This window comes from Capra hircus, chromosome 18 (genome assembly GCF_001704415.2).
Source record: "Capra hircus breed San Clemente chromosome 18, ASM170441v1, whole genome shotgun sequence".
NCBI classification, from domain to species: domain Eukaryota; kingdom Metazoa; phylum Chordata; class Mammalia; order Artiodactyla; family Bovidae; genus Capra; species Capra hircus.
Window position 1 is genome coordinate 1,621,336 of NC_030825.1, and position 72,089 is coordinate 1,693,424.

At 39.1% G+C, this 72,089-nt stretch overlaps 2 protein-coding genes across 2 annotated transcripts in view; both read right to left on the reverse strand.

Moving 5' to 3' along the window:
- LOC102171116 (placental prolactin-related protein 3-like) overlaps positions 1 to 11,914 on the reverse strand; it is a 12,867-nt gene extending 953 nt beyond the window's left edge. Inside the window, exons 1-4 of the mRNA XM_005696789.2 lie at positions 11,860 to 11,914; positions 4,084 to 4,265; positions 1,787 to 1,894; positions 1 to 44 (exon numbers count right to left, since the gene is read on the reverse strand). The exon at positions 1 to 44 is cut by the window's left edge and continues 136 nt beyond it. Coding sequence (XP_005696846.1) covers positions 1 to 44; positions 1,787 to 1,894; positions 4,084 to 4,265; positions 11,860 to 11,914 — 389 coding nt within the window. The remainder of the gene's footprint in view (positions 45 to 1,786; positions 1,895 to 4,083; positions 4,266 to 11,859) is intronic.
- On the reverse strand, positions 40,131 to 60,234 carry PRP6 (prolactin-related protein-6). Its single transcript, NM_001285735.1, is given in 5 exon segments — positions 40,131 to 40,518; positions 41,147 to 41,326; positions 48,938 to 49,045; positions 51,233 to 51,414; positions 60,142 to 60,234. Coding segments are annotated over 5 exon segments (720 nt in total). The 5' UTR covers positions 60,197 to 60,234; the 3' UTR covers positions 40,131 to 40,323.

Genomic DNA, 72,089 nt, shown 5'->3' on the forward strand with positions numbered 1-72,089 from the left:
CAGGAGTACAGTAATATGAGTATAAACTGACCAAGGTCTTCATTCTAAGCAACCAGAAGAAATGGTCTCATTAAAATAATCATAATTCAGTGGTTTTAGTAACATGTGATCTTTGCTCAGTGCAGCTGACCTAAAAAACTTTTGGTTTTTTCTATGTGTATGCAGAGATATTTGAAGGTAGTAAAAGTTGCAAAACTATAAAATGTAAGCTATTAGTTCACACTTTGCTGAATTATTAAAACTCTAGGTTTTGTTATGAACTAATTCTTCTGATGCGTTCTAATTTATAACATGAAGAATTTTGTTTTTTCCTCTGAAATTCTACGACCACTCAGTGAGTTCTTTTGTGTTTGTGTATTTGCATGAGAGAATCTAAGTATTTATAGCAAGTCAGTACGTGCCTGCAGAGCCTGACCCAGGAAAGAGGGATTCCACCTGTGCCCACGTCATTGTCACCCAGTGATTCATTCATATTAATGAATCAGATGAGTCATTCGTATTGATTTTTGATCAGTAATTGTTTTATGATATTACAACAAAGAGATAAGGAAGAAGACATGACATTCCTAAATAGGCTTCTCTCCTCAGCTGATCCCAAAACCAGCCGCCTGCTGATATGAGAAGTGTCTGTTTTGTTGACATGTGTCCAGGCAGAAAATGGCCCAGTGTTGTCCTTAGTAACGGCATCAGTGGGATTCACAATGGAGGGTTTCCCCCCTAGCTCACTACTATTACCAAAATTTAGCATGAAAATCCCAGGGGCTGAAGATCTCTAGTTAATATGCTTGATTTCTTTACAACCATGAACTGTTTTATTGGTTAAGAACAAAGAACTGAGTAGGATTAAATATAGTAATGCACATAAAGTGCTTAGTAAAATGTATGGCCATGTAGTAACTCTCAATAAACTTTAAATTTAAGCTTATTGAACAATCCCTCCTCTTCTTCCTCTTTGACCTTTTCCTTTACTTGACTATCCTCATTATTAATGAGCTTAACAGTGGAAAATAATGCTGGTATCATTAAGAAAGTTATATAGAGAGAAGACAGTATTTTAAGGGAGGATGCATGTGAAAATATTTTAAATAATGTTAGGATGAAGGATAATGTAGGAAATCAGAAAAAAAGAGATTATAACTGTGAAAGTTTGGAGCTTCCATAAATGATTGAGGCTTGATATGTAAACAGTGTTGTCCTCAGAAAAGAGGCAATTGTTGTGGCCATGAGAAGCAAAGCAATGTTTATGGGCTGTTGTAGAAGAGACTTACAAATTAAGAATAAAAGGTGACAGAAGAGTCATTGAGAATGACAAATGAAGCAGGTGTCAGAGAAGTAGAAGCAGAATCAAGAGCCTTGAACAGCAGATGCGGTGGCTCAGGTGGTGCGGTATAGGACTCCCACGTAGGAGTCACTAGTAACAGGGAGTACTGAAAACTGGAGTGTGTTTCTTACATATTCATGAATTTTTCAGTCTTATATTTTACACATGGAAGTTCCCATTCATTTCCTGTTTTCGTACAGAATAGTGTCTGATGCATTGGTTGAACTAAACTTGTCTGCATGGACAGTTTATAGATCTGTTATTTATTTTGCTACTACAGATCTTCAGTCATCCCTTGATTTCGCTCATGCTTCATCAAATGCACAGCATAATTTCTTTTCAATTTCTTACCGTTCCTCCACCTTTTCCTGCATGTACATTTACCATTACCTCTACTAATCCGAAGCCTGGTAACCTACATACTGTTTCATTTGATCTGGTGAAAAACCCAGGTGAAAGACTCACGGTTATCATGAGGGCGATTTCTCTTTCTTTGGGAGTAGGGGTGACATCGGTATGGCAGCTGTAGAGCATATTTATATAGTACGGTTTGCCCTGGACATATTTTTCATGCTGAAAGTGATCAGGCAATTAGTTAGGGTTGTTGGGCATTCAGTAGATGAACCCATTACAGGAACTTTAACATGTTTGACATTCGTGCAATTTTTTTAACGGTGAGCATCACAAAATTTGAAAGTCATTCTTTTCCTATTTTTCTATACATTGTCTCTATAAAAATGATTTTACATCTAACTTTTCCCTTCACTATTTTATTATTCTCTTTTCTTTTTACTTTTTAGTATTTGACCCAAATATAGTATTTTTGTACCAATACTTGATGCTTCCCAGGTGACGTAGTGGTAAAGAACATTCCTGCCGATGAAGGATATATAAGAAGACTCAGGTTGATCCCTAGGTGAGGAGCATCACTGGCAAGAGAGTACAGCAGCATACTCCAGTATTCTTGCCTGGCCAATCCTATGGACAGAGCAGCCTCTTGGGCTACAGTCAGTAGGGTTGCAAAGAGTTGAACACAACTGAAGTGAATTAGAATGCATGCTGGACCTATATTTTAACCATTTAATCTCTTGTTTTCTTTGGGTTTGAGCCAATATATTCCCTTAAAAGAGTTATACAGTTATGACTTTGACTTATCTCTGAATCCACACACCAAAAAGCTTAGTGTTCGTCCCAGGTGCAGAGTACAATGTTGTTTATGGTGGCAAAATGGCACGTCATAAATACATGGCAAAAAGTTATAGGAAATACTAAGCAATGGACTGAGAATAATAAAAGTAGAAGAATCTAGCTAACACATTGATAGAGAAAAACTAATCTGTAGCAAAATATATGAATATTTAAAGAGATTACTTGGAAGAGTTGCAAAAAAACTGGACAGTCAAAAATGGAGGATGAAGCAAAAATAGTGAATAAAAGAACTACGTGAATTTAATAGAACCCTTTAGCACCGCTTTTTATTAGCTGTCTGCTCTACTGTGTGCTCTTTGATTGACCTAAAAGAATTAACATACAGCTTTCAAATACCTTCATCAGAATGAGAATAATTGTTTTCAATTAAACACTCCTTCTATCGTAGCTCAAAAACTATTCACTGCAAATCTTAAAACAATAAATTGTAAGCATTAAAAAAACTACCAATATTTGTTTTTGTGAAAGGATTTCAGCTTTGTTTAACGTGTTCCATCCACTCAGTTCACTGCAGAGTAGTTCTCATTTATTGGCTATTTACTCTGAGCCTGGAGAAGAAAGCCCAGTGAGACACTGAAGCACCAGAAAATCAACATGCTTCCCTTTCCCCAGTCCCACCTTAAAGTGCTTTATGTCAGGTAGTATTATGGACTGAATACGTGTTCTTCAAATTCATGTGTTTGAGCCCTAACTGCCAAAGTACTGTGTTTTGAAATGGGTTCCGACATTTTGAGATCCCATAGACTGTAGCCCACCAGACTCCTCTGTCCATGAGATTGCTCAGGCAAGAATTCTGGAGTGGCTTGCCATTCCCTTCTCCAGGGAATCTTCCAGACCCAGGGAGAGAACCCAAGTCTCTCACATTGCAGGCAGATTCTTTACCATCTGAGCCACCAGCAAAGCCCATTAAGGTTAAATGAGCTCTTAGGGTGGAACACTGACTCAGTAGGTTTAGTGTCTTCATGAAGCGAAACACCAGAGAAATCTCTCTGTGTCTCTGTGTTTTTTATTCTCTCTCTCTTCCCCACCCACCACCCTGTGTGAAGATGCATGGAGAATCCAGCCTGGGAAGAAATAATTCTTACCAGAACTTCACCTTGCTGGCACCTTTATCTGGGACTTCTAGCCCCCAGAACTGTGAGAATTATTTCTGTTGTTTATTCCACTGTTAAAATAAATTTCTGTTATTTCCACTGAGTCTATTGTATTCTTTTATAGCATTCTTGGCTGACAAATACAAAATCATTTACTTTGGAAATTTACAAAGAAAATGAATGGAAGGAAATTGAACAAGTTATTGCACTTCTTAGGAATCTTTGAGATTTCACAAAACTGATCCTTTCTTCGATTTCTACATCTTAGGAGCTGGTGGTCTCTTTGACATAGAGTCTGTGTTATATGAAGTTTGGCATATGGCAGCCTTCTTGTTGAAAGGACAGTATACCTGTCTCTTACATGAAGGTTCCATTTGGGAGCCTGGCCAGCTACAGTCCATGGGGTTGCAAGAATCAGACACGATTTAACAATGAAACCACCATCACCAAAGTACTTACAAACTCATTGAACATTATATTGGAATGGTTAGCGATATCACGGGACAGCATGGTGGCGTTGAGAAACAGGTTTCTAAGTGATTCCAGGGGGATGTCAAACACGTCAGGACAGTAGATCGGGCATGTTTTGCCTTGGCACAGGAGCAGATAAGACATGACCAGCAGCAGCAGCAGGCAGGACCCTGTTTAAATGAAAACATGAGCCATTCTGAGATGATCTAGTCACCTGAGTTTGTCAAATCCATCCTGAGGTGGGAAGCCTTCTCTTTCCCTGTTCCTCTGAGCAGGAGTGGTACTGTAGTAGCTGGGATGGGGAAGAAGGAGGGCCTTCTATGTAAATTTACATGGATGATGATATTTGCACAGATAGATAGTTGGAGAAGTAGGATACTTCCTGTATTTTTGTACTGCTCCCAAAGTACTTCTGTGCTCTGCAAACATTTGGAACTTAATTCTGAGCCAGAGTGTTTAGGCCATTCTTTTAAGACAGTTTAATGTTGGGACTCTGCAGACTCTGGCAGCGAGGCCCTCTAGGAGTTTGCAATTTTTTCACTCTAGATTGACAAATGCTTGCATTTTAGACACTGAAATGACAAGAAAAGTCCAGTTGATCTTTGTGTTTTACCATTACCCTGGGGTAAGAGTAAACACATGACTGACTGATCGCTACTATTGACTAAAAAGAGCATACTAAGAGAAAAAAGATACTGTACTTTGGATCTGCTCACTCACCTTAGTAACCCCATGCATGTCTTTGATACTTTCCCAAAAGCTTGAGAACATCTTAAAATTTGTGTTTCACTGTAACCCGTGAGATAACCTTAATCTTCAATATGATCATCAAGTTATGTTAATGAAGATGCAATGACTTGGAGAGGGCAAGTAATTTTCCCCAGGTCACATTATTAGCAGATGCAGGTGACTGGGCACCAATACACTCATCTGTTCACTTCCTGATGTCACATCACACATGCCTGTGGGCCCTCGGTCTGTATGTGTGTAACCAGGAACACATCAGGGGCTTGGTGATTGTGCTGAAAGAGAAAAATATTTTGTCTTTGACTGCAAAACAGCAGTGACCCTAGAACATTTGTTTTACCCACTTTTTCTGCTCTGTATATAAAACACTCACTGTAACAGTCTCTGACAATTATCAGTGTGGGGACCTGGTTCTGCTAGCTAGCCTTTCTTCTAGGCACCTTAACAGCTCTTCTACTTTTATGCATCTTTAATCTTCTCATTATGTTTGCTTCTTCAAGAAAACAGCAAATAAATCTCCAAATTTAATAGACTATTACCTGGTCAGCATCCAAGATAAGGTCATTGGCTTTGTGACCAGAAACTATAAAACTCCTAGAGGAGAACATAGGCAAAACACTCTCAGACATAAATCACAGCAGGATCCTCTATGATCCACCTCCCAGAATTCTGGAAATAAAAGCAAAAATAAACAAATGGGATCTAATTAAAATTAAAAGCTTCTGCACAACAAAGGAAAATATAAGCAAGGTGAAAAGACAGCCTTCTGAATGGGAGAAAATAATAGCAAATGAAGCAACTGACAAACAACTAATCTCAAAAATATACAAACAACTTATGCAGCTCAATTCCAGAAAAATAAACGACCCAATCAAAAAATGGGCCAAAGAACTAAATAGACATTTCTCCCAAGAAGACATACGGATGGCTAACAAACACATGAAAAGATGCTCAACATCACTCATTATTAGAGAAATGCAAATCAAAACCACAATGAGGTACCACTTCACACCAGTCAGAATGGCTGCCATCCAAAAATCTGCAAGCAATAAATGCTGGAGAGGGTGTGAAGAAAAGGGAACCCTCCTACACTGTTGGTGGGAATGCAAACTAGTACAGCCACTATGGAGAACAGTGTGGAGATTCCTTAAAAAATTGCAAATAGAACTACCTTATAACCCAGCAATCCCACTTCTGGGCATACACACCGAGGAAACCAGAATTGAAAGAGACACATGTACCCCAATGTTCATCGCAGCACTGTTTGTAATAGCTAGGACATGGAAACAACCTAGATGTCCATCAGCAGATGAATGGATAAGAAAGCCGTGGTACATATACACAATGCAGTATTACTCAGCCGTTAAAAAGAATTCATTTGAATCAGTTCTGATGAGATGGATGAAACTGGAGCCGATTATACAGAGTGAAGTAAGCCAGAAAGAAAAACACCAATACAGTATACTAACACATATATATGGAATTTAGAAAGATGGCAATGACGACCCTGTATGCAAGACAGGGAAGGAGACACAGATGTGTATAATGGACTTTTGGACTCAGAGGGATAGGGAGAGGGTGGGATGATTTGGGAGAATGACATTCTAACATGTATACTATCATGTAAGAATTGAATCGCCAGTCTATGTCTGATGCAGGATACAGCATGCTTGGAGCTGGTGCATGGGGATGACCCAGAGAGATGTTATGGGGAGGGAGGTGGGAGGGGGGTTCATGTTTGGGAACGCATGTAAGAATTAAAGATTTAAAATAAAATAAAATAAAATAAAATTCTCCAAAAAAAAAAAAATTTATCTGTCTGGTCAGGAGTACATCCTGACAACCCATGGGGCTTAGTTTTTGAACCATTTCCCAACATTTCCTCTTTGATAGGAGAACTAGACCTTCATACTTCCATGATGTATTGCAATATTTCATAAATTATTCCTGGCCCTACCTTTGGCCAACAGAAGCATAAAATCATAGATTCTTCCATGCTTGTTTTTAATATTACTCTTCCTGTCCATCCTTTGTAAGTAAGCAGAATTTAAGACTGAAGTGAGCAAGAATTGAGTATGAACAAGAGAACTGATAAAATAGAGATTTTATCCTCTTGAATGAGACCTGAACATGATTCTTTTTCCAATTTACCAGAAGAGTGGTAATTTAATTAAGGATAAGATATCAGCATTTACGAGGTTTTCTCTGCTTTTAGTTAGTTTAAAGGGGGAGGGAATATAAGAATAAAATAGTCATTTAAAATTAGGTGATGGAAATAAAAGAAGTGGTTCTCAAAAGGAAGACATATAAGCTGGAGAAATTTGGGACTATATCTCTCATCAACTAAAGAGTTTATTGTGACAGGCAAGCAGAAAAATAGCTTGTATACATAGACATAATTGTGTGCATATATTTCTGTGTAAGTATACAAATGTTATGCCTAAATATATGCTTAATTCCTTCATGGAACTTTGGGCCTTATAAAATAGATTTTATAAGAGGCAGTAAATATAGCTGCTGCTGCTGTTGCTAAGTTGCTTCTGTTGTGTCCGACTCTGTGCGACCCCATAGACAGCAGCCCACTGGGCTCCATTGCCCCTGGGATTCTCCAGGCAAGAACAGTGGAGTGGGTTGCCATTTCCTTCTCCAACGCATGAAAGTGAAAGTAAAGTTGTTCAGTCATGTCCGACTCTTCGTCACCCCATGGACTGCAGCCTACCAGGCTCGGCTGACCATGGGATTTTCCAGCCAAGAGTACTAGAATGGGGTACCATTGCCTTCCCCTAGCAAATATAGAAGAATACCCTAATTCCTAATGCAATTGATCATTTATTGGTAGATAACTAACTGTATGATTTTGTGTGTGTGTGTTAAAATGTTATTTGTGTTTGCTTTGGTATCACATATATTAAATAATTGAAATAATACTGAGAAGATCAGCATGGCCCCTACCCGAGGATGACACACATTTGTAAAGTCTTCCGTACTTTTCTGTAACAACTTCAAGGGTTGAGATTGAAAGGAAGGTGGCAAAGAGGTTAAAGAAAGAGGGAACATAGGTATACCTATGGATGATTCAAGTTGATATTTGGCCAAAAGCAGTACAGTATTGTAAAGCAATAAAACTGTTATTGGGGATCATATAACAGGTTCACATATCCATTGTATGACTAAAGGGTCTGACTGGAAACTGATGGCATCAATTATCATTGGTTAGTGATTCATTTGAACTCTGGGAGTTGGTGATGGACAGGGCGGCCTGGCGTGCTGCGATTCATGTGAGCACAAAGATTCGGACATGACTGAGCGACTGAACTGAACTGAACTGAACGGAGTGATTCATTAACTTTATAGTTGAATGAGCAAAGTAAACGGAGAAACACTACTATCTGTGATTCAGTGTCATAGCAAGCTATAATCATTGTCTTTGTTCGCTTTTAGGTGGTATAGTACCCAGACTTTGAAATTGAACCTGTTCCCAGAAGTGCAGTCGTGAGTCCTGCCCAGGGTTTTTGTTCCTGAGGCTGGAGGTTTCTGTTCGCTGGTCACTAAGGCAGAAATATTCTCTCCTGAGCATTTTCTGGCTCTACCATGTGCATAAATTTTTATATTTTGGTTTTCTAATTTGATTCTCTTATTCTTTTGACCCAGACTACCAAATTCCTTTACGATTTATTTTTCAGGCCCTTTTGTGCTTTGATTTTTCTGATGCTCGTTAGTATATTTGCTTCCATATCTACCTCTCTGAGTAGTTTTCAGCATCTACATAGTTTAGTTCAGTTGAGTTGCTCAGTTGTCCGACTCTTTGTGACCCCATGAATTGCAGCACGCAAGGCCTCCCTGTCCATCACCAACTCCTGGAGTTCACTCAGACTCATGTCCATCGAGTCAGGGATGTCATTCAGCCATCTCATCCTTGTCATCCCCTTCTCCTCCTGCCCCCAATCCCTCCCAGCATCAGAGTCTTTTCCAATGAGTCAACTCTTCACGTGAGGTGGCCAAAGTACTGGAGTTTCAGCTTTAGCATCATTCCTTCCAAAGAAATCCCAGGGTTGATCTCCTTCAGAATGGATTGGTTGGATCTCCTTGCAATCCAAGGGACTCTCAAGAGTCTTCTCCAACAACACAGTTCAAAACCATCAATTCTTCGGCACTCAGCCCTCTTCACTGTCCAACTCTCACATCCATACATGACTACAGGAAAAACCATAGCCTTGACTAGACACACCTTAGTCGGCAAAGAATTGTCTCTGCTTTTGAATACACTATCCAGGTTGGTCATAACTTTTCTTCAAAGGAGTAAGCGTCTTTTAATTTCATGGCTGCAATCACCATCTGCAGTGATTTTGGAGCCCAAAAAAATAAACTCTGACACTGTTTCCACTGTTTCCCCATGTATTTGCCATGAAGTGATGGGACGGGATGCCATGGTCTTCGTTTTCTGAATGTTGAGCTTTAAGCCAACTTTTTCACTCTCCTCTTTCACTTCCATCAAGAGGCTTTTTAGCTCCTTTTCACTTTCTGCCATAAGGGTGGTGTCATCTGCATATCTGAGGTTATTGATATTTCTCCCAGCAATCTTGATTCCAGCTTGTGTTTCTTCCAGTCCCGCGTTTTTCATGATGTACTTTGCATATAATTTAAATAAGCAGGGTGACAATATACAGCCTTGACATACTCATTCTCCTATTTGGAACCAGTCTGTTGTTCCATGTCCAGTTCTAACTGTTGCTTCCTGACTTGCATACAAATTTCTAAAGAGACAGGTCAGGTGGTCTGGTATTCCCATCTCTTTCAGAATTTTCCAGAGTTGATTGTGATCCACACAGTCAAAGGCTTTGGCATAGTCAATAAAGCAGAAATAGATGTTTTTCTGGAACTCTCTTGCTTTTTCCATGATCCAGCGCATGTTGGCAATTTGATCTCTGATTCCTGTGTCTTTTCCAGCTTGAACATCAGGGAGTTCACGGTTCACATATTGCTGAAGCCTGGCTTGGAGAACTTTGAGCATTACTTTACTAGCATGTGAGATGAGTGCAATTGTGCAGTAGTTTGAGCATTCTTTGGTATTGCCTTTCTTTGGAATTGGAATGAAAACTGACCTCTTCCAGTCCTGTGGCCACTGCTGAGTTTTCCAAATTTGCTGGCGTATTGAGTGCAGCACTTTCACATAAACATAAGTGCAGCATCTACATAAACCCTACCCTATTCTCTCATGTCTGGATGTTGGGGTTTAGCATCAGCATAATTTTATGAACTTCATTTTCCTTCTGGTGCAGTTTCTGGTATACAGTTTAAGCTGGTTGGCTCCTATCTGGCTTGTTCGTGTTGTCTCCAAAAATAAGAGAACTCGGCTTTCTTTCTAGGAAATACAGCCCCTTGTTTTGATACCATTGCTAATATTCTATGATTTTACTTCATGCCTCATAAGCTTTGTCTTTCTCAAACAACTGTAACTTGAGTACTATGTGCCTCTATGTTGGATTTTTAAAAGTTACATATTTTCATATATAAAAAATTAATAAGGTCTGAAGCTAGAATCAAGTTTGCTGGGAGAAATATCAATAACCTCAGATATGCAGATGACACCACCCTTATGGCAGAAAGTGAAAAGGAGCTAAAAAGCCTCTTGATGGAAGTGAAAGAGGAGAGTGAAAAAGTTGGCTTAAAGCTCAACATTCAGAAAACGAAGATCATGGCATCCGGTCCCATCACTCCATGGGAAATAGATGGAGAAACAGTATAAACAGTGTCAGAGTTTATTATTTTGGGCTCCAAAATCACTGCAGATGGTGACTGCAGCCATGAAATTAAAAGACGCTTACTCCTTTGAAGAAATGTTATGACCAACCTGGATAGTGTATTCAAAAGCAGAGACATTACTTTGCCGACTAACGTCCGTCTAGTCAAGGCTATGGTTTTTCCAGTAGTCATGTATGGATATGAGAGTTGGACTGTGAAGAAGGCTGAGCACCAAGGAATTGATGCTTTTGAACTGTGTTGTTGGAGAAGACTCTTGAGAGTCCCTTGGACTGCAAGGAGATCCAACCAATCCATTCTGAAGGAGATCAACCCTGGGATTTCTTTGGAAGGAATGATGCTAAAGCTGAAACTCCAGTACTTTGGCCACCTCACGTGAAGAGTTGACTCACTGGAAACGGCTTTGATGTTGGGAGGGTTTGGGGGTGGGAGGAGACGGAGATGACTGAGGATGAGATGGCTGGATGATATCACTGACTCGATGGACGTGAGTCTGAGTGAATTCCAGGAGCTGGTGATGGACAGGGAGGCCTGGCGTGTTGTGATTCATGGCGTTGCAAAGGGTCGGACACGACTGAGCGACTGAAATGAACTGAACTGAACTGAACTGAGGATCTAAGTTTGAGCTTCATGATCTAATCATGAGATTGAAAAAGCTCTGGGTATTGTTTATGGGCAGGGAAGCCTGTGTTCCCGCAGTCCATGGGTCACAAAGAGTTAGACACAGCTGAATGACTGACTGAACTGAAGAGTGTGGAACTTACTTGTGTTCTCCTCAAAAAGCAAAGGTAAACATGTGTGGTGATGGCAATGTTACCTAATAGAAAGGGAAATTCGTTGCTAATACATGCACAAATGGGGGTGGACAAGATGATGGAGGGGTAGGTGGAAGTGGGGTTCACCTCTCTCCACTGATGCATCGAGAACATCCAAAGATGCAGCAGTTCTCAGAGAAGACCAGGTGAGCACTGGCAGGACTCCCTGACTACTGAGAAGAAATATCTGGATCCATACAGAACTCAGTAGGAGAAAGGAAAGAAGGGACAAGAAGGAAGGGGAGAGGAGGAGGAGAGCAAGTGGGACCAGCCTGCACCCGGGGGAGAAGGAGCTGAAGCTCAGGCGAGAGACCCCCGCATCCATGGCCGTCCACTGGGATGGTGGAGGCATTTGAAGCAGTTGGGGAGTAAACTAAATAATCTGTGACAGTCTGAACGGAGTGAGAACCACGTAGACAAGCCATGCTGTAGCCTTTCATACCTTGGACAGGATTGTAAGTCCACTGGTATCCACGGAAGCTGGGAGCTGAAGCCATGGGGATTGTGGAATGATCCCAGGGTGAGGACTCCTGTTGATCGTGGGGAGTCAGCCTGATGGGATGGGATGGGATGGAGGAAATATGTTGCATGGGATGCTTCTTAAGGAAAGGCATGAGGCCATAAAAGTAAGGTTCAACTGCCTGTGGAGTAGCTTTCTCTTTCTCCATGCTGGTACCTGCAGGTTGAGCAATAGAGAAAGACTTCAGTGAGGGTGGTCCTTGAGTGCCTGATGCACTAAGCAATGGAGAATTTTGAATGTTTATATACCTGACCCTACATATTCTCTTGCTAAATTTTGGGTTTTAGCATTGTAATTTTTTATGAACTTAACTTTCTTCTGGTAGAGTTTCTGGTTTACAATTAAAGCTAATTCCTCACATCTGGCTTGATCTTGGTGTTTCAAAAAACTTTGAGAACCTTACTTCCTCTCAAGGCAATATTGCCCTTTACTACCATTGCTGACTTACTGTACTTTCACCTCTTGCCTAATATATTCTATGTCTTTCTCTATTCACTATAACTTTAGTAGTATGGGTCCCTGTGTTGGTATTAATACTTATAGTAAATTATTAACTGATGCAGTTGAGAATCAAAAGGCTACAGTAACAACAGTAGTAATAAATTACACCCAAATTATAATCAATTAATACTCCCATTTAAAACTGATTTTCTATCTATATATTATTTAGGTCTCTTAACTCATTTTCCTTACTAGGTAGGTCAATTTTGAAATGAAATATAGAAAACAATGGAGAGGTAAACTCTGGAAATTACCTTCCTTTGGATATACCTCATAATAAGTATGCAAATATTAGGTTCTTTTTCCCCAATGGGCCTGTTCTTAGTACGTATTATAGCTCATTGTGGGGTGATTGCTATTGACTGAAAAATGTACACATTGAACTGTAATTGTCCTACAAGTGAGTGGAGATGAAGAAATTAATACCAGAAAGGAACAGGCTTTTGTTGTTCTAGAAGGAAAACCTTGCTGTGTCTCTCATCTACAGTCTAATCTTCAGATTTATTGAAACTCTTGCTTTCCTTACACTCCATTAAAAATTTGGATTATTTGGTTTTTTTTTGTCCTTGAGTTGTATGTCTCATGTATTTTTGGGTATAAGCCCTTATCAAATATATGATTTGGAAATATCTTCTGTCAATCTGCAAATTGCCACTTGATTTTGTTGATGTTTCTTTGTTTGCAGTTCGATGTCATCCCACTTGTATGTTTTTGCAGTTGTTGTCTTTGCTTTTAGTGTGAAACCCAAAAACTCATTACAAAGACCAATGGCAAGGAGATTACCTCAATGTTTTCTCCTAGGGGTATAATAGCTTAAAGTCATATGTTCAACTTTTAATCCCTTTTTAGTAGATTTTTGTGTATGGCAAAAGACAGGGGCACAGTTTCATTTTTTCATAGGACTATCCAATTTTCCCAGTGCCATTTTTAAAAAGCTTGTCCTTTCTCCTCTGGATATTCTTGGCTCCTTTTTCATAAGCTAACTGACAATAAATGGCTGTGCCCCTTTCTGGCTTCTCTGTTCTGCTCTGCTGATCTATGTGTTTATTTTTGTGCCAGAAGCAAATCATTTTGTCTTGAATACTATAGCTTTCTAATACAGTTTGAAATTAGCAATCCTAGTCTCAAACTTTGTTCTTTTTTCTCAAGGTCACTTCTATCTTTGGTGTTTTGTGATTTAATGCAACAGAATAGACCAAAAGAGATGTAAAAAGTACACAGAAGAACCATACACAAAAAAGTATCTTAATGACCGAGAAAATCACAGTGGTATAGTTTCTCACTCAGAGCCAGATATTCTAGAATGTGAAGTCAAGTGGATCTTAAGAAGCACTGCTGCCCATAAAGCTATTGGAGGTGATAGAATTCTAGCAAAGCTATTTAAAATCCTAAAACATTATGCTATTAAAGTGCTCCACTCTGTATGTCAGAAAATTTGGAAAAGCCAGAAGGGGCCAAAAGACAGGAAGAGGTCAACCCTCGTCCCATTTCCCAAGAAGGGCAGTATTAAAGAATGTTCAAGCCACTGAACAATTGCAATCATCTCCAGTGCTAGTAAGATTATGCTCAAAATCCTCCAGGTTAGGCTTCAGCATTATGTGAACCTAGAACTTTCAAGTGTTCAAGTTGGGTTTAGAAAATGCAGAGGAACTGGAGATCAAATTGGCAACATATGTGGGAACATAGAGAAATCAAGGGAATTCCAGAAAAAAACATTTGCTTCATTGACCTTACCAAACTGTGTGGATCACAACAAAGTGAAAAATTGTTAAGGAAATGGGCATACCAGACCAACCTTACACATCTTCTGAGAACCCTGTATGCAGTTCAAAAAGCAACAGTTAGAGGCAGACAAGGAACAATAAACTGGTTCAGAATTGGTGAAGGAGTCCGTCAAGGATGAATATTGTCACCCTGACGATTTAACTTATATACAGAGTATGTCATGTGAAATGTTGGATTGGATGAGTCCTAAAGGCTAGAATCAAGACTGCTGATAGAAATATCAACAACCTCAGATATGTGAATGATACCACTCTAATGGCGGAAAGCAAAGAGGAACTAACGAGACTCCGATGAGGATGAAAGAGGAGAGTGAAAAAGCTGGCTTAAAACTCAATATCAAAAAAGCTAAGATCATGGCATCTGGTCTCATCACTTACATGCAAATAGAAGGGGAAAAGGTGGAAGCAGTGACAGATTTCCTCTTCTTGGGTTCTAAAATCACTGTGGATGGTGACTGCAGCCATGAAATTAGAAGACGATTGCTTCTTGGCAGGAAAGCTGTGACAAACCTAGACAGTGTGTTAAAAGCAAAAACATCATTTTGCCAACAGAGGTCTGTATAGTCAAGGCTATGCTCTTTCCAGTAGTCATGTACGCATGTATGAGCTGGACCAATAATAAACAAGGCAGAATGCTGAAGAAATGATGTATTCAAACTGTGGTGCTGTAGAAGACTCTTAAGAGTCCCTTGGGCACCAAGGAGATCAAAACCAGTCAACCTTAAATGAAGTCAACCCCTTAACTCTGCGGAAAGACTGATGCTGAAGCTGGATCTCCGATACTTTGGCCATCTAATGTGAATAGCTGACTCATTGGAAAAGACCCTGATGCTGGGAAAGATTGAAGCAAAAGAAAAAGAGGCTGACACTGGATGAGATGGTTGGGTGGCATCACAAATTCAATGGGCATGAACTTGGGCAAACTGTAGGAGATGGTAAGGGAAATCTGGCGTGTTGCAGTCTGAATTCACAAAGAGACAGACACGAACTGGCAACTGAACAACAACAACAGTTTTATACAAGTTGTAGAATTTTTTATTTCTGTTTTGTGAAAAACGCCTCAGGATTTTGAAAGAGACTGCAGAGAATATGTAGATAGCTTTGGGGAGTATGGATGTATTAACAATATTAATTCTTCCAGTCAATAAATAAGAAATATGTTTCTCTTGTGTCTTTAAATATTTCTTTCATGAGTGTCTCGAATGTTTTCGTACATAGATCTTTCAACATCCAGCTTAAATTTATTTCTAAGTACTTTTTTTTTTTGGATGCAATTGTAAATGGGATTATTTATATTTCTTTAATGTGTTTTGGTGTTATGTCCTAGAAATTCTACTATCGGGCATATACCCTGAGAAAACCATAATCCAAAAAAGACACGTGTACCCCAAAATTCATTCCAACATTTTATACAATAGCCAGGACAGGACATAGAAGCAATCTAGATGTGCATTGAGAGAGGAGCAGATAAAGAAGGTGAGGTACACCTATACAAGGGAATTTTAATTAACCTTAAAAAGAAGAGAATTTGAGTCACTTGAGCTGAGGTGGATGAACCTGCAGCCTGTTATGTAGAGTGAAATAAGTCAAAAGGAGAAAACAAAATATTGTATATAAATGTGTATATATGGAATCTAGAAAAATGGCACTGGTTAACCTATTTTCAGGGCAGGAAGAAAGACACAGACAGAGAAAATGTTTGTGGACACAACAGGGAAAGGAGAGGGCAAGTTGAATTGAGAGAGTAGCATTGAAACATAGTACATTACCATATGTAAGATATTAATAGATAGCTAGTGGGAAGGGGCTGTGTGACACAAAAAGCTTACCCAGTGCTCTGTGACTACCTGGAGAAGTGGAATGGGGTACGTGGTGGGGGGATTCAAGAGGGAGGGGATACATGTATACTTATGGCTGATTCACGTCATTGTACAGCAGAAACCAACACACTGTAAAGCAATTATACTCTAATTAAAATAAATTTACAAAATAATATATACATATATCAAATTATCCTATCCTTGGAAGGAAAGTTATGACCAATTTAGATAGCATATTAAAAAGTGGAGACATTACTTTGCCAACAAATTTCCACCTAGTCAAGGCTATGTGTTTCCCAGTGGTCATGTATGGATGTGAGAGTTGGACTGCAAAGAAAGCTGAGCACCGAAGAAATGATGCTTTTGAACTGTGGTGTTGGAGAAGACTCTTAAGAGTCCCTTGTACTGCAAGGAGATCCATCCAGTCCATTTTAAAGGAGATCAGTCCTGGGTGTTCATTGGAAAGACTGATGCTAAAGCTGAAACTCCAATACCTGGCCACCTCATGGGAAGAGTTGACTCATTGGAAAAGACTTTGATGCTGGGAGGAATTGGGGGTAGGCGGAGAAGGGTATGACAGAGGATGAGATGGCTGGATGGCATCACTGACTCGATGGACATGAGTTTGAGTGAACTCCAGACATTGGTGTTGGACAGAGAGGCCTGGTGTGCTGCGATTCTTGGGGTCGCAAAGAGTCGGACATCACTGAGTGACTGAACTGAACTGAACTGAACTGATATTTTAAATATCTTACAGTTTTCTCTATCAATTCTGTCTCAAAAAATGCTCTGCTTGCAAGTTACTATTCATGACATTTGATTTATATATGCTTGTGTCTACATAGGAAAAATTAAAAAGAAAAGAACTGCAGAATCTACTGAGAAAGGCAAAATGGAAACTTTTTCAATGTTTAAATATCACTTAAGCAAAAGCATTAATAATTAAGAGTTATCAATGGATGAATAGCCCCTCAGCCTCTGGCCTCACTTTTAACTGCACCCTGCTTCTCCTCTTTCTAGTGTTTGGTAGGTTTTTTATCTTTGAGGGCAAACTTAACAAGTCAGCTTCCATACAAATGTTATAACTGGGTGCTTAGTCCCCAGAGGTGACAAAGAATCTTATCAGTTGAAACTGCTTGTGTGAAATAAAAGCCTCCCCCTGTATCATTTGTGTTTTTAAGGAGATCCAAAAAGCTGAGGGTAGCACTGAGAGAGAGGTTTTGTTTTCCAAGCTGGATCCTATTGTCAGGACTAGATCGGTGGTGTATGAAATTTTTCAGGCTGCTTGAGCAGCAGTGGCTATCTTATGCTTGCACACATATGCCCATCACACAGACACACACACACACACCACACACACACACACACATACACACACACACACCCCACACACACACACTCCCCACATAATAAAAGACTGGCATACAAAGGAAACTCAGGTTCCCATTTTCCAGTGACTGAAGATAGAAAATTTAGACTGATCTTGTTGCCCTAATTCTCTTCTTTTCAAAGTAAATTGTTAGTGAAAACAGTGAAAATCCCACACTAAACCTTCAAATCAGAAGAGAATTTTAATGTTCCTCCTTCATTTTCTTAAAATAAAAATATTCAAAATAATATAAATACGAAGACATCAATTTCCAGGCAAGAGTACTGGAGTGGGGTGCCATTGCCTTTTCCACAGTATATTCATACAGATGTACATACAGGGTAGCTGAAGGATCTTCTAACCAGGATGTCATTAACTTTGGTGTGGAAGGTCTCTGACAGTGTTACGATGACCAGTCACTGAAAGGTTTGACATTTTTCATGGGGCTGAATATGGTTTTCCTTTTGGACACTGCAGATCATAAAGCCTTTGTGGAGCTACAGTAAAAACCGAGAAACCTGCTTTTGTTTTGCTATCACCACCTCTGAGTTTTGAACCTCTGGGGGTGTCTTATCAACCCAAGTTTCATCTGAAATGGCTGCTGTTAAAATGAACGTGTGTTGCTTTTGAAAAGATATTTCTGTTATTTGTTACCATAATAGCTGTAGTTTTTGACTAATTTTCCTTTCTCTAGGAAATTTTACATTTTTAAATGTGAGTTGTTGGTATTAAAGTTATACGGACATTGCATAAGAGTTTTAAAAAATTAATGCTATGATCAAATTTTGGAACTATAAAATAGGTTAGGGTGACCTGATTTCTCTCAGTCCTCTTGTTTGGTTACAGAGTGGGAACCACATCAGATGGTGACTATTCTGCTCGTTATACAATTCCTGGGAAGTCAGTCCACAGTCTCCTTTAATGATCCACCCCAGGACTCAACAACCCAGATTGTTGAAATTTCCTATTATATATACCTTGAAGCTTGAAGTCATTCCATGTTTTGTTTTCCATTTTCCATGGAATTTGAAACCTCTCTAGTCTAATAATTCTAATACACTTTGATGTGATTATTAAATGATCTTGAACATAATTTTCTAAAGGTAAGCCATCTTAAGCATTTAGCATTTCTCATGTCTTCCTTTACACTCTATCTTTTGTATATTTTGGCATATGAATATACAATCATGATTGAAATTGTTTCAAAGCTTCATAATTTACAAAGCAATTTTTATATCCATATTGGTCTTAGTCTCATTGTGATAAACAAGGATACAAGGGTTTCATGCACTTAGGGAAGAAAGAAACCTGGGAAACAAGGAAGGAAGTTAAGGTGATGTGTAATGAAGGGTTGAGTAGATCAGGAAATGTAAGAACATGAAAGAACATGTAAGAACATGAAATAATGGGATGTGTACATATTTCAATGGCCAAACTAGGTAAGATAGATGGGTCTGCCAAGAACAGTTGCCCTTTTCTGATTCACTAATTTTTGTAGCAACATCAAAGCCTCATATTTTTTGCAGACTCTTGCCTGGTAGAATTCCACCCTGACAAAGTTGGCACACAGATGCTCCGCACACAGGTGTGTATACAGACCTAGACAAGTGAAATGAGCCAATTTGCATTCTGTCTACCAATGGCTCTTTGGTGTGTCCCTCTTTCCCTTCAATTTTTTGTACTCTTCCTACATGTTCTGGGAAATGGGTAGCTCCAAGACACACATTAAAAGTTGTGGGGATAAAGTTGACTCCATTACAAATTAAAGTTATACTGCTGGTTCAGCAGTAAAGAACCCACCTGGCAATGCAGGAGACCCGGGTTCGATTTCCTGAGTGGTGAAGATCCCCTGGGCAAGGAAATGGCAACCCACTCTAGTATTCATATCAGGGAAATCCCATGGACAGAGGAGCCTGGTTGGTTACGGTCCACAGGATTGCAAAAGAATCAGGCACAAATTAGTGACTAAATAACAAAATCAGGGAAGTCTTTCCCCCATCATTCCCTCTTTCTGACCACTGTTGAATATGATTTTAAAACTGGAGATTTGTAGTTGTATTTGAAAATCAGAAATATATACCACTTCCAATTGAAGGAAGAATCTGTAATTCAGTCCATGAATGTTTAAAGTCTTAGAACTTCATTAAGTTGTGATGACTACAGTGAGACAGTCAAGGTTGAGAAATAGAAGCTCAGCCTTCTCTCCCCAGCAAGACAGTTGCCAGATGACGCTGTGCTCTGAGCTTGTTCTCTTGGCCTCTGTTCTGCTCATCTCCTGCATGCAGAGCAAGAAAACTTAAAAAGCTATTAGAGTTGGCGGCGGTGGTGGTGGGGGGCGGGGGGGGCATGGTCAGACACCCAGTGGCAAAAATTTACCCCAATCCCACAAAGAAGGCAACCCTTTTTCTTTTAAATTGGAAATTTTAAGGAAAGATTTGTGGACCTTTGGGTTTATAAAACCCCCTGGCGCTTCATAGTTTGCAGGCTGGTTGCTTTGAGAGTTCAAAGTTTGGACTGACCACACCATTGTTACCACTCCTCCTTGAATAGTTCAGTTTCGTTTCCACATTGATACCTAAGAAGCTAGGCTTTTAAACTTATTGGACAACTTGTAAACATCAGTAGGATTTAGAATAATGGACCTGTTACTTTTTAAGGACACTTTTTTACTGTTTAACCCTTTTTGCATTAAGGATTCCAGTTGGTGACTTCTGAGTTTCCACTTAACTTAGCTTCCTTATGGAAGCAATGCATAATTAGGGTTTTGTTCTAGCAGTTGGTGACCTTTGACCCCTCTCAGTAAAGTGTTTAGGCTGAGGAGGGCTTGAAAAGGGTTTTCAGATGGGATATTTCCAACCTCTTCCAAGCTAAAGTATTCTTCCTCTCAGCAGAGCAAAGTCTTATATAGAAATGGTTTCCATTCTTTATAGAGTGTTCTGGTGGAGCAACTCAGATCAAAGGCTTGATATTTGCAAAATGTACATTCACATTGCAGAGCAAAAAAAAATGTTATGCAAGTCAATAATATTACTTTAGAGTGACTCAAGTGTGTTCTCAATTTCAAAAGAAAATGGAAAAAATGAGAACAGGGTATATAATTTTTCTCTGCCTAATTGTATTTTTAACTGAGATGAAATCTCAAATATCCCTTTACTGCTAATGACAGGTCCCCAAGGACTCTGGGTGTAGGGCAATCTGCTTATTAATTGTCGTACCTTTGATAATCTTGTACACTTAGATTAAGGGTGACAAACTTTGATCCACCTCACACTTTTGGAATGCAAATTAGTTACATTTTATTAAAGAAATAGCATTTTAGGGAAGAATATAAAATAAGAAACAGAGATAATGTGGATTAGCCCTTTAGGTACCTTTAGCCCCAGAAAATTAGTTGTATTCATAGGATTTTTTGCTCTTGTTGTTATAGTATTTGTTGAGTACCCATTTTATGCATGTCAGTCATTCTCTTAGGTACAGTGTAACTGTATCTTTAGATTACAGAACATTTTGGGATAGGGCTGTTTATTTTTTTTCTTTGCATATTCAACATATTTTATGGGGTGATTGCTATTGACTGAAAAATGTACACATTGAATTGTAATTGTCAAACAAGTGAGTTGAGATGAAGAAAGTAATGCCAGAAAGGCACTTTTGTTGTTCTAAAAGGAAAACCTGCTTGTGTCTCTCACCTACAGTCTAATCTTCAGATTTTTTGAAACTCTTACTTTTATTATGCTCTAATAAATTTTAGGATTATATGTTTTTTCTGCCCTTCAGTTGTATGTCTCATGTAGTTTTGGATATTAAGCCCTTTTCAAATATATGATTTGGAAATATTTTCTGTCAATCTGTAAGTTGCCATTTGATTTTGCTGATGTTCCTATGTTTGGAGTTTGATATGGTTCCACTACTTTGTTTTTGCAGTTATGCCGTGCTTTTGGTGTGAAACCAAAAAAAACAATTGCAAAGACAGATGGCAAGAAGATTATCTCAATGTCTTCTTCTAGTAGTTTAATTGCTTAAAGTCTTATGTTCAAATTTTTTCTTCATTTTTAGTTGATTTTCGTGTATAGTAAAAAACAGGGGCACAGTTTTGGTTTTTTCATAGGACTATCGAGTTTTCCCAGTATCATTTTTGAAAAGCGTGTCCTTTTCCAACTGGATATTCTTGGCTCTTTTTCATAAGCTAACCGACAACATATGGATGTGCATTTCTTTCTGGCTTCGCTGTTCTCCTCTGTTGATCTATGTGTCTGTTTTCGTGCCAGAAGCAAATTATTCTGTTTTGCTTATTATAGCTTTCTAATACAATTTGAAATCAGCAAACCTAGTCTCGAACTTTATTCTTCTTTCCCAAGATCAGTTTTATCTTTGGTGTTTTGTGATTTAATACAGCAGAATAGACCAAGAAGAGATGGAAAAAATACACAGAAGAACTATACAAAAAAATATCCTAATGACCCAGATAATCACAATGGTGTAGTTTCTCACTTAGCCAGATATTATGGAATGTGAACTCCAGTGGGTCTTAAAAACACTGCTGCCAACAAAGCTAGTGGAAGTGATAGAATTCCAACAAAGCTATTTAAAATCCTAAAAGTTGATGCTATTAAAGTGCTCCACTCAATATGTCAGAAAATTTTGAAAAGCCAGCAGTGACCAGAGGACTGGAAAAGGTCAATCCTCATCCCAATTCCCAAGAAGGACAGTATTAAAGAATGTTCAAGCCACTGAACATATGCAGTCATCTCCAGTGCTAGTAAGGTTATGATCAAAATCTTCCTGGCTAGTCTTCAGCATTATGTGAACCTAGAACTTCCAGATGTTCATCTTGGCTTTAGAAAAGGCAGAGGAACCAGAGATCAAATTGGCAGCATTTGGTGGAACATAGAGAAATCAAAGGAATTCCAGAAAACCATCTGCTTTATTAACCTTACTGAACTGTGTGGATCACAACAAATTGGAAAATTCTTGAGATGGGAATACCAGACGAATCTTATCTGTCTTCTGAGGAAGCTGTATGCAGATCAAACAGAAACAATTAGAAGCAGACAAGGAACAATAAACTGGTTCAAAATTGGTGAAGGAGTCTGTCAAGGATGAATATTGTCCATCACGGCACTGATTTAACGTATATGCAGAGCATGTCATGTGAAATGTTGGACTGGATGAGTCCTAAAGGTTGGAATCAAGATTGCTGGGAGAAATATCAACAACCTGAGATATGTGAATGATACCACTCTAATGGTAGAAAGTGAAGAAGAACTAAAGAGCCTCCGATGAGTGTGAAAGAGGAAAGTGAAAAAGCTGGTTAAAACTCAATATCAAAAAAGCTAAGATCATGGCATCTGGTCCCATCACTTACATGCAAATAGAAGGGGAAAAGGTGGAAGCAGTGACAGATTTCCTCTTCTTGGGCTCTAAAATCAATGTGGATGGTGACTGCAGCCATGAAATTAGAAGAAGACTGCTTCTTGGCAGGAAAGCTGTGACAAAACTAGACAGTGTGTTAAAAGCAAAAACATCACTTTGCCGACAGAGCTTTGTATAGTCAAGGCTATGGTCTTTCCTGTAGTTATGTACACAGGTAAGAGCTGGGCAGACAGTAAAGAAGGCAGAGTGCTGAAGAAGTGATGTTTTTGAACTGTGGTGCTGCAGAAGACTCTTGAGAGTCCCTTGGGCACCAAGGAGATCAAAACCAGTCAATCTTAAAGGAAATCAACACCATATACTCTTCAGAAGGATTGATGCTGAAGCTGAATCTCCAATACTTTGGCCACCTAATGTGAACAGCTGACTCACTGGAAAAGACCCTGATGCTGGGAAAGATTGAAGACAGAGGGAAAAGAGGGTGACAGAGGATGAGATGGTTGGATGACATCACCAATTCAATGGGCATGAATTGGGCAAATTCTTGGAGATGGTAAGGAACAGGGAAGTCTGGTGTATTACAGGCTGTGGAGTCACACAGAGTCAGGCAAGTCCTGGCAACTGAACAACAACAGTTTTATACAAGATGTAGAATTTTCTAATTTCAGTTTTGTGAAAAATGCCTTGGAATTTTGAGAGACTGCAGTGAATATGTAGATAGCCGTGGGTAGTATGAATATATTAACAGTATTAATTCTTCCAGTCAATAAATATGAAATATGTTCCTTTTGTGTCTTTTAAATATTTCTTTCATGATTGTCTTGAATGTTTCCATACATAGATCTTTCAACACCTTGCTTAAAATTATTTCTAAGTATTTTATTTTTTTGATGCAATTGTAAATGGGATTATTTGTATTTCTGTAATGTGTTTTGGTGTATGGATAGGTAACTGAGTTTTATATATTCAAATACAGTATACAAAATGCATGCTATTTTTTTACAGAATAGACAATCCCTCCCCCAATAAGATAGTTTTTTATCTGGGCAGTTTTTTATCTGTATCTTTCAAAACTCTGCAATCCCCTGAGTATATACCAAGAGAAATCTATAATTCCTTAGTCCTTGGCTTCATATCAGCATCACAGAGCATTCAGTATGGATGAAGCTTTGAGTTACCTTAGACAAGTCAGTCCCCTCGTTGGGTGCCGTGGTCTAATGCTTGTGTTCTCCCAAAATTCATATGTTGAAAACCTAATCCCCAAAGTGACAATTTTAGATGGTGGGACCACTTGAAAATAATTAGGTCATGAGTTCAGAACCCACATGAGGGCAGAGCCCACATGAATGGGATTAGGGCTCTTGTGAAAGAGGCCTGAAATACTTGCTCATCCCTTCCATTTAGGGATATGTCCTGGAAGAGGCCCTCATTCACTCAACCATGCTGTCATCCTGATGTTGGACTTCTAGCCACCAGAACTTAGATAAATACTTGGTTTATAAACCACCTAGCCTCTGGCATTTTGTAATAGCAGCCTGCATTCACTAAAACTCTGGACATGATTAAGTGGGGGAAAAAAAAAATTGTCAATCTTGTTTTCCCTTCCTAGGTCATAACTGTGGAACAGGTAGCAAAGATATTCAATTCCAGTGGCACGTGGTAATGTACTCCATAAAATTGTACATTTCTTTCAAATTGTAATTTCTTTCAAATGCTCACATGGGAACATATTTTCTTAGATGTAATTAACATTTAAACCAATAGATCGTGGATTTTATGGGATCAGTTGAGGGTGTTAAGAGCAAAGATAAAGGTTTCCCAAAGTAAAAACAATTCAACCTAAAGACTGCACCATTACTGGTACCCCAATCTCCAGCCTGTCAGCCCAAAGCTGAAGCAACTGAACTCGAAGGCCTGTCACTGGGCTCTCATCAGAATCCCAACATAACTGCTCTTTGACTTAGTAAACTTATTTCATTTCTCTAGGCCTTGGTTTTTTCAAGTAAACAAGGACATTAGAGTAGAAAATCCTTTACATTTCCAAGATTATGCAAATCTCTGTATAAAATATGATCCCAAACTGAGGTTTTATTCTTTTTCCCGAAAAGAAAATTATCAATTGGTTGTGCAGCTTCCGTGTTTGGATCTCTTCTACTTCTAATTATCTGCTCTATCTCACAGTGTTTTTCTCTAGCTTAGCTTTAAGAAAAATTCCTTGATAGAAAAAATTACTTGATTGTTATGAAATACTACTTTTATCTTTGGTCTTTCAGTGAAAAGCAGGAGTTGTAGTTAAGCAGACTAGTGAGAGAAACTGTTTCTAAATGTCAGTATGTCACTGTGAGGAATTTTGCTATGCTTACTTGCTCAGTTGAGTCCAACGCTTTATGACTCCATGATCTGACGACACCATGGACTGCAACCCACCAGGCTCTTCTGTTCATGGGGATTTCTAGGCAAGAATACTAGAGTGGTTTGACATGTCCTCTTCCAGGGATCTTCCTGACCAGGGATGGAATCCAGGTCTCCTGTATTACAGGCAGACTGTTTACTGTCTGAGCCCACAGCTCCCAATAAAATGAGTCTTGACGTATACAGATGATGCGTGATTGTCTACTTTTGTTTCCTGCAACAGTGGTTTTTTTTTTTTTCCCAGCTAACATATCAGTCCTGTTTCTATTCACCTGAAAGCTATCTAGAATGCAAGTTCTTTCTAAAAGAAAAAAAATAACACAAAATAACTTTTATCTGGAATAGCAGTTAAAATTTTGTCCAGTTGTCAGTGTATTTAAAATACCAGAGGCTGAGTATTTGCTTTTAATTCTAATATTTACCTCAAAAGGAACAAATAAGCTGGTCTGTGAAAAATACCAGTTTCTGCCATGGTTAATACTCAGTAAATAGGAAGTTCAGGGTAGTTGGTGCGGCCTTTGTAAACCCAAGGGAACTGAATTAAAGCAGTGGGAATTGGTGTTGTTCAGATAATTAGCTATAAGACAGAATGTGGTCAGTGAGATAAAAATGATGAGAATGAAATTAGGAAGCCATAAGGAGGAAGATGGTACTTTCATCTGGGAAAAGTAGGTAACAATTCATCAAGGAGGTGAATTTTTTTGTACCTTCAAAGAAAGATTAGGTGTTTGTGTACAATGTAAAAATACGTGAATTGTAGACTCTCCTTAAAGTGTTTTCATCTGTTATGAAAACTTTATGTTATGAAATACATACTTTATGTATTTTCATCTGTCAAGGAAAAGCGCAGAATGCCAAATGTCCACATAACAAGGGGACCTGAGCTGCGTCAGAGTCATGAAAGGCTGCTTTGTGGAAATGGTTTTTACTGAGATCTGAAAGATGCTGAGAAGGTAATCAGGTAAGAGAGAGAGGGTCTTCCAGGGAGAAGGAATGGCATTTATAAAGAGTTAGCAATATGTGAGAATATACAGTGAGAAGATCACACATGCCAGGATTGCACCTTCAAAGAATTCAATTTACTTGGTAAAACTTATGCTAACTGGACAAGAATACAAGGTGGAATATGATCAGTTCTCTGAAAGAGATAAGAATCAAGTTTTGCAGAGCATAGGAGATATTTCCATTTGCTTGGTAATTCAGTAAAGATTCACTTAAACCTAGGAAATGTGCTTTCTATTGCTACTTTTGCATCGAGTTTTATAAGTTTAGGTAAGTGGCATAATCATTCTTGGATTTACTTATATATCCTTAATATGGGAAGATTGTCTAGATAATTTCCAAGGTTTCTTCCCTTTTTGAATATCCAGTGAATCCCACTGGTTATTATCTGGAATTAAAAACAAACAAACAAACAAAAAAAAAACCTTTTATTTACAAAGTGTAATGTTTGATACCTACAAAATTTTATAAAAAACATTGAAATTCTTGCTGTTTTCTTTTTTCAGTATTTTAAAAATATTTTTTTCCAGAAAAAATTGCAAGATATATAAAGAATACAAGACAATTTAAATAGGTATACATTATTAATGGATCCCCTCAGTGAGTTAATTAACATATCTATTAATATCATCTCACATATTTAACTTTCAAGATCTTTTTGGTGAGGACTTTTAAGTTTTCCTCTCTTACATGTGTACTAAATGACTTTACTCATGTCCAAATCTTTGAGACCCCATGGACAATATAGCCTGCCAGGCTCCTCTGTCCATGGGGATTCTCCAGGAAAGAATGTTAAGGTAGGTTGACATGCCCTCCTCCAGGGGATCTTCTGACCCAGGGTTTAAACTGCTTTTTCTTTATGTAATGTCCTTGTATTCCTTTGTCTTTGGAAATGTTCTTTGCTCTAAATTTTACTTTGTCTAATATTAACATATGCTTTTAAGCCAGGGTCCAGCCCTCATGGATTTGAGGAATTCGAAGCAGGGACTGCGACGGCGTCTGAGGAATTAATTGCTTAATTAAAGATATGGAGGGAGATTAGAAAGAAATAGTGTAGTAAGAAAATAAGTGGAGAAAAGATGCTGAATAACTTGGTTTACGTGGAAAACCAATAAAACTCCAAGAAAAGGAGTGTGCAACATCTATGTAGGCCACCGGCGCCCACTTAAATAGCGGAGGGTTCCCCGCCTTGGGCTCCCTCTTGCGTGGGTCTTAGGAGCCAGGGCAAGTAAGTAAACATTGTGATCCTCCACGCTCCAGATGGGAATTCAGCCAGAAAAGAAGAGAATGAGAAAAGACCACATGGGAGAAACCAGTCTTTCCAGGAACTGGTCCGTTTCTTTATTTTCCAGGTTCACTTTTATACTTTTAGTTATCAGTTTAGTTCAGTCGCTCAGTCTGTCTGACTCTTTCCAACGCCATGAATCACAACACGCCAGGCCTCCCTGTCCATCACCATTTCCTGGAGTTCACTCAGACTCACGTCCATCGAGTCCGTGATGCCATCCAGCCATCTCATCCTCTGTCGTCCCCTTCTACTCCTGCCCTCAATCCCTCCCAGCATCAGAGTCTTTTCCAATGAGTCAACTCTTCTCATGAGGTGGCCAAAGTACTGAAGTTTCAGATTTAGCATCATTCCTTCCAAAGAAATCCCAGGGTTGATCTCCTTCAGAATGGACTGGTTGGATCTCCTTGCAGTCCAAGGCACTCTCAAGAGTCTTCTCCAACACCACAGTTCAAAAGCATCAATTCTTCAGTGCTCAGCCTTCTTCACAGTCCAACTCTCACATCCATACATGACCACAGGAAAAACCATAGCCTTGACTAGATGGACCTTAGTTGGCAAAATAATGTCTCTGCTTTTGAATATACTATCTAGGTTGGTCATAACTTTTCTTCCAAGGAGTAAGCGTCTTTTAATTTCATGGCTGCAATCACCATCTGCAGTGATTTTGGAGCCCAAAAATATAAACTCTGACACTGTTTCCACTGTTTCTCCATGTATTTGCCATGAAGTGATGGGACGGGATGCCATGATCTTCGTATTCTGAATGTTGAGCTTTAAGCCAACTTTTTCACTCTCCTCTTTCACTTTCATCAAGAGGCTTTTTAGCTCCTCTTCACTTTCTGCCATAAGGGTGGTGTCATCTGCATATCTGAGGTTATTGCTATTTCTCCCAGCTATCTTGATTCCAGCTTGTGTTTCTTCCAGTCCAGCATTTCTCATGATGTACTCTCCATATAAGTTAAATAAGCAGGATGACAATATACAGCCTTGACATACTCCTTTTCCTATTTGGAACCAGTCTGTTGTTCCATGTCCAGTTCTAACTGTTGCTTCCTGAACTGCATACAGATTACTCAAGAGGCAGGTTAGGTGGTCTGTTATTCCCATCTCTTTCAGAATTTCCCACAGTTTATTGTGATCCACACGGTCAAAGGCTTTGGCATAGTCAATAAAGCAGAAATAGATGTTTTTCTGGAACTCTCTTGCTTTTTCCATGATCCAGCAGATGTTGGCAATTTGATCTCTGGTTCCTCTGCCTTTTCTAAAGCCAGCTTGAACATCAGGGAGTTCACAGTTCACGTATTGCTGAAGTCTGGCTTGGAGAATTTTGAGAATTACTTTACTGGCATGTGAGATGAATGCAATTGTGTGGTAGTTTGAGCATTCTTTGGCATTGCCTTTCTTTGCTATTGGAATGAAAACTGACCTTTTCCAGTCCTGTGGCCACTTCTGAGTTTTCCAAATTTGCTGGCATATTGAGTGCAGCACTTTCACAACATCATCTTTCAGGATTTGAAACAGCTCAACTGGAATTCCATCACCTCCACTAGCTTTGTTTGTAGAGATGCTTTCCAAGGCCCACCTGACTTCACTTTCCAAGATGTCTGGCTCTAGATGAGTGATCACATCATCATGATTATCTGGGTCGTGAAGATCTTTTTCGTACAATTCTTCCGTGTATCTTGCCACCTCTTCTTAATATCTTCTGCTTCTGTTAGGTCCATACCATTTCTGTCCTTTATTGAGCCCATCTCTGCATGAAATGTTCCCGTGATATCTCTAATTTTCTCGAAGAGATCTCTAGTCTTTCCCATTCTATTGTTTTCCTCTATTTCTTTGCATTGATGGCTGAAGAAGGCTTTCTTATCTCTTCTTGCTATTCTTTGGAACTCTGCATTCAGCTGCTTATATCTTTTTTTTTCTCCTTTGCTTTTCACGTCTCTTCTTTTCACAGCTATTTGTAAGGCCTCCCCAGACAGCCATTTTGCTGTTTTGCATTTCTTTTCCATGGGGATGGTCTTGATCCCTGTCTCCTGTACAATGTCATGAACCTCATTCCATAGTTAATCAGGCACTCTATCTATCAGATCTAGTCCCTTAAATCTATTTCTCACTTCCACTGTAATCATAAGGGATTTGGTTTAGGTCATACCTGAATGGTCTAGCTTTTAGTTATACATAGAGATAAATGTAAGAGACATAGTCACGCAGGGTCAGCTGCTCAGACCCTTATCTAAAGACCTTGTTCTCAGCATATCTTTGTTACAAGGGTCTTACATTTCACAATTTCTTTTGGTTGGAGACCGATTAACATTTTATGGCCCCACCTCTCTTTCTATTGATAAAGGTTAATCGATTAGAAGGCTTGTTTCCCCTTAAGATCTATTTAGTCTGAAGATAGTGATAAAGTTACATTTTTACAAAGCAAGGACACAATGATTTATAATAAAGAAAGAGGACTACAGTGATATATAACAAAAGAGAAAATTCATTAACTCAAAATGTCTAGTATTGCTAACATCAAAACTACTATATTTCTTTTTCTACATTCCAATTGCATTGGTTAACATACTCCCAGGTGCCTAAGGATATGGAGGCCTGGTGGCAATCATTAACTCAGCAATGAAACCCTTCACCAACATGATTTTTATCTTTAGAAAAACACTATGCTAACTAAGACTTTCAAAATACTCCAAACTCTCTGTGCCATTTATGGTTGAGAGGTTGTAAACAATCATGTAAGTAATAGCAGGAGTGTGGATAATCCTGTCACACAAGCTAGTCTGCCAGCAGAGAGGTTTTTGGACTGAAACACCCTTGTCATGCCCAGGAGATTTATTAATTGGAGTCCTAAGTTAACTCCATTTCAGAGAGAGGTGGTGGGGGATGGCCCCCCATATATTGTCAGAAGAGTAGGCGAAAAGCACAATGCAGTAAGGCAGGTAGACTCTGGTTTTGAGGCAGATGCATGAGCAGATCCAGTGAGGCTCCCTTAAGGCCCGACTCGCCTTTGCCTGTCGGGCCCCTACACCTCATGACCTTTGCCACAGGCGGGACTCGTCCTGGTGGCTCAGACAGTAAGGAATTCACTTGCCTTGTGAAGACCTGGATTCAATCCCTGGGTTGGGAAGATCCCCTGGAGGAAGACATGGGAATCCATATTCTTGCCTGGAGAATTCCATGGACAGTGCAACCTGATGGGCTACAGTCCATGGGGTCACAAAGAGTCAGGCACAGCTTAGCAACTAACCCACCACCTGGTGTTCCTTCACATTTGTTCCTTGGGAGGAACAGCCCTACTCAGGTTGCCTTCTGATCTAGGTTGGAGGTCAGGAACGCTGGGCCTGGCTTGTCTTCTCTTAGGTGCTGCTGTGTTGCTCTTCCATTCTTCAGGCCTTAAACTAGTTCACCTTCTTCTTGCCAAATATACAAGGTCCCCTTTAGTGGTCTCTTCTTTTTTCCAGAACAAACAGAGGAGTGGGCACAAAGAGGTCAAGGTTGTCTTGTCTTGAATCACATCTTGTCTTGAAACATATCTTGATCAGAAGCCCAAGGTGTGTTTTATAACCTAGGGAAGAGATTTCATGGAGGGAAGTTGAGGAGGAAAGTGGAAAGGAGTCCACAGCAGGCTGGAGATGAAAGTTGTGGAGTCCCTTTCTTTAGAAGTCATCAGAAGCTGAGAAGGTATTTTTCCTAATTGATATGTATATTCAGCTCTGAGTAAGTATACTTTCTGTTTCAGCAAACTGTAAGTCTTCTGTATGTTTTCATTAATTTCCTTTACAAATGCATATATATGATGATATCCATATGACATTTTATTCAATCTTCTAGGCCATTGGCCCAGTTTTATTATGACTTGAGATTTAAAAACTGAAAAAAGATATCTATTGTAGAGTTTTGATTATTTACCAGTTGATGTATTGATGGAATAACAAAGAACTAAAGATGATTATTTAATTGAGCTCACAAAATTTTATATATGCATATGAAGAGAGTTATTCACATATAATTGTATTTCTTACCCCTTGTGGTATTCTGAGAACTTTGATTGAAGCTATATGTAAAAGAAATTACTTTATTATGATAGTTACATAACTGGTGTAATTACATGTGTATATTCAGAATCCATTAGTCCAGTGGCCATAAAAATGAGTGTCCTCATCCCCTGGGGAAGAAAATGTTACCATTTCAATTTCTATTTATTTTTATCTCACTGTCGTTTAGTTTATATTTTCTGTATATCTTTTAAATGTGATAATATATAAGAATAGCAGTGCATATATAATATTTTTACATAATATAATTATGTCACAGACTGTTGGAAAATGGAAAATAATTTGGAGATTAGTTCTTCAAGAAACAGAAATTTTTAAAAATTTGCTGCATAAAATGTTACTTAATTTGGTGGAGTTTACCAACAATTTTTTATCAAACTAGTTCAACTGAAGAGGCAGAATATTCAGAACATCCTTGTTTGCATGAGTTTGCATAGAGCCTCAGAGACGGAAACATTTTTGAAGTTAGATAGAAGACCAAGAGACCTGACTGGAGGGGAAAACTTGAATCTTGAATGCAAGAGAGCATGTTTGCTCCCCTCTGTGTCGTCTAAGTTGTTTTTCTTTAAATCACCTCCCTTTCTTTACCTTTATTCCTTAAACCCCATCCTCTGCTTTACTAGTTCTTTTCCAGTAGTACAGATCACCTGTTAACATACCATATAATGTACTTAGATTCATGTTTATTGCAGATTATCTGTCTTCCCCTAGCTAGAATATCAGTTCCATGAGGATAAGTGTCTGCCTGCTTTGTTTATTGATGTAAACTAAGCACCTATGAGGGCTTCCCTGGTGGCTCAGAGGTTAAAGTGTCTGCCTGCAATGCAGGAGACCTGGGTTCAATCCCTGGGTTGGGAAGATCCCTTGGAGAAGGAAATGGCAACCCACTCCAGTATTCTTGCCTGCAAAATCTCATGGATGGAGGAGCCTGGTGGGCTACAGTCCACTGGGTTGCAAAGAGTTGGACATGACTGAGCAACTTCACTTTCAGTTTCACTTCAAGCACCTATAAGAGTTTCTGAGTCAAGGAAGAATTAAGTCAATGATCAATTGGTTAAATAACTAATAGCAGAGTACTGGGCAGGCCTATGGGTTTCAAAATTTTGTGATTTTGGAAAATTCTGAAAGAAATGGGAATACCAGACCACTTAACCTGCCTTTTGAGAAATCTGTATGCAGGCCAGGAAGCAACAGTTAGAACTGTACATGGAACAACAGACTGGTTCCAAATAGGAAAAGGAGTATGTCAAGGCTGCATATTGTCACCCTGCGTATTTAACTTATATGCAGAGTACATCATGAGAAACACTGGACTGGAAGAAACACAAGCTGGAATCAAGATTGCTGGGAGAAACATCAATAACCTCAGATATGCAGATGACACCACCCTTATGGCAGAAAGTGAAGAGGAGCTAAAAAGCCCCCTGATGAAAGTGAAAGAGGAGAGCAAAAAAGTTGGCTTAAAGCTTAACATTCAGAAAATGAAGATCATGGCATCTGGTCCCATCACTCCATGGGAAATAGACGGAGAAACAGTGGAAACATTGTCAGACTTTATTTTCTGGGCTCAAAAATCAATGCAGATGGTGACTGCAGCCATGAAAGTAAAAGACGCTTACTCCTTGGAAGAAAAGTTATGACCAACCTAGATAGTATATTGAAAAGCAGAGACATTACTTTGCCAACCAAAGTCCGTCTAGTCAAGGCTATGGTTTTTCCAGTAGTCATGTGTGGATGTGAGAGTTGGACTGTGAAGAAGGCTGAGCACCGAAGAATTGATGCTTTTGAACTGTGGTGTTGGAGAAGACTCTTGAGAGTACCTTGGACTGCAAGGAGATCCAACCAGTCCATTCTGAAGGAGATCAACCCTGGAATTTCTTTGGAAGGAATGATGCTAAAGCTGAAGCTCCAGTACTTTGGCCACCTCATGCGAAGAGTTGACTCATTGGAGAGGACTTTGATGCTGGGAGGGATTGTGGGCAGGAGGAAAAGTGGATGACCGAGGATGAGATGGCTGGATTGCATCACGGACTCAATGGGCATGAGTCTGGGTGAACTCTGGGAGTTGGTGATCAACAGGGAGGCCTGGCATGCTGCGATTCATGGGCTCACAGAGTCGGACATGACTGAGCGACTGAACTGAACCGAACTGAACTGATTATCTATTTTAAATAACCTGTTCTACAGTTGATGTTACAAGATTAAGACATGTTTCTGTTTCTTTTATCAGCATGAACATAAACTATATTTGAAGAAAATGTTTTAGACCAAACATGATAGCCAAAATGCACATTTGTAAAAAGAAACAATTATACTAGTTTATTTGTTTTCTTTATCGAAAATATATTCCTTTTCAAAAACCTTTTCATACATAGGTATGTGTACATGTATGTTTATATATATAAAGAAAATTCCATCTAGTCAAAGCTATGGTTTTCCCAGTAGTCAGTATGGATGTGAGAGCTGGACCTTAAGGAAACTGAGCACTGAGGAATTGATGCTTTTGAACTGCAGTGTTGGAGAAGACTCTTGAGAGTTCCCTGGACTGCAAGAAGATCAAACTGGTCAATACTAAAGGAAATCAGCCCTGAATATTCATTGAAAGGACTGATACTGAAGCTGAAGCTCCAATACTTTGGCCAAATGATACAAAGAATTGACTCATTGGAAAAGACCCTGGTGCTGGAAAAGATTGATGGCAGGAGGAGAAGGAGAAGGCAGAGGATGAGATGGCTGGATAGCATCACTGAGTCGATGGGCATGAGTTTGAGCAAACTCCAGGAGATGGTGCAGGACATGGGAGCCTATTGTGCTGCAGTCTGTGGGGTCTCAAACAGTTGTATATGACTGAGTGACTGAAGATAATTGAAGGTATGATATGTGTTATGTATATAACATAATGATTATATGATTATTCTACATAAGTCACATTGACACATATGCTACTTTAATTTCAGGTATCATTATACGTAGATAATATTGACTTATAATGTTATTTTGCTTCAGGTGTACAACATAATTATTTGACATATATTGCAAAATGATCACCACAATAAGTCTGGTGAACATCCCTCATTAGAAATATTTACAATTTTCTCCTTGTGATGAAAACTTTTACGATCTCTTGCTGCTGCTGCTGCTGCTGCTGCTGCTGGCTCCTGCTGCTGCTGCTGCTCAGTCATGTCCAACTCTGTGCGACCCCATAGACAGCAGCCCACCAGGCTCCCCTGTCCCTCGGATTCTCCAGGCAAGAACACTGGAGTGGGTTGTCATTTCCTTCTCCAATGTATGAAAGTGAAAACTGAAAGAGTCGCTCGGTTGTGTCCGACTCTTGGCAGTGTTCAAATAGGCAATAAGTATATTCCCTTTTTGACTTAGTGCAGTTAAATGAGACAAGTGGCTCTGAGTTTTAGAATCAAAGAATCATGTTGAAACAGTTGAGTTGAATCAAACTTCTCAGTGCCAACTCAGAGAGAGCTTTCTTGAAAAATCCATCCCTCATTAGGCCCACCTGGCTCCCATCACACATGGTTTGGTGTGCAGGCATAGATCGGTGTTTAAGGCTTATGGTATCTTTTCCACATGTCCATGCATTTCTTTCTCGACATCATTCAGTGCTTCATCCGTCTCCTGTCTTCACTATCCAAAGAGGTTATAATTATAGCAGAAGACGTCTAAGTAGCTAGATTCGTAATTGCTGCCCACTGGGCACTTTGGAAAGAGGCTGGGAAGGAGTCCTTCCAGTATTAGTGTTTTAAATTCAGTTTGAAGAGTCAATCAACAAGCTTCAGTTTGAAGCTTTCCAGTTTGAAGAGTCAATCAAACAAATATGTATCAGGAGTGAACATTGTTTATTTATTTGATTAGTGATTTGCTGACCGTCTGCTGAGAGTAAGGCAATAAAGCGTTAGTAAACAAGGGAGGATTCAGGCAAAAGGATGAGAACCTCTTGGAGGAAATGGACACATGATTAAGGAGACCATGACCTCTATTTGGTTTAGGTTTTAGGTTTTGTCTAGGCTGGCTCTGTAAAGGTATGGGTTGTTTCCATTTGATTTCCGTTCATCCTCTATGCTTTACAATGTATGTGTTATTTAAGTGTTGATAGCGACTAGTGACTTACTGCTTGTTATCACTGGGTAGTTATGCTTTGGTTCTGGTATTCCAGAGGGTCTAGCAGAGGCTCCATAGAATATTTATTTCTATCATTTGCTGCAGAACCTTAATATTTTTTGGTGATTTCTGGTACGAAGATACTAAATACAGGAAAATAGGGCTCAGGTGCTTTTGGATAAAACTTTAATTTATCTCCTCCCTTCTCTCTGACTTTTCAGTCATTTATTGACTTAACTAGTCCCATATTGCTGGATGCCTTTTCTGGCTCTTATGTCTGCCTCATTCCTTGCATGTGGTCAAGGTCTATTTCATTTCCTGTATCTCTCGCATGCTTTGTGTCTTTTAATTTGGCAGAGCCCTCTTTGATTTTCAGTGTCATAATCCCAGCTCTTTCTCATCTCTTTCTTTTTTTCTACCAGCCACAACTCCTCAATCCACATTAAAGTTTCTCTTTTCTAATTCTGGACATACTACTCTCTTGGACTAAATGTTCTTGGTTTCCTGTTGCTTTGTAGAATAAAGATAAACTCTCCATTTTGCAATGTATGATTCTCCTTAATGCATAAAAATCCATACAAGTATTTCTCCATTCTAAGCCTACAGTAATGTATACAGTATATCATGGAAGCATAATCATGAGAGATACAACATGAATGGTAAAAAATTAAAATTTCTTGTGTTTTTGTCAGACTTGATTATTCACTGATTCCTCATAATGCTTTATGTATTTTACATCTAGTATAAAAAGCTGCCTTGATCTAGGATGTCAGAGATCCTTACTTCTTAAGATGATCCTAAGTTAATTGACAGATATACTGTTTTCCCATTTTTGCACATCAATATCCCATCAACTTTTCAAAACTCCATCACAAAGCCATCCCATCAGTGTCACTCCTATGACACACTCACATGGCTCCTAGCTCTACTTCAATATACTGTAGCACCGTGTTGACATCACATCTTATTCTTCTACAACCTATCATGTAATATAGCAAATTGTGTGTTTATATCACCCTCTCCTTCTCCACAACTTGCGGGCCTGCTTCTGGAAAACAGAGATTTTTTTTAAACCTCAGTTTAAGTCCTCATTGTATCCATGACATGTGATTTACTAATCTATAAGGTCAGTGAACTTTGAAAGTTTTTCATTCGTTGGTTTCCATTCAGTAACCACTGATACTATTCTTGATATAGTAGGGCCATTTCTTCAAATGTAGTCTTACTTGGAAATCTGTAAAAGAGGGGAAAATTGATGCTTTCTGGATGGCAAGGGAGTTATTCTTAAATCATGTCCAAATATCCCTGCTCTGGCTATTCCTGACTGACTCTATAATGTTTCTGTGGCTCTGTTCAATATTGTCTGAAATCTACAGTATTCACTTTATATGTCACAGTCAAGCAAGGAGAGCACTCTCAATGTCACCACCTCTGTTCTTGATGTAAAGTCCTAAATTTATGCTTGAAATAAATTTTATAAGAGACAAATACATGAAGATGTGTGTGGTCTATTGGTGTGTGTATATTTCCTCCAATTACATTGTCTCCCTTATTGCCAAATTTTCCCTCTAATTAATACCATTTTTCTCTGCTGGAAATATCTAGACATTGAAGGAAAGAAAGTTAAGCAAGTAACAAATAGAATTAGATGTTTTGGGCAGTAAAAGACTTACAAAGTGCTTACAGGGTGTTTGATGGTCTTTCACCTTTTGAAAGAAGAAAGTGAAAAAACAAAAAAGCTGACGCTTTACATGCATGAAGACACCAAGGGAGGAATTGATAGATTGCTTTGGGAGAGAGTATTCTGTCATATTCTGAAAAGTTTGGGTCATCCCAGGTAGAGGCAGGGGCAGGACTCAGGCAAGAATAATCCTGCCTATGAGGGAAGAGGTTGGTTTTGCTGGACAGTGTTCCTGTATGTGGGTGAAAGGTGTCTTTGCCTAAAAGAAGATGATTTGGCTGGATTGTGCCCTGAGGAGTTGCCAAGCTATGTTCCTCTCTAGAACTATGACCTTTAGTAACAACAAACAAAAACTCCTAATACAAAGGACAATTTCAGAAAAAAGAGGAGAGAAGAGAAATGGAAATAAAAGGGAATATGAAATATTTGCTGTTGGGATATTTAAAAAAGCATATATATTTGGGTCCTTAAAAATAAAGTGTTCAACAGCATTTCATCCATCACTACCCAAGTCCTAGACTCACTTTCCCTTTGCTGCCTTTCCTTCCTTTCGTCTTTCTCTTCCTTTTCTTTTTTTCATGCCCCTTTCCCTTCTACCTTTTGATTCCCCATTTTCTTTACCAGGAATTACTGCTAAAGCCCTAAAGATGCTGTAACACCAGCCCAGCAACATCATCGGCTTCCTAGGAGAGCCCATCAAGAGATTGGCCCTCATTCCAGGTTGTTTGGAGGCTGTTGAACAAGCTGAGCATCCCTAATCCAGTCACATTGCTCCAGTCTCAGTAGAGACTCAGTCTATTTGGAGAATTTTATAATTTTATAGTTTAGTGACCTACTAGGGCATGTTTATAAGGCCAAATAATTAATGACAAGGATAATACTCTAAAAGGAAGAGAGAATGGTATCTCACTTCTCAGATAAATGTGTTTTTAAATCCAGCTTTCTGATCGACTCAGTGTCTATGTGACCAGTTGGTCAATTGTCCAAAATCCACAGTGATGGACAGATGCACACCAGTATTTCTGCCATTCAATTGTTCAGAGTGTTTATGATACATGGGTTTCCTGTGGGCTGCTTAATTTTCTCCAGATGGTACTTGCAGAGTGAGGGAAACAGAGAGGCTGTGGTGACTACTGCAGGTGGGGAGCTGTGGGTTCCAGAACATTTCCCCTGATTAAAAAGGAAACTATGAATTTGGGGATCCCTAACTTGTGAATTCCTGGAAAAGCAAAAGGATACCCTACAGGGAAACACTTGTCAGTCAGGGGGAATTTCAGATCAGTCCGTCTGAACCAAGAGAAGGCTACAACAGCACCATGTAAGTCAGTGATGTCAGAACTTTCCCATCTCGTTACCATCCACCTTGTTCCAACATGGCCTAAGGAATGAGGATCCAGAGAGGGAGAGAGAAGGAACCTTGCAGAAATGGACACATCTGCACTTCCTGGTAGGTCCCCTGGGCCTCAGCAGGGGAGAGGGAAACACTGAATAGGCTGAATATGAGATGGAGCTGACACTTGACTGACCGGGACTTGGGAAACCCAGAGTGATGGAAGGTGTGGAATGGCTGCCCGGTGATGCAGGAGATGAGGATGCAGTGGAGAGTGGGCGACGACAGCCCCTGGAGGAGGATGAGCCAGTTCAATGAGATAAGTGCTTTTATATATAAGAGACACTCGGAGCTCCCGAGCCCTCCCCCGTGTGACAATACAGTAAGAAGTGTGTGACCAGAAAGGATCCTGCATGACCACGCTGTGGAAATCCATTTCCATTGTTTTTAAGCCTGTGATATTTTGTTATAGCAACCCAGAAAGACTAAGACAGCATCCTAACAATCCTTAGACACTTCAGTAAACCTCATGCTATTTATACAAAGTTCGAAGTATTTATATTTTCTCGTGTAACACTATGATAGTTGGCTGACAGTTCGTGGCTGGCTTTCATAAAGAATCCTGAAAATTCAGCCTTTCTGGTAGCGTGAGCAGAACCATGAACAACTGTCTAATTCGTTGCTTCTAATAACATGACCCAGAATAACTGGCTGTGATTCTTAAGTAATCTCTTAATGATCTTCTTTGCAATGCCAGCTTCTGTTATTTGTGACTAATTTTTTTGTGGTTTATTTATTTATTTATTCTTTACAATATTGTATTGGTTTTGCCATACATCAACATTAATCTGCCACAGGTATACATGTGTTCCCCATCCTGAACCCCTCTCCCTCCTCCCTCTCTGTACCATCCCTCTGAGTAGTCTCAGTGCACCAGCCCCAAGCATCCAGTATCATGCATCAAATCTGGACTCATGGTTCATTTCTAATTTTATTTTTTATTTTTTTATATTTGAAACAAGGTTTTATTTTTTATTTTTTTCATATTTTATTTATTATTACTATATTTTTTTTTTACTTTACAATATTGTATTGGTTTTGCCATACATCAACATAAATCTGCCATGGTGTACATGTGTTCCCAATCCTGAACCCCCTTCCCTCCTCCCTCCCCATACCATCTCTCTGGGTCATCCCAGTGCACCAGCCCTAAGCATCCTGTATCCTGCATCGAACCTAGACTGGTGATTCATTTCTTATATGATATTATACATGTTTCAATGCCATTCTCCCAAATCATCCCACCCTCTCCCTCTCCCACAGAGTCCAAAAGACTGTTCTATACATCTGTGCCTTTTTTGCTGTCTCGCATAATGGGTTATCGTTACCATCTTTCTAAATTACATATATATGCATTAATAGGAGCTTCATTCTCTCAATTGTAGGGTAAATTTTCTTTCTTTTCTTTTTTTTTTAGTTTTTAGAAATGTTGACAAATTTCCCTTTTAGAGTTTGACATCTATACAGAGCCTGTGTTTATTTTTTTAAGAGGAGATCCATTTCACAGAACATGCATTAAAAAGCTGCAAATTTCAAATAAGTTTGCTATGGGATAGATCATTATGACCATTCCAGACCTGGATGGCATGGATGTGGATTTAGCACGTGATGCCGATCCGTCGGCATGCCATGAGCTTGGTGTAAATATCAATTTCAAGTGAATCCCTGCGCAGGCAGTTGAACAGGTTATAAAATTCAGAATGACGCACATCTTCATCGCTGGACATCAGGGATGGGAGTCCTGACCAGTAAATATGAGCCTCCAACATCTTCTGCATTGCTGGAATAATCATCTGAACATCCAAAAGATAAGACTTCTTATGTGTTTTATTAGGATTTGCTTATCTTTGTTCCTTCTAATTATCAAATTAAGATTTGGGGATGACATATGAATATAAAACTATCTAGATATGGATTTTGGACCAGCCTATGAGAAAACTATTAGTAATCTAAAAAGTAGAAACATAACTCAAGTTTAGTTTTAACTTTCTCTTTTCTTCCTTCCCACTCTCATCCTTTGATTTGAGGAAAACAGAGAAAGAAGAGAGTTGGAACTTCAATAGCATACGTCCTGGGTTACTTTGAAGAAAATGCTGATCTTGGAAATTCTGTTCTCTAGCTCTCTTACTCTTGAAAATATTTCAACCACCAGTGCCCAGGAAGAGGCAAGCTTTTGGTGGAATTGTGTGCAATGCAGGGAAGGCTGCACATGTCAAAAATTGCAGTGAAATTCTGATTCCTTTACAGTAGAGTATATCACTATGAATGACTAGGCTCCTGCTTTATGTAGTAGCAGTCTAGTATATAGAAGTCATGAATCTTTTTCTTACAAAATGAGGTATTTCCAAACTCCTTACGCATTACAGAGGTCACCCCTTTTATTCACGAACAAAGCAAGAAAGCCCTCTGCAGGATGCTTACCTGGCAGAAATGCCTCTCCATGAACGCTTGAAGTGTTTCTACTTTTTTTACATACTCTCTGGCATTTGATAGGATAGTATCTGAGACTTCTTTCATACTCTGCAGGTCCATGACAAGATGATTCAGAGGACTATGCCAGGAGTACAGTAACATGAGTATCCACTTACTAAGGTCTTCATTCTAAGCAACCAGAAGAAACAGTCTCATTAAAATAATAATAATTCAGTGGTTTTGGTAACATGTGATCTTTGCTCAGAGTAGCTGACCTAAAAAGCTTTTGGTTATTCCTATGTGTATGCAGAGATTTTAGAGGGTAGTAGTGAAAGTTGGAAAAGTATAAAATGTAAGCTATTGGTTCACACTTTTCTGAATTATTAAGAATCTAGTTTATTTTAGGAAGTAATTCTTCTGATGCATTCTAACTTATGAAGAATTTTCTTTTTTCCCCTGAAATTCTACCACCACTCAGTGAGTCCTTTTATGTTGCGTACTTTCGTGAAGAAATCTAAGTATTTACTGCAAGTCAGTATGTGCCGGCAGTGCCTGACCCAGGAAAGAGGGATCCCACGTGTGCCCACATCATTGTCACCCAAATGAGTCCTTTGTATTGATTTTTGATCTTAATTATTTTATGATATTACAACAAAGAGACAAGGAAGAAGACATGACATTCCTAAACAGGCTTCTCTCCTCAGCTGATCCCAACACCAGCCCCCTGCTGATATCAGAAGAGTCTGTTTTGTTGACATGTGTCCGGGCAGAAAATGGCACAGCGTTGTTTTTAGTAACAGCATCAGTGGGATTCACAATGGAGGGTTCTCCCATCTAGTTCACTACTACTAGCAGAATTCAGCACGAAAATCCCGGGGACTGAAGATCTCTAGTTAGTATGCTTGATTTCTTTACAGCCATGAACTGTTTTACTGGTAAAAACAGAGAACTGAATAGATTTAATACAGTAATGCACATAAAGTGCTCAGTAAAATGTATGGCCATGTAGTAACTCTCAATAAACTTTAAATTTAAGCTTATTGAACAATTTCTCCTCTTTTTTTTTTTCTCTTTGACTTTTTCCTTTACTTGACCATCCTCTTTATTAATGAACTTAACAGAGGAAAAGAATGCTGGTATCATTAAGAAGGTTGTAGAGAGAGAAGATAGTATTTTAAGGGGGGATGCATGTGAAAATATTTTAAATAATGTTAAGATGAAGGATAATACAGGAAATCAGAAAGAAGAGATCATAATGGTGAAAATTTTGAGCTTGCATAAATGATTGAGGCTTGATATGTAAGCTTTGATGTCCACAGAACAGAGGCAATTGTTGAGGCCATGCGAAGCAAGGCAATGTTTTATAAGCCATTATGTGGGAGACTTACAAATTAAGAATAATAGGTGGCGGTCCTAAGATGGTGGAGGAATAGGACGGGAAGACCACTTTCTCCCTCACAAATTCCTCAAAAGAACATTTCAACGCTGAGCAAACTCCACAAAACAACTTCTGTAGGCTGGCAGAGGACATCAGGCAACCAGAAAAGCAGACCATTGTCTTCAAAAACAGTGAACCTCTCTGAGTGTCCCTCAATGTGGAGAAAATTTTCATCTTTAACCTAGATGTTTTATCATTGGTGCTGTATAGATGGAGAAGTCTAGAGGCTACTGTAAAAATAAAACTGAAAACCAGAAGCAGGGCTTAAGTCCAAAGCCTGAAAACATCAGAGAACTCCTGAATTCAGGGAACATTAAGCAATAGGAGCTCATCAAATGCCTCCATACCTACACTGAAACCAAGCTCCACCCAAGGACCAACAAGTTCCAGAACAAGACATACCACGCAAATTCTCCAGCAACACAGGAACACACCCCTGAGCTTCAATATACAGGCAGCTCAAAGTTACTCCAAAACCTTTGAGGTCTCATAACCCATTACTGGTCATTCCACTGCACTCCAGAGAGAAGAAACCCAGCTCCACCCACCAGAACTCCAACACAAGCCTCCCTAACCAGGAAACCTAGACAAGCCACTGATACAACCCCACCCACAGTGAGGAAGCTCCATAATAAAGAGAACTCCAAAAATTACTAGAATATAAAAAGGCCACCCCAAACGCAGCAATATAATCAAGATGAAGAGACAGAGGAATACTCAGCAGGTAAAGGAACAGGAGAATTGCCCACCAAACCAAACAAAAGAGGAAGAGGTAGGGAATCTACCTGAGAAAGAATTCCGAATATTGATAGTGAAAATGATCCAAAATCTTGAAATCAAAATGGAATCACAGATAAATAGCCCAGAGACAAGAATTGAGAAGATGCAAGAAAGGTTTAACAAGGACCTAGAAGAAATAAAAAAGAGTCAATATATAATGAATAATGCAATAAATGAGATCAGAAACACTCTGGAGGCAACAAATAGCAGAATAATGGAGGCAGAAGATAGGATTCGTGAAACAGAAGATAGAATGGTAGAAATAAATGAATCAGAGAGGACGAAAGAAAAATGAATTAAAAGAAATGAGGACAATCTCAGAGACCTCCAGGACGATATGAAACGCTCCAACATTCGAATTATAGGAGTCCCAGAAGAAGAAGACAAAAAGAAAGACCATGAGAAAATTCTTGAGGAGGTAATAGTTGAAAACTTCCCTAAAGTGGGGAAGGAAATAATCACCCAAGTCCAAGAAACACAGAGAGTTCCAAATAGGATAAACCCAAGGAAAAACACCCCGAGACACATATTAATCAAATTAACAAAGATCAAACACAAAGAACAAATATTAAAAGCAGCAAGGGAAAAACAGCAAATAACACACAAGGGGATTCCCATAAGGATAACAGCTGATCTTTCAATAGGAACTCTTCAGGCCAGGAGGGAATGGCAAGACATACTTAAAGTGATGAAAGACAATAACCTACAGCCCAGATTACTGTACCCAGCAAGGATCTCATTCAAATACGAAGGAGAAATCAAAAGCTTTACAGACAAGCAAAAGCTGAGAGAATTCAGCACCACCAAACCAGCTCTCCAACAAATTCTAAAGGATATTCTCTAGACAGGAAACACAAAATAGGTATATAAACCCGAACCCAAAACAATAAAGAAAATGGTGACAGGATCATACTTATCAATAATTACCTTAAACATAAATGGGTTGAATGCCCCAACCAAAAGGCAAAGACTGGCCGAATGGATACAAAAACAAGACCCCTCTATATGCTGCTTACAAGAGACCCACCTCAAAACAAGGGACACATACCGATTGAAAGTGAAGGGCTGGAAAAAGATATACCACGCAAATAGAGACCAAAAGAAAGCAGGAGTGGCAATACTCATATCCAATAAAATAGACTTTAAAACAAAGGCTGTGAAAAGAGACAAAGAAGGCCACTACATAATGATCAAAGGAACAATCCAAGAAGAAGATATAACAATTATAAATATATATGCACTCAATATAGGAGCACCACAATATGTAAGACAAATGCTAACAAGTAGGAAAGGGGAAATCAACAATAACAATAATAGTGGGAGACTTTAATACCCCACTCACACCTATGGACAGATCAACTAAACAGAAAATCAACAAAGAAACACAAACTTTAAATGATGCATTAGACCAGTTAGACCTAACTGATATCTATAGGACATTTCACCCCAAAACAATGAATTTCACCTTTTTCTCAAGTGCTCATAGAACATTCTCCAGGATAGATCACATCCTGGGCCATAAATCTAAACTTGATAAATTCAAAAAAATCGAAATCATTCCAAGCATCTTTTCTGACCATAATGCATTAAGATTAGATCTCAATTACAGAAGAAAAACTATTAAAAATTCCAACATATGGAGGTTGAACAACACACTTCTGAATAACCAACAAATCACACAAGAAATCAAAAAAGAAATCAAAATATGCATAGAAATGAATGAAAATGAAAACACAACAACCCAAAACCTGTGGGACACTATAAAAGCAGTGCTAAGAGGAAAGTTCATAGCAATACAGGCATACCTCAAGAAACAAGAAAAAAGTCAAATAAATAACCTAACTCTCCACCTAAAGCAACTAGAAAAGGAAGAATTGGAGAACCCCAGAGTTAGTAGAAGGAAAGAAATCTTAAAAATTAGGGCAGAAATAAATGCAAAAGAAACAAAAGAGACCATAGCAAAAATCAACAAAGCCAAAAGCTGATTCTTTGAAAGGATAAATAAAATTGACAAACCATTAGCCAGACTCATCAAGAAGCAAAGAGAGAAAAATCAAATCAATAAAATTAGAAATGAAAATGGAGAGATCACAATAGACAACACAGACATACAAAGGATCATAAGAGACTACTATCAGCAGTTATACGCCAATAAAATGGACAACGTGGAAGAAATGGACAAATTCTTAGAAAAGTACAATTTTCCAAAACTGAATCAGGAAAAAATAGAAAATCTTAACAGACCCATCACGAGCACGGAAATTGAAACTGTAATCAGAAATCTTCCAGCAAACAAAAGCCCAGGTCCAGACGGCTTCACAGCTGAATTCTACCAAAAATTTAGAGAAGAGCTAACACCTATCCTACTCAAACTCTTCCAGAAAATTGCAGAGGAAGGTAAACTTCCAAACTCATTCTATGAGGCCACCATCACCCTAATACCAAAACCTGACAAAGATACTACAAAAAAAGAAAACTACAGGCCAATATCACTGATGAACATAGATGCAAAAATCCTCAACAAAATTCTAGCAATCAGAATCCAACAACACATTAAAAAGATCATACATCATGACCAAGTGGGCTTTATCCCAAGGATGCAAGGATTCTTCAATATCCACAAATCAATCAATGTAATTCACCACAATAACAAATTGAAAAATAAAAGCCATATGATTATCTCAATAGATGCAGAGAAGGCCTTTGACAAAATTCAGCATCGATTTATGATAAAAACTCTCCAGAAATCAGGAATAGAAGGAACATACCTCAACATAATAAAAGCTATATATGACAAACTCACAGCAAACATTATCCTCAATGGTGAAAAATTGAAAGCATTTCCCTAAAGTCAGGAACAAGACAAGGGTGCCCACTTTCACCGCTACTATTCAACATAGTTCTGGAAGTTTCGGCCACAGCAATCAGAGCAGAAAAAGAAATCAAAGGAATCCAAATTGGAAAAGAAGAAGTAAAACTCTCACTGTTTGCAGATGCCATGATCCTCTACATAGAAAACCCTAAAGACTCCACCAGAAAATTACTAGAGCTAATCAATGAATATAGTAAAGTTGCAGGATATAAAATCAACACACAGAAATCCCTTGCATTCCTATACACGAATAATGAGAAAGTAGAAAAAGAAATGAAGGAAACAATTCCATTCACCATTGCAACGAAAAGAATAAAATACTTAGGAATATATCTATCTAAAGAAACTAAAGACCTATACATAGAAAACTATAAAACACTGATGAAAGAAATCAAAGAGGACACTAATAGATGGAGAAATATACCATGTTCATGGATCGGAAGAATCAATATAGTGAAAATGAGTATACTACCCAAAGCAATTTACAAATTCAATGCAATCCCTATCAAGCTACCAGCCATATTTTTCACAGAACTAGAACAAATAATTTCAAGATTTGTATGGAAATACAAAAAACCTCAAATAGCCAAAGCAATTTTGAGAAAGTAGAATGGAACTGGAGGAATCAACTTGCCTGACTTCAGGCTCTACTACAAAGCCACAGTCATCAAGACAGTACGGTACTGGCACAAAGACAGACATATAGATCAATGGAACAAAATAGAAAGCCCACAGATAAGTCCACACACATATGGACACCTTATCTTCAACAAAGGAGGCAAGAATATACAATGGAGTAAAGACAATCTCTTTAACAAGCTGGGAAAACTGGTCAACCACTTGTAAAAGAATGAAACTAGATCACTTTCTAACACCACACACAAAAATAAACTCACAATGGATTAAAGATCTAAACATAAGACCAGAAACGATAAAACTCTTAGAGGAGGATATAGGCAAAACACTCTCAGACATAAATCACAGCAGGATCCTCTATGATCCACCTCCCAGAATTCTGGAAATAAAAGCAAAAATAAACAAATGGGATCTAATTAAAATTAAAAGCTTCTGCACAACAAAGGAAAATATAAGCAAGGTGAAAAGACAGCCTTTGGAATGGGAGAAAATAATAGCAAATGAAGCAACTGACAAACAACTAATCTCAAAAATATACAAGCAACTTCTGCAGCTCAATTCCAGAAAAATAAATGACCCAATCAAAAAGTGGGCCAAAGAACTAAATAGACATTTCTCCCAAGAAGACATACGGATGGCTAACAAACACATGAAAAGATGCTCAACATCACTCATTATTAGAGAAATGCAAATCAAAACCACAATGAGGTACCACTTCACACCAGTCAGAATGGCTGCGATCCAAAAATCTGGAAGCAATAAATGCTGGAGAGGGTGTGGAGAAAAGGGAACCCTCCTACACTGTTGGTGGGAATGCAAACTAGTACAGCCACTATGGAGAACAGTGTGGTAGATTCCTTAAAAAATTGCAAATAGAACTACCTTATGACCCAGCAATCCCACTGCTGGGCATACACACGAGGAAACCAGAATTGAAAGAGACACATGTACCCCAATGTTCATCGCAGCACTGTTTATAATAGCCAGGACATGGAAACAACCTAGATGTCCATCAGCAGATGAATGGATAAGAAAGCTGTGGTACATATACACAATGGAGTATAACTCAGCCATTAAAAAGAATACATTTGAATCAATTCTGATGAGATGGATGAAACTGGAGCCGATTATACAGAGTGAAGTAAGCCAGGAAGAAAAACACCAATACAGTATACTAACACATATATATGGAATTTAGGAAGATGGCAATGACGACCCTGTATACAAGACAGCAAAAAAGACACAGATGTGTATAACGGACTTTTGGACTCAGAGGGAGAGGGAGAAGGTGGGATGATTTGGGAGAATGACATTCTAACATGTATACTATCATAAGAATCGAATCACCAGTCTATGTCCGACGCAGGATACAGCATGCTTGGGGCTGGTGCATGGTGATGACCCAGAGAGATGTTATGGGGAGGGAGATGGGAGGGGGGTTCATGTTTGGGAACGCATGTACACCCGTGGTGGATTCATGTCAATGTATGGCAAAACCAATACAATATTGTAAAGTAAAATAAAGTAAAAATAAAAATTAATTAAAAAAAAGAATAATAGGTGACAGAGGAGTCATTGAGAATGATGAATGAAGGAGGTGTCAGAGAAGTAGAAGCAGAATCAGGAGAGTCTTGAAAGGCAGATGTGGGGGCTCGGGTGGTGCAGTATAGGACTCCCACGTAGAACTCACTAGTAACAGGGAGTATGCAAAACGGGTTTTTTTTCTTACATATTTATGAATTTTCAATCTTATATTTTATGCATGGAAGTTCCTATTCATTTCCTGTTTTCATACAGTATAATAACTTCAATCCTGTGTCTAATGCATTGGTTGAACTAAAGTTATCTGCATGGACAATTTATAGATCTGTTATTTATCTTGCTACTACAGATCTTTAGTCATCCCTTGATTTTGCTCATCCTTCATCAACTGCATAATATAATTTCTCTTCAATTGCTTACAGACCTCCAACTTTTTCAGCATGTACATTTACCATAACCTCTAATAATCTGAAGCCTGGTAAACTACACACTGTCTCATTTGATCTGGTGAAAACCCAAGTGAAAGACTCACATTCATCTTTTCAGCTTCTTTTATTTCTTCAGGAGTTTTCAGGAAATTGGTATGGCAGCTATTGGTGGCACTGAAATAGTACAGTTTGCCCTTGGCATATTTTTGATCCTGAAAGTGATTAGGCAATTAGTTAAGGTTTTTGGGTGTTAAATAGATGAACCCATTACCAGAACATTAACATGTTTGACAGTCATGTAATATTTTTTAACGGGAGGCACCACAAAATTTGAAAGTCATTCTTTTCCTATTTTTTCCATACATTGTCTCTGTAAAAATGATTTTACATCTAACTTTTCTAAGTTGAACCTTTTCCCTTCTCTATTTTATTATTATTATTATTTTATTTTTTAGTACTTGACTCAAATATAGTACTTTTGTACCAATACTTGGTGCTTACCAGGTGACAGTAATGGTAAAGAACATTCCTGCCAATGCAGGACATATAAGAAGACTCAGGTTTGACCCTAGGTGAGGAGCATCCCTTACAAGAAGTACAGCAGCATACCCCAGTATTCTTGCCTGGCCAATTCTATGGACAGATGAGTCTGCTGGGCTACAGTCAGTAGGGTTGCAAAGAGTTGGACACAACTGAAGTGACTTAGAATGTATGCATGCACCTATATTTAACCATTTAGTCTCTTGTTTACTGTGGGTTAGAGCCAATATATTCCCTTATAAGGTGTTTTACAGTTATAACTCTGACTTATCTCTGAATCTGCACACCAAAAAGCTTAGTGTTCATCCCAGGTGCAGAATACAATGTTGTTTATGGTGACAAAATGGTACGGCAGAAATACATGGTATAAAGTTACACGACATACTAAGCAATGAACTGAGAATAATAAGAGTACAAAAATCTAGCTAACACATTGATAGAGAAAAACTAATCTTTAGCGAATGTTATGAACATTTCAAGAGATTACCTGCAAGATTTGGGGGAAAAAATGGGCAATCAAAAGTCAGGATGAAACAAAAACCACTGAGTAAGAAGAACTATGTGAATTTAATAGAAACCTTTAGCACCGCTTTTTTAGCTGTCTGCTCTACTGTGTGCTCCTTGATTGACCTAAAAGAATGAACATACAACTCTCAAATACCTTCCTCAAAGTGACTAACTGTTTCGAATTGTAAACTCCCCTTCTACTGTAGCTCTAAAGATATTCACTGCAAATCTTAAAAGAATAATTTGTAGCATTAAAAAAGCTACCAGTATTCTTTTTTCTGACCGGCATTCAGCTTTGTTTAACATGTTCCATCCACCAAGTTCACTGCAGAGCGGTTCTCATTTATTGGCTATTTACTCTGAGCCTGGAGAAGAAAGCCCAGAGAGAACTGAAGGTCCAGAAAATCAACATGCTTCCTTTTCCCCAGTGCTTTGTGTCAGGTAGTATTGTGGACTGAATGTGTGTTCTTCAAATTTGTGTGTTCTTCAAATTCATGTTTTTGAGCCCTCACTACCAAAGTACTGTGTTTTGAAAAGGGTTCCAACCTTTTGTTATCCCATGGACTGTGGCCCACCAGACTCCACTGTCCATGGGAGTTCTCAGGCAAGAATACTGGAGTGGACTGCTAGTCCCTTCTCCAGGCAATCTTCCAGATCCAGGGATAGAACGCAGGTCTCTCTCTCACATTGAGGGCAGATTTTTTACAATCTGAGCCACCAGTGAAGCCCATTAAGGTTAAATGAGCTCTTGGATGGAACACTGATCCAATAGGTTTAGTGTCTTCATGAAGCAAAACACCAGAATGTTCTCTCTGTGTCTCTGTGTCTTTTATTCTCTCTCTCTTCCCCACCCACCACCCTGTGTGAGGACACACCGAGAAGCCAGCATGGGAAGAAAGAGTTCTTACCAGAACCTCACCTTGCTGGCACCCTGATCTGGGACTTCTAGGCCCCAGAACTGTTAGGAAATAAATTTCTGTTGTTTATTCCACTGAGTCTATTGTATTCTTTTAAGGCATTCTTGGCTGACAAATACAAAATAATTTATTTTGGAAATTTGCAAAAGAAAATGAATGAAAGGAAATTGAAAATGTTATTGCACTTCTTAAGAATCTTTGAGATTTCACAAAACAGATCCTTTATTCAGAATCCACATCTTATGAGCTGATGGCTTCTTTGACCTAGAGAGTATGTAATTTGAAATTTGGCTAATGCAGCCTTCTTGTTGAAAGGACAGTATAGCCCAGTCACTTACTCCAGGTTCCATCTGGGAGCCTGGCAGGCTACAGTCCATGGGGTCACAAGAGTCAGACACGACTTAGCAACTAAATCACCACCACCACAGTACTTACAAACTCATTGAACATTATTCTGGAATGATTGTACATCCTGTAGGACAGCATGGTGGCATTGACAAAAAGATCTGAAAGGGATTCTGAGGTGATGTTAATCGCATCAGGACAGCAGGATGGGCATGGGTTGCCTTGGCACAGCAGCAGATTTGACATGACCAGCAGCAGCAGCAGGCAGGACCCTGTTTAAATAAAAACATGAGCCATTCTGAGATGATCTAGTCACCTGAGGTTATCAAATCCATCCTGTGGAGGGAAGCCTTCTCTTTCCCTGTTGCTTTGAGCAGGAGTTGGTGCATAGTACCTGGGTGGGGGTGCTTCTCGTTTGCGATTTGTTTTGCGTGTGGTGAAGGTTCAGTTCTTCTTCGTTCGTACTCATCATGTCGACTCCTTCGCCCCTACCCCCCCCCTTCCCCCCCCCCTCGCCCTCCTTGAGCCGTGCCCCCCCTCCCCCCCCCCCCCCCCCCCCCCCTCAGAGTCTTTTCCATGATCTATTGCTTATGATTTGTTTGAACATTTGATTGATTCTGGAGTGTTTGCATTTTTTAGACAGTTTGTGTTGGCTGCGAATCTGCAGGGGCTTCTAGGTTTGCAGTTTTTTCACTCTAATTGATAATGCTTGATTTAGCCTGAAATGACAAAAAGTCAGTTGATCTGTGTGTTTCCATCATGCTGGGTAAGAGTAAACACATGATGACTGATCATACTATTGACTGAAAAGAGAATATAAGAGAAAAAGGATACTGTCCTGATCTGCTCCTCACCTTAGTAACCACATGCATGTCCTTGATACTTTTCCAAAAGCTTTAGAACATCTTAAAATTTGTGTTTCACAGTAGCCTTGTGAGATAGTCTTAATCTCACTATGATCATCAAGTTATGTTAATGAAGATGTGATGACTTGAATAGGGCAAGTAATTTTTCCCAGGTCCCATTATTAGCAGATGCAGATGACTGGGCATCAGTACAGTCATCTGTTCACTTCCTGATGTCACATCACACATGCCTGTGGGCTCTCAGTGTGCATGTGTGTAACCAGGACCACAGCAGGAGCTGTGATGACTGTGATTAAAGAGAAAAATATTTTGTCTTTGACTGCAAAACAGCAGTGACCCTAGAACATTGGTTTTATCCACTTGTTCTGCTCTGTCTATAAAACACTCACTGTTACAGTCTCTGACAATTATCAGTGTGGGGGCCTGGTTCTCCTGGCTAGCCTTTCTTCTAGGCACCTTGACAGCTCTTCTACTTTTATACATCTTTAATCTTCTCATTACATTTGTTTCTTCATGAAAATAGCGAATAAATTTCCAAATGATAATACAAGAATATTACCTGGTCAGCACCCAAGACAATGTCATTGTCTCTCAAACAAGGCCTGCCCTTTCCTGACTATGACTTTTTAGGGACAAAGTTTACCTGTCTGGTCGGGAGTACATCCTGACAACCCATGGGGCTTAGTTTCTGAACCATTTCCAAACATCTCTTTGACAGCAGAACTAGACCTTCATGCTTCCGTGATGTATTGTAATATTTCAGAAATTATTCCTGGCCCTACCTTTGGCCAACAGAAGCATAAAATCATAGACTCTTGCAATTGTGATTTTAATATTCCTTTTCCTGTTTATCCATCAGGGTAAACAGAATTAATGACTGAAGTGAGCAAGAACTAAGTTTGGACAAGAGAACTCATAAATAGGGATTTTTGTCATCCTGAATGAGATCTGAACATGATTCTTTTTTCAATTTATCAGAAAAATGGTGACATAAATAACGATAAGATATCAGCATTTGCTAGGTTTTCTCTGCTCTTAGTTTAAAGGGGCATGGTATCTAAGAATAAAATGGTTGTTTAAAATTAAGTGATAAAAATTAAAGAAGTGGTTCTTTTATTTTAGGAAGACATATAAAGGAAGACATATAAGTTGGAGAAAATTGAAACTATATCTTTCATCAACTAAACAGTTTATTGTAACAGACAAGGAGAATAATAGCTTGTATAACATAGACATATTTCTGTGCATTTATACATGACCAACCTAGAGAGCATATTCAAAAGCAGAGATATTACTTTGCTGACTAAGGTCCGTCTACTCAAGGCTATGGTTTTTCCAGTAGACATGTATGGATGTGAGAGTTGGACTGTGAAGAAGGCTGAGCGCCGAAGAATTGATGCTTTTAAAATGTGGTGTTGGAGAAGACTCTTGAGAGTCCCTTGGACTGCAAGGAGATCCAACCAGTCCATTCTGTAGGAGGTCAGCCCTGGGATTTCTTTGGAAAGAATGATGTTAAAGCTGAAACTCCAGTACTTTGGCCACCTCATGCGAAGAGTTGACTCATTGGAAAAGACTCTGATGCTGGGAGGGATTGGGGGCAGGAGGAGAAGGGGACGACCGAGGATGAGATGGCTGGATGGCATCACTGACTCAATGGATGTCAGTCTAAGTGAACTCCAGGAGTTGGTGATGGACAGGGAGGCCTGGCATGCTGCAATTCATGGGGTCGCAGAGTTGGACACAACTGAGCGGTTGAACTGAACTGATAGATGTATTATGCCTAAGTATATGCTTAATTCCTTCATGGAACTTTGGACCTTATAAAATTTGATTTTATAAGAGGCGGTAAATATAGCAGAATACCCTAATTCCTAATGTAATTGATCATCTATTTGTAGGTGACTATGTGATTTTTTTTCTGTTAAATTGTTATTCCTGTGTTTGCTTTGGTAGTACATATATTAATAAATTGGAGATTAGCATGGCCCCGCCCAAGGATGATGCACACATTTGTGAAGTCTTCCATATTTTTCTGTAACAGCTTCGAGGAGTGGGATGGGAAGGAAGGTGGCAAGGAGGTTCAAGAACAGGGAACCTAGGTTTACCTATGGCTGATTCCTCCTGGTGTTTGGCCGAAAGCAGTACAGTATTGTAAAGCAAGTCCCCTTCAATTAAACATTAATAAATTCAATTACTAAAACTGTTATTTGGGATCATATAACAGGTTCAGATATCCATTGTACGACTAAACAGGATCTGACTAGAAACTGATGGTGTCAATTATCATTGGTTAGTGATTCATTAACGTTACAGTTGTATGAGAAAAGTAAACTAACAAACACTATGGTCTTGATTCCGTGTCATGGCAAGCTATAATCCTTGTCTGCATTCGTTTTTAGGTGGTATTGTGCCCAAACTTTGAAACTGAGCCTGTTCCCAGAAGCGCACAGTTGTGAGTCGTGCCCAGGGTTTTTGTTCCTGATGCTGAAGGCTTCTGTTCACTGGTCACAAACGCCGAAATTTTCTCTGCTGACCTTTCTCTGGGTCTATCACGTGCATAAGTCTTTATATTTTGGTTTTCTAATTTGATTCTCTTATTCTTTTGATCAGACTACCAAGTCCCTTTACGATTTATTTTTCAGACCTTTTTGTGCTTTGATTTTTCTGATTCTCATTAGTGTATTTGCTTCCATGTCTACTTCTCTTGAGTATTTTCAGCATCTACATAATCCTACCCTATTCTCTTACTGTCTGGATTTTGACGTTTAGCATCAGCATATTTTTATGAATTCATTTTCTTTCTGGTGCAGTTTCTGATACACAGTTTAAGCTGGTTGGCTCACATCTGGCTTGTTTGTGTTGTCTCCAAAAATTTAGAGAACTCTACTTTCTTTCTAGGCAGTGCTTCCCCTTGCTTTGATACCATTGCTAATTTTCTGTGTTTTCACTTCCTACCTCATAAGCTTTGTCTTTCTCTACCTACTGTAACTGAGTCCTATGTGCCTCTATATTGGCATTACTATTTTAAATAAATATCCACTAGTATAGGAGAGAATTAAAGGGAGTAAAATTGCAATAATATTAGTAACAATACTTTCCCCTCAAATATAATCCAGTAATGCTCCCAGTTTTAACTGACTTTCTATCCATGTATTATTGAGGTTCCTTACTCATTTTTCCATACTAAGTATTTCAATTTTGAAATAGAATATAGAAAACAGTGGAGTGGAAAATTCTGAAAATCACCTTGGATTTTAGATGCCTCAAGATTAAGTATGTAATTATTAGTTTGCTATAGTTAATAAGGCTATTCTGAGCACATATAGCTCAGTGTAGGGTGATAGCTATTGAATGAAGGATGTATACTGTGAACTGCAATCACCAAACAGGTGATTGGAGATAAAGAAAGCAATGCCAGGAAGACACAGGCCTTTGTTCTGGAAGGAAAAACTTACAGTGTCTCTCATCTACAGTCTACTCTTCAGATTTTTCAAAACACTTACTCTTCCTCTGCTCATTTAATAATTTGGGTTGTTTGATTTCTTTCAATGAGGAGTTGCATGAGTTTCTTATGTATACTTGGATATGAAGCCCTTACCAAATATGTGATTTGCAAATATATTTTTTTCATTCCATAGGTTGTCATTTCATTTTATTGATGGCCTCTTTTGCTATGCTGAAAGTTTTGAGTTTGATATGGTCTCACTAGTTTATTTTTGCATTTCTTGCCTTTGCTTTTGATGATTGAGTTGTTTGAGATGCTTGTATTTTGGTAAGTAATCCTTTATCAGTTGTTTTATTTGCTATTATCTTCTTCAATTCTTACCAAAAGACACAGACTGATTGAATGGATACATAAACAAGACACACACACACACACACACACACACATATATATATATATATATGCTATCTATAAGAGATCCACTTCAGTCCTACAGACACATACAGACTGAAAGTGAGAGGATGGAAAAAGATATTCCATTCAAATGGAAATAAAAAGATTGCTGGATTGGCAATTCTCATATCAGAAAAAATAGACCTTAAAATCAAAACTATTATAAGAGATTAAGAAGGACACTGCCAAATGATCATGGGATCAGTCCAAGAAAAAGACATAACAATGTTAAATATTTATGTACCCTACATAAGAGCACCTCAATACATAAGGTAAACACTAACTGACAAAAAAGGAGAAATTGACTGTAACACAATAATAGTAGGGCATGATTACTCATCTAGAGCCAGACATCTTGGAAAATGAAATGAAGTGGGCCTTAGAAAGCATCACTACAAACACAGCTAGTGGAGGTGATGGACTTCCAGTTGAGCTGTTTCAAATCCTGAAAGATGATGCTGTGAAAGTGCTGCACTCAATATGCCAGCAATTTTGGAAAACTCAGCATTGGCCACAGGACTGGAAAAGGTCAGTTTTCATTCCAATTCCAAAGAAAGGCAATGCCAAAGAATGCTCAAACTACCGTACAATTGCACTCATCTCACATGCTAGTAAAGTAATGCTCAAAATTCTCCAAGCCAGGCTTCAGCAATACGTGAACTGTGAACTCCCTGATGTTCAAGCTGGCTTTAGAAAAGGGAAAGGAACAAGAGATCAAATTGCCAACTCCCGCTGGATCATGGAAAAAGCAAGAGAGTTCCAGAAAAACATCTATTTCTGCTTTATTGACTATGCCAAAGCCTTTGACTGTGTGGATCACAATAAACTGTGGGAAATTCTAAAAGAGATGGGAAAACCAGACCACCTAACCTGCCTCTTGAGAAATCTGTATGCAGGTCAGGAAGCAACAGTTAGAACTGCACATGGAACAACAGACTGGTTTCAAATAGGAAAAGGAGTACGTCAAGGCTATATATTGTCACCCTGCTTATTTAACTTATATGCAAAGTATATCATGAGAAATGCTGGGTTGGAAGAAACACAAGCTGGAATCAAGATTGCTGGGAGAAATATCAGTCACCTCAGATATGCAGATGACACCACCCTTATGGCAGAAAGTGAAGAGGAGCTAAAAAGCCTCTTGATGAAAGTGAAAGAGGAGAGCGAAAAAGTTGGCTTAAAGCTCAACATTCAGAAAACGAAGATCATGGCAACCAGTCCCATCACTTCATGGGAAATAGATGGGCAAACAGTGGAAACAGTGTAAGACTCTATTTTGGGGGGCTCCAAAATCATGGCAGATGGTGATTGCAGCCATGAAATTAAAAGACACTTACTCCTTGGAAGAAAAGTTATGACTAACCTAGACAGTATATTCAAAAGCAGAGACATTACTTTCCCGAATAAGGTCCGTCTAGTTAAGGCTATGGTTTTTCCTATGGTCATGTGTGGATGTGAGAGTTGGACTATGAAGAAGGCTGAGCGCCAAAGAATTGATGCTTTTGAACTGTGGTGTTGGAGAAGACTCTTGAGAGTCCCTTGGACAGCAAGGAGATCCAACCAGTCCACTCTGAAGGAGATCAACCCTGGGATTTCTCTGGAAGGAATGATGCTGAAGCTGAATCTCCAGTTCTTTGGCCACCTCATGCAAAGAGTTGACTCATTGGAAAAGACTGATGCTGGGAGGGATTGGGAGCAGGAGGAGAAGGGGACAACCGAGGGTGAGATGGCTGGATGGCATCACGAACTCGATGGACGTGAATCTGAGTGAACTCTGGGAGATGGTGAAGTACAGGGAAGCCTGGCGTGCTGCAATTCATGGGGTCACAAAGAGTCGGACACAACTGAGCGACTGGACTGAACTGAACTGATGTTAACACCGCACTTATTCCAATGGACAGATTAAGAAAACAGAAAATTAATAAAGAAACATAAGCCCAAAAGGAAATATTAGAGTAAACAGACCTAATTGATATCTTCAGCACATTCCATCCAAATGCAGAAGAATACTCTTTTCTCAAGTGCACACGGAACATTCTCCTCATCTTGGGTCACAAATCAAACATCAGTAAATTTAAGGAAATTGAAATTATATCAAGAATTTTCTCTGACAACAACGCTATGATACTGCTACTGCTACTGCTGCTAAGTCACTTCAGTCGTGTCTGACTATGTGCAGCCCCATAGCCAGCAGCCCACCAGGCTCCTCTGTCCCTGGGATTCTCCAGGCAAGAACACTGGAGTGGGTTGCCATTTCCTTCTCCAATGCATGAAAGTGAAAAGTGAAAGTGAAGTCATTCAGTCGTGTCTGTCTCTTGGCAACCCCATGGACTGCAGCCTACCAGGGTCCTCCATCCAAGGGATTTTCCAGGCAAGAGTACTATCATACTAGATATCAATGATAGGGGGAAAAAAAAACCTATAAAGAATTCAAACACATGTTGATTAAAAAACACATTTCTAAATAATGAACAGATTACTATAGAAATAAGGGAAATCAAAGCAGTCCTAGAAACAAAGAACAGTGAAAACATGATGATCTAAAACCTAGAGGATGCAACAAAAGCAGTTCTAAGAGGGAAGTTTTTAGTAATACAAATGCTACCTCAGGAAACACGTTGAATAGGCAATCTAACTTTACGTATCTTTAACTCTTTTAAAATTTCTCTTACCAATGTCTTAAAGGTTTTGCATCAAATCTTTCAACACCTTCCTAAGTTTATTTCTAAGTGTTTTAACTTTTTGTGATGCAATATTTAATGGAATTGTTTCCTTTATTCCACTTTCTGATAGTTTGTTGTTGATATATAGCTAGGCAACTGAGTTTCATATATTGGAATATAGTAAACATAATGTATGCTACATCTTTAAAGAATAGACTTTTTCCCACAAATAAGACATAAAAATGATCAAAAGGTATATGACAAGATGCTCAGCATCACTAATATTCAAAGGAAATGCACATCAAAAGCACAAGAGATATCACGTCTTACTTGTTTGAATGTCTAGTACCAAAAATGTAAGAAATGACAAATGTTATTGAGGATGAGGAGAAAAAGGAGTGCTTATGCACTGTTGGTAGGTATGTATACTGGTGCAACTCCCATGGAAACACACTGTGGAGGTTATTCAAGAAATTTAAAAGAGAATGTTTATGTGATCCATTATCCCACTTCTGGATATATAGTCAAAGGAAATGAAATCATTGTCACAAAGAGAGACCTGTATTCCCATGTTCATTGCAGCATTATTCACAGTAGCCTTGGTATAGGCACAACCTGAGTATCTTTCAACTGGTGAAAGGATTAAAACAATGTGAAGTGACATATATAGGTAAATATTATTTAGCCATTAGATTAGAAAGAAATCCTTCCATTTGTGGCAACATGAATGAAACTGGAGGACATTACATTAAGTAAATTTAGTCAGAGGAAGAGAAATACCATATGATCTCAACTATAAGGAGTTTCAAAAAAAGAAAAAGAAAAGAAATCAGAGTAGAAAAATGATTGTCAAAAACTGGAGGGTAGGACAAATAGGGAGAGATTTTTAAAGGTTACGTATTTTCATGTATAAAAAATTAATAAGGTGAGGATCTAAGTTTGAGCTTCATGATCTAATTATGAGATTGAAAGCTTTGGGAGTCAGGGATATACAGGGAAACCGAGCGTACTGAAGTCACTGGGGTCACAAAGAGTGGAACATGACTGAAAGACTCACTGAACTGAAGAGAGTGGAACTTACCTGTGTTCTGCTCAAAAAGCAAACGTTAAATGTGTGTGGTGATGGCAATGTTACTTAATAGAAAGGGAAACTCGTTTCTAATATGTGCACAAATGGGGGTGGACAAGATGCCGGAATGGTGGGTGGAAGTGGGGTTCACCTCTCTCCACGGTGCGTCAGGAACGTCTAAAGATGCAGCAGTTCTCACAGAGACCAGGTGAGCACTGGAGGGACTCCCTGAGCACTGAGAAGGAATATCCGGATCCATACAGAACTTGGAAGGACAAAGGGATAAAAGAAAAAGGAGAAGGGGAAAGAAGGAGCAGAGCAAGTGGGACCAGCCTGCACCAGGGGGTGAGGGAGCTGAAGCACAGGGGAGAGATCCCCGCATCCATGGCCATCCACTGGGACGGGGGAGGCATTTGAAGCAGTTGGGGAGTGAACTCACTAATCTGGGACAGTCTGAACACAGTGAGAACCACATAGACAAGCCATGCTGCAGCCTTTCATACCTTTGACAGAGTTGTAAATCCACTGGTGTCCACGGAAGCTGGGAGCTGGAGCCATGGGTTTGCAGAATGATCCCAGGGTGAGGACTCCTGTTGACTGTGGGGAGTCAGCCTGATGGGATGGGATGGAGGAAATCTGCTGCATGGGGTGCTTCTTAAGGAAAGCCAGGAGGCCATAAAAGTAGGGTTCCACTGCCTGTGGAGTAGTGCTCTTTCTCCATGCTGGTACCTGTAGGTTGAGCAATAGAGAAAGTCTTCAGTGAGGGTGGTCCTTGAGTGCCGGATGCACTCAGCAATGGAGAATTTTGAATGTCTATATACCCGACCCTACCCTATTCTCTGTCTACATTTTGGGTTTAGCATCGTAATGTTTTTATGAACTTAAATTTATTCTGGTAGAGTTTCTTGTTTACAAATTAAGCTAGTTCCTCACATCTGGCTCAATCTTTGTGTTTCAAGAAACTTTGAGAACCTTCCTCCTCTCAAGGCCATACTGCCCTTTACTTTACTACCATTGCTGACTTCCCATACTTTCACTTCTTGCCTAATATATTCTATGTCTTTCTCTATTCACTGTAACTTTAGTAGGCAATGGCAACCCTCTCTTGCCTGGAAAATCCCATTGGTGGAGAAGATTGGTAGGCTGCAGTCCATGAGGTCCCTGAGGGTCAGACACAACAGAGCGACTTCATTTTCACTTTCATGCATTGGAGAAGGAAATGGTAACGCACTCCAGTGTTCTTGCCTGGAGAATCCCATGGACTGGGGAGTCTGGTGGGCTGCCATCTATGCGGTCACACAGAGTCGGACACGACTGAATCGACTTAGCAGCAGCAGCAGCAGCAGTCCCTGTGTTGATATTAATATTTGTAATAAATTATTAATGGATGCAGTAGAGAACCAAAAGGACTATAGTTACAACAGTAGTAATAAATTACTCCAAAATTATGATCCATTAATTCTTCCATTTAAAATGATTTTCTATCTATATATTATTGAGGTCTCTTAACTCATTTTCCCTACTAGGTAGCTCAATTTTGAAATGAAATATACAAAACAATGGCATGGTAAACTCTGGAAATTACCTTCCTTTGGATATGCCTCATTAATAAATATGCAAATATTAGTATTTTTTTTCCCCAATGGGGCTGTTCTTAGTACGTATTATAGCTCACTGTGGGGTGTTTGCTATTGACTGAAGAATGTACACATTGAACTGTAATTGTCAAACAAGTGAGTGGAGATGAAGAAAGTAATGCCAGGAAGGCACAGGCTTTTACTGTTCTACAAGGAAAACCTTGCTGTGTCTCTCATCTACAGTCTAATATTCAGATTTATTGAGACTCTTACTTTCCTTACACTCCATTAAAAATTTGAATTATTTGGGGTTTTTTGCCCTTGAGTTGTATGTCTCATATATTTTTGGATATTAAGCCCTTATCAAATATATGATTTGGAAATGTCTTCTGTCAATCTGTAAATTGCCATTTGATTTTCTTGATGTTCCTTTCTTTGGAGTTTGATTGGATTTCACTTGTTTGTTTTGGCAGTTGTTGCCTTTGCTTTTGGTGTGAAACCCAAAACCTTTTTGCAAAGACTGATGGCAAGAAGATTACCTCGATGTCTTCTTTGAGGGGTTTAATCACTTAAAGTCTTATGTTCAACTTTTTAATCACTTTTTAGTTGATATTTTTGTATGGTAAAAGACAGGGGTACAGTTTCATTTTTTCATAGGACTCTCCCGTTTTCCCAGGACCATTTTGAAAAGTTTGTCCTTTCCCCACCGGATATTCTTGGCTTCAACAATATAGGGTGTGCATTTCTTTCTGGCTTCGTTGTTGTACTCTATTGATCTATGTGTCTGTTTTTCAGCCATAAGCAAATCATTCTGTTTTGATTACTATAGCTTTCTAATATATTGGAAATCAGCAACCATAGTCTCAAACTTTGTTCTTCTTTCTCAAGATCACTTTGACTCTTTGGTATTTTGAGATTTAATAAAGCAGAATAGACCAAGAAGAGATGGGAAAAGTACACAGAAGAACTATACAAAAAAATGTCTTAATGACCCTATAATCACAGTGGTGTAGTTTTTAACTCTGAGGCAGACATTTAGAATGTGAAGTCAAGTAGATTTTAAGAAGCACTGCTGCCCATAAAGCTAGTGGAGGTGATAGAATTCCAGCAAAGCTATTTAAAATCCTCAAAGATGATGCTATTAAAGTGCTCCACTCAATGTGTCTGAAAATTTAGAAAAGCCAGCAGTGGCCAGAGGACAGGAAGAGGTCAATCCTCATCCCAATTCCCAAGAAGGACAGTGCTAAAAAATGTTCAAGCCACTGAATAGTTGAACTCATCTCCCATGCTAGTAAGGTTATGCTCAAAATCCTCCAGGCTAGGCTTCAGCATTATGTAAACCTCGAACTTCCATATGTTCAACCTGGGTTTAGAAAAAGCAGATGAACCAGATATCAAATTGGCAACACTTGCTGGAACACAGAGAAAGCAAGGCAATTCCAGAAAAACATCTGCTTCATTGACCTCGCCAGACTGTGTGGATCACAACAAAGTGGAAAATTCTTAAGGAGATGGGCATACCAGACCAACCTTACCCATCTTATGAGAAACCTGTATGCAGTTCAAAAAGCAGCAGTTAGAAGCAGAGAAGGAACAATACACTGGTTCAAAATTAGTGAAGGAGTCCTTCAAGGCTAAATATGGTCACCCTGCTGATTCAACATATATGCAGAGCATGTCATGTTAATTGCTAGACTGGATGAGTCCTAAAAGCAGGAATCAAGATTGCTGGGAGAAATATCAACAACCTCAGATATGTGAGTGATACAACTCCAATGTCAGAAAGCGAAGAGGAACTAAAGAGCCTCCAATGAGAGTGAAAGAGCAGAATGAAATAGTTGGCTTAAAACTCAATATCAAAAAAGCTAAAATCATGTCATCTGGTCCCATCAGTTCAGTTCAGGTCAGTGGCTCAGTCGCGTCCGACTCTTTGCGACCCCATGAATTGCCACATGCCAGGCCTCCCTGTCCATCACCAACTCCCAGAGTTCACTCAAACTAAGGTCCATCGAGTCAGTGATGCCATCCAGCCATCTCATCCTCTGTTGTCCCATTCTCCTCCTGACCCCAATCCCTCCCAGCATCAGTTTTTTCCATTGAGTCAACTCTTCACATAAGGTGGCCAAAATATTGCAGTTTCAGCTTTAGCATCAGTCCTTCCAAAGAACACCAAGGACTGATCGCCTTTAGAATGGACTGGTTGGATCTCCTTGCAGACCAAGGGACTCTCAAGAGTCTTCTCCAACACCACAGTTCAAAGGCATCAATTCTTCAGTGCTCAGCTTTCCTTATAGTCCAACTCTCACAGCCACAAATGACTACTGAAAAAACCCTAGCCTTGACTAGACGCACCTTCGTTCACAAAGTATTGTCTCTGCTTTTTAATATGCTGTCTATGTTGGTAATAACTTTCCTTCCAAGGAGTAAGTCTCTTTTAATTTCATGGCTGCAATCACCAACTGCAGTGATTTTGGAGCACCAAAAGATAAAGTCAGCCACTGTTTCCAGTTTCCCTATTTATTTGCTATGAAGTGATGGGACCGGATGCCATGATCTTAGTTTTCTGAATGTTGAGCTTTAAGCCAACTTTTTCCCTCTCCTCTTTCACTTTCATCAAGAGGCTCTTTAGCTCCTCTTCACTTTCTGCCATAACGGCGGTGTCATCTGCATATATGTGGTTATCGATATTTCTCCCAGCAATCTTGATTCCAGCTTGTGCTTCATCCAGCCCAGCATTTCTCATGATGTACTCTTCATATAAGTTAAATAAGCAGAGTGACAATAGAGAAATATGATGTACTCCTTTTCCTATTTGGAGCCCTTCTGTGCTCCATGAAAAAGAATCTACATAAGAGTGTTTATACATATATGTATACCTTATTCACTTTGCAACAAAAACTGACATTTATAGCACTGCAAATCAATTATACTGCACTAAAAATAAAAAATGAATTAAAATAAATCAAATATCTGGAATAAACCATATCCACATGTATAACAGCTTTCAGTGAACTCTTAGAGTCCTAGCTGATTATGGAACCCCAAAATGTCTTGGGAGATCCCCAAACTTGTAATTGCTCTGAAGTGAATAAAGTCTTGAGGACTTTCCACACTGAAATATGTATCTGTCAAAGGCCTTTTTCTTCAGATGCATAGTCGTGATGTTTCCATGTTGGTCAACAGGTACTTTGTCTAAGATCTCAGTAATTAACTCATATTTCAAATAGGAACATGTATAAGAGGGGCAGGGGGATTGCTCAATGACTGATAACCAAGGAAGACCCTGGAAACACCCTTATATTGTTGTGAAATCCATCAAGGAGTTTGCCGTCTCAGACCCTCCACCTGGGAAGGCTGGTCGTGATTCAGCTTCCTTAGTCCTTGGCTTCCTATCAGCACCACAGAGCATTCAGTATGGATGAGGTATTGGGTTACCTTAGACAAGTCAGTCTCCTCATTGGGTGCCATGGTCTAAATGCTTGTGGTCTCCCAAAACTCATATGTTGAAAACCTAATCCCTACAGTAACGATTTTAGGAAGTGGGACCATTGGAAAATGATTAGGTCATGAGGCAGAGCCCACATGAATGGGATTAGGGCTCTTGTGAAAGAGGCCTGAAATACTTGCTCATCCCTTTATTTAGGGATTTGTCCTGACAGAGGCCCTCACTCACGCAACCATGCTGGCACCCTGATCTTGGACTTCTAGCCTCCAGAACTGTGACAAATAACGTGGTTTATAAACCACCCAGCCTCTGGCATTCTGTAACAACAGCCTGCGTGCACTAAAACACTGACTGTGATTAAATGGGGAAAAAAAGTGTCAATCTTGTTTTCCCTTCCAAGGTCATAAATGTGGAACAGGTAGCATAGATATTCAATTTCTGACATATGAATATGGTGACATAGGAATATGGTGACATATTCCATAGAATTGTACATTTTCTTTTCAAATTTGTAGTTCTTTGACATGCTGACCTGAGAACATATTTTCTTAGAGGTAATTAACATTTAAACCAAGAGATTGTGGATTTTATGCAATCAGTTGAGGGTGTTAAGAGCAAAGACTGATGTTTCCCAAAGTAAAAGCAATTCAGCCTGAAGATGGCACCATTACTGGTACCCCAATCACCAGCCCTTCAGCTTAAAGATGAAGCAACTGAACTCAAAGGCCTGTCACTGGGCTCTCATCAGAATCCTAAATTAAATACTCTTTGACTTGGAAAACTTATCTTCACTTCTCTAGGCCTGGTTTTCTCAACTGGAAAGGAAAATTAGAGTAGGAAATCCTTTACATTTTCAAAGAGTATGCAAATCTCTGTATAAAACATGATTCCAAACTGAGGTTTTATTCTATTTCCGGAAAAGAAAATTACCACTTGGTTGTGCAGCTTCCATGTTTGGATCTCTTATACTTCTCATTATCTGCTCTATCCCACAGTGTATTTCTTTAGCTTAGCTCTCAGAAAATACCTTGATAGAAATAATTACTTGACTGTTAAGGAATATTACTTTTATCTTTGATCTGCCACTGAAAAGCAGGAGTTGTATTTAAGGACACTAGTGGGAGAAACTGTTTCTAAATGTCAGGATGTCAACGTAAGAAGTTTGCTGTGCATAGATGCGCAGTCATGTCAAACACTTTATAACCCCCCTGGACTGACAACCCCTTGGACTGCAGCCCGCCAGGCTCCTCTGTCCATGGGGATTCTCTCAGCAAGAATACTGGAGTGGTTTGACATGCCCTCTTCCAGGGATCTTTCTGACCAGGGATGGAACCCAGGTCTCCTGTATGCAGGGGGACTCTTTACTGTCTGATCTTCCAGCTCCTAAAAAATGGGTCTTGACTATACAGAAGATGTCTGATTTGTCTGCCTTTGTCTCCTGCAACAGTGGGGTTTTTTTTCCAGCTAACGTATCGGTCCCATTTCTATCCACCTGAACGCTGTTTAGAATGCAAGTTCTCTAAAAGAAAAAAATCAACACAAAAAGAACTTATATCTGGAATAGCAGTTAAGATTTTGTCCAAAATACCAGAGGCTGGGTATTTGCTTTTAATTATAATATTTACCTCAGAAAGAACAAATGGCTGGCCAGTTTCTGCCATGTTTGATACGCAATAAATAATAACTTCAGGGCAGTTGGCATAAAACTGTAGCCCCAGTGGAACTGAATTAAAGAAAGTGGAATTGGTGTTGTTCAGATAATTAACTATAATATAGGTCAGAATGTGGTCAGTGAGATAAAAATTGTGAGAATGAAATTAGGAAGCCATAAGGAGGAAGATGGCACTTTCATCTGGGAAAAGTAGGTAACAATTCATCAAGGAGGTGAATTACTTTTGTACCTTCCAGGAGAGACTAGTTGTTTTTGTACAATGTAAGAATATTTGATTTGTAGGCTCGCCTTAAAGTATTTTTATCTGTCATGATCAGAGTGCTCAGCTAAGAAACTGAACTTCTCTAGTGAAGTTGAGAATCCTATGGCAAATAGTAGACTCAAGCGGCAGGTTCAGAGCACTGTCTCTAGTTCTGACCTATTCAGCCTTTTAGTCCGTAACTGGATTATCGCATTATCTTAGGACATGAACTGCCAGGGCTAGTGTATATGGAATAACAGACTGCAAATCTAGTGGTTTCTATCTAAAAGATGATGATTAAAACAAATGCATCCACAGTTTTGTGAAAATAAAAGTCACTCACATGTCCAAATCTTTGTGGCCCCATGGACTATACAGTCCATGGAATTTTCCAGGCCAGAAAACTGGAGTGGGCAGCCTTTTCCTTCTCCAAGGACTCGTCCCAACCCAGGGATCAAACCCAGACCTCCCACATTGCAGGCAGATATTTCATCAGCTGAGCCACAAGGGAAGGCCCCACAGTTCCAGTTCTGTAATTATGTCCAAATAACCAGGATATAAGGGTTTGGGTGGGGAGAGAAGTCCTCCATGGTTTTAGTTCACTGTATGCTGTGAGAGCAGCATCAATAATTCATTGGAATTTTACTCTGCACGAATGAAAGTGTTTCTTTGAATGAACACATAAGGAAGGCCTGCTGGATGCAAAGAATGGACAGCAGTGAAGAGCACACATGTGGACTTTGTGAATTAGGACTTAAATTTTAATAGAAAAACAGAAAGAGGTAAATTTCAAAGTTAAATGTTGCACCACAATTGGGACACGTGTTGAGAGGGAAAAGCACAGAATGCCCTATGTTCACATCTGAGGTCTGTCAGAGTCACGAAAGGCTGCTTTGGGAATGGCTTTTACTGAGATCTGAAAGATGTTGGGGAAGTCATGAGGTAAAAGAACAAGAGTCTTCCAGGGAGAAGGAAGGGCATTTATAAAGAGCTTTATCCATATGTGAGAATATAGAGTGAGAAGATCAGACATGCCAGGATTGAACCTTCAAGGAATTCAATTTACCTGGTAAAACTTAGGCTAACTGGACAGTGAATACAAGGCAGAATATGATCAGTTCTTTGAAAGAGATAAGAATCAAGTTTTGCAGTGCATAGGAGATATTTCCATTTGCCCGATAATTGGGTAAAGATTCACTTAAACCTAGGAAACCTGGTTTCTATTGCTACTTTTGCATCAAGTTTTATAAGTTTAGATAAGTGACTTAATAATTCTGGATTTCCTTATATATCCTTAATATGAGAGGATTTTCTAGATAATTTCTAAGGTTTCTTCCTTTCTGAATATCCAATGAATCCCACTGGTTATTATTTGGATTAAAAAAAAATCCTTTTACATACCAAGAGTAATGGCTGAAATATCTATAATAGGATATAAAAAGTATTGAAATTCTTGTTTTTTTTTCTTTTTTCAGTTTTTTAAAATATGATTTCCAGGTAAAATGGCAAGATATTTAAAGTATACCCTATAATTTAAATAGGTATACATGATTAATAGATTTCCTCATTGATTTAATTAACATATATATTAATATCACCTCACATATTTACCTTTCAAGATCTTTTTGGTGAGAACTTTTAAGTTTAACTCTCTTACATGTATGCTAACTGACTTCAGTCATGTCCAACTCTTTGTGACCCCATGGACTATATAGCCTGCCAGGCTCCTCTGTCAATGGGGATTCTCCAGGGAAGAATACTAGAGTGGATTGCTATGCCCTCCTCCAGGGGATCTTCCTGACCCAGGGATTCAACCCATGTCTCTTATGCATCCTGCACTAATACCACCTGGGAAGCCCCACAAATGTCAATAACACATTACAAACCATAGTCACCAGGTTACACATTAGATCCTGAGACCTTATTCATCATCTTACAGCTTAAAATTTGTGCACTTTGACCAAATCCATTCTTAAATCATTGATTTCTCAGCACTTATTTTTACACAACCTGTGACATGTTCTTGTATTTATGATTTTGGAGTCAGGAAAAAAAGATGTGCCCCTCCTGTGGTAAGCAGCTTAGCATTAGATCTTTGAGGGACCATCTTTATCTAGCAGCTCCATAGCCACCCCTATCATTGTCAGAAATCAAGAGGATTTACACAGGTAAGGAAAATAAAGAAAAGTGGCTCCCCTGGTGGCTCAGATGGTAGAGAATCTGCCTGCAATGTGGGAGACCTGGGTTGCACACCTGGGGCAGGGAAGATCCATGCAGAAGGGAATGGTTACCCACTCTAGCACTTTTGTCTCAAGAAGCCTTTGGACAGAGAAGCCTTACAGGCTACAGTCCCTGGGGATCACAAAATGTCAGACATGCCTGAGCGACTAACATACAAGGAACTTTAAGGATTTGGAAGCCGTATCAGAACTAAGGATAGCTTAAAAGGAAAAGCAAAACTCTTTGAGACAGGCAAGAACATGGATGCACGAACACTTATCGGCCAACAAGGCAAAGGAAGAGAATGGATATTGCAGCCTCTAAGAGTCTTGCACATAGCTGCAGCTAAAAGCGAGGGCTTCTGACCAGAGCTTTGGGCTTCAGTGGAGAAACTTGGCCACTTCCCAGCAAGAAAGGAGTCAGAGGAAAGAATCAATCCACTGATCTCTTTCTCCACTGACTCACCAACCTCTTTTGTCCACCCCTGGCCAAATTCAATTAGAAGTCAGATGCAAGAAGTGCTAGAGGGATAAAGTTTGGTCTTCTCAGCATCCAAAGGTTCATAACATAACAGAAAATGATCAACAGAGTTCCCGAGGGGCATATGAAACACACCCACCACTTCTATATAGTAGCTATGTTTTCTTTATCTTATGATTCTAGTTGTGGTTAATTTTGCTAGACATTTTGCATGCCTGGGTAGGATTAACTTTAATGGGAGAAGTCAGTTTCTGATTTGACCTAGACTTGAGTATTTGTCACTGTATTCCTGGTATCAGAATATTATTACTGGGACCCTAACTGACTGTATCCTTGATTCACTTAAACCCTTTGAAGAGATAGGTAATGTGACCAGACTTCAGAAGGGACCAGAAACTATCAAGAGATGTTTTTATGCATTGTTGAATTCATTTGGTTGATTTGTATGTGTGAGAGTGAAAACTTTTAATTCCAAACTTGTGAGAGACATTAGTCTGAAATTTCCTTTTTGTACTGCCTTTGTCTGATTTTGATATAGATCAATATTGGCCCCATCTTATTAGTTGGGAATGGTTTCCTACTCTTTCATTTTCTTGAAGAGATTATATCAAATTGATCTTAATTTTCAGGATTGGGAACTCATGTACACCCGTGGTGGATTCATGTCAATGTATGGCAAAACCAATAGAGTATTGTAAAGTATAAATAAATAAATAAATAAGAGCAATATATATATATATTATAATTCTCTGGTCAAACTAGCCTGGATTGATGATTTCTTTTTCTAAAGTTTTATGTCACAGTTTCAATCTCATTAAAGTCTATAGGAGTATTCAGATGATGTATCTATTTTTGCTTCAAGTATTTTGAGGTTATATTGTTTGGTGTAAAAATATTTAGATTATTATGAATTCCTGCTGGATTGACTCTTTTTCACTTATGTAAAGTCCTTGTATTCCTTTGTTTGTATATATTTTCTTTGGTCTAAAGTCTACTTTATCTAATATTAACATCAGTTTTTATCCTTTTATTTTCCAAATATCCATGTGATTATTAAGTTTCTTGGGCTTTCCTGATGCCTCAGACAGCAAGGAATCCACTTGCATTTGAAGACCCGGATCAATCCCTGATTGGGAAGATCCCCTGGAGGAGGACATGGGAATCTGTTTCTTGACTGGAGAATTCCATGGACAGAGGAACCTGGTGGGTTACAGTCCATTGGGTCCTTGAGAGTCAGGAACAGCCTAGCAACTAAACCACCACTTGGTATTCCTTCACATTTGTTCCTTGGGAGGAACAGCCCTACTCAGGCTGCCTTCTGATGTAGGTTGGAGCTCAGGAATGCTGGGCCTGGCTTGTCATCTCTTAGGTGCTGCTGTGTTGCTCTTCCATTCTTCAGGCCCTAAACTAGTTCACCTTCTTCTTGCCAACTATACAAGGTCTCCTTTAGTGGTCTCTTCTTATTTCCAGAACAAACAAAGGAGTGGGCACAGAGATAAATGTCATCTTGTCTGAACCAGAAGCCCAAGGTGTGTTTTAGAACCTAGGGAAGAGATTTCATGGGGGGAAGTTGAGGAGGAAAGTGGAAGGGAATCCACAGCAGGCTGGAGATGTAAGTCGTGGAGTCCCCCTCTTAGAAGTCATCAGAAGCTGAGAAAGTATAATTTTTAGGTTATATATATATTCATCTCTGAGGGAATACACTTTCTGTTTCAGCTAACTGTAAGCCTTCTGTATGTTTTCATTAATTTTCTTTACAAACGCATATATATAATGATATCCATACGACATTTTATTTATTCTTCTAGGCCATTTCATTTCAGTTCAGTTCAGTCTCTCAGTCATATCCTACTCTCTGTGACCCCATGAACTGCAGCACACCAAGCCTCCCTGTCCATCACCAACACCCAAACCCATGCCATGGATTCAGTGATGTCTGTAACTATCTCGTTCTCTGTCATCCCCTTCTCCTCCTGCCCTCAATCTTTTGAAGCTGAAGTTTCAGCTTCAACATCAGTCCTTCCAATGAACACCTAGGACTGATTTCCTTTAGGATAGACTGGTTGGACCTCCTTGCAGTCCAAAGGACTCTCAAGGGTCTTCTGCAAAGCCACAGTTCAAAAGCATCAATTCTTCGGTGCTCAGATTTCTTTATAGTCCAACTCTCACACCCATACATGACTACTGAAAAAACCATAGCCTTGGCTAGATGCACCTTCATTGACAAAGTAATGTCTCTGCTTTTTAATATGCTGCCTACATTGGCCATAACTTTCCTTCCAAGGAGTAAGCGTCTTTAATTTCATGTCTGCAGTCACCATCTTCAGTGATTTTAGAGCCCCCCAAAATAAAGTCAGCCACTGTTTCCACTGTTTCCCCATCTATTTGCCATGAGGTGATGGGACCGGATGCCATGATCTTAGTTTTCTGAATGTTGAGCTTTAAGCCAATTTTCTCACTAGGCCATTTTTTCAAGGGCAATGCTCTGCTTTTATTATGATTTGAGATTTAAACCCTGTAAAAAACATATCTATTGTACAATTTGGATTATTTCCCAGTAGATGAACTGATGGAATATCAAAAGAACTAAAAATGATTACTGAATTGAGCTCACAAAATCTTATAAATGTATATGAAGAGAGTTATTCACATATAATTGTATTCTTGGCCCCTTGTGGTATTCTGAGAACTTTGTTTAAAGCTATATATAAAAGAAATTATTTTATTATGATAGGTAAACAATTGATATAATTATGTGTGTACATTCAGAATCCATTAGTCCAGTGGCCATAAAGATGAGTGTCCTCATCCCTTGG